This window comes from Helianthus annuus, chromosome 15 (genome assembly GCF_002127325.2).
Source record: "Helianthus annuus cultivar XRQ/B chromosome 15, HanXRQr2.0-SUNRISE, whole genome shotgun sequence".
NCBI classification, from domain to species: Eukaryota; Viridiplantae; Streptophyta; class Magnoliopsida; order Asterales; family Asteraceae; genus Helianthus; species Helianthus annuus.
The window spans coordinates 90,947,373-91,019,461 of NC_035447.2; the positions used below are offsets into that span (position 1 = coordinate 90,947,373).

Below are 72,089 nucleotides of genomic sequence, written 5' to 3' on the forward strand. Positions count from 1 at the left end.
ACAGAAACGTAACATAAGAAATCAGAAAAATCAGACTTTGAAGGCCTAAATCGATTAAAGTAAAAGGCCTACATAATTTGAAAGTAAAAGGCAGAAGCCTTACCTCTTGGCTACTGTCTCCTGCGTCGACCAGGACCACCACAAACCTAGAATTCTGCAACAGTTAACCACCGCCAGTTGTCCGTCACTGCCCACCGGAGAAGTAGACCAGCACCGCACGTCCGCACCACCGCAGGTCTGAGATCCGCACCACAACAGGCCAGAAATATAAATGGATTTAAACGCAAGAAATCGATGATGGAAACTGAGAAAGGACCGAGAGAAAGGTAGAAATCGAGAGAATAAAAAGGGGCACAGATCGACTTATGACTCATCTTGGGTAGCAAAGCGTGAAAGCAATCAATGGCGTTGATGTCGCAATTAACGGCAACATTAACCGATTTTCTAGGCAACGCTTCGTTTTTGCAGGGCATGTTTGGCTTAGCTTATTTTCAACTTTTGCCCAAAATAAGTCAGGAAATCCTGACTTTTGGCAAATCCAAAGGACTTTTGCCCTTCAAAAGGAAAGCCAAACACTTTTCAAAAGTCCTTTTGCCCTTCAAAAGTCCTTTTACCCTCAAAATAAGGAACCCCAAACACCTTCGCAAAGTGGAATGGCGAGAAATTTTAAAAGGCAACAATAGCGATCGAATTTGGGGATTTTTCATGCGAAAGAAGTAAGTGGAATGGCGAGAAAATTTAAAAGGCTGAAGTTCCAATTTGGGGATTTCTCCTCAGCTTTCAAGAAAAACGTGGCGGGAATTTCAAATAGAAAAAAAAAATAAAAATAACCATATTTCTTAATCATTTTACAAATTATAGCCAAGATTAAGGAAGTTAACAAAAATAGTCAAGGTAAACTCGGTTGACTCCTTCTAACTGAGTTTTGGCTTGTTTGAACCGAGTTTAGGTGAAAATTTCTGTTTTTAAAGTAGCGTTCGTTTAGCCATAATGGAATAGATCTAGGGGAATTGGAATTTGAATTATCTAAAGAATTAAGATGATGTTTAAATTTTGATCATTTTTCTTAGTAGGATTATACATTACGATGATATTTTGTTAAAAACATATAGTTTTTTTCATTTTACATATAAAATCCGAAAATCGAACAACCCAACCGAGTTTAGGTGAAAATTTCTGTTAAAAACTTGATGAAGGTTTAAAAGATTTGGCCATAAGATTTTTGCATATGGATCCGCCACTGCAGATTACCAACGGTACAAGACGTGAAAAAAGAAGCAACGGTCATGGTTTTCGATACGCTTTAACCTGTTGGAAGAAGTTCATGAAAGCCGCTCGAATTAAGGTCCGTGACCAGGTTCACTTTTCTTTCGATGAAAATGAGTAGGTTTTGAGTGTTGAGAGGGTTGTACCTTACGTTACGCGTAGTAATTAGTTATATGACAATTACGGCATGTTTTTTGCCTTTCCAGTTTTTTGGTTTTAACATTGGTTTTGGTTTTCAATTTCAAGTTTTTATATAATTTTCATATCTTAACTGTTATTTTAATCACTATATGCCATGTCTTTAAAGTTGAATCTATTTTATTAATAGTTTTTTTTTCCCACTACATGTATGATATATCAAAAATGATATACAAACTACTTATAAGGATAAAATTAAATTGATATATTCCAATATTAACATTGGTGATTAATGTTTACAAATAATATAGTGTTTATATAACTCACTGTTCAGTTTGTTATAATAATATTGCTGTATATTTTGTAATCGTGAGAATTTAATGTATAATATATTTTTATGGCTTTTAAAAAATATAAAAAATTTAAATTTTAAACATTAAAGTCAATCATATTTATAACTGATTGATATAATACCTTTAATTTTAACCATTTAACATGATTTAAAATAATCACGATCTTATTCGTGATTTTATCTTTTTATTTTCTGCACATAGATTATAGTTTTGTTATTTCTAGATTGTAGAAGATTGTATTATGTACTTAGTCCTACATATAGAATATAACACTAAGTATTATGAATTAGTACTACATATAGAACATAACACTATGTTTTTCATTTTTAAACCTTGCATTTTAGTTTGTACCTGTTACATTATAAACTTTTTATATAACACTTAACATTTAGCATAAATAAGCTATTTATATTATTTTTAACTACAGAAAGTCAACTTTCTCTTAATAGGTTGCAAATTCGAAACTTTTTACTTTGAAAGTTATTAATCATAAAAATTCCTTCCTTTGCAATTTCATGTAGATAATTATGAAAACTGATCAATCATAATAATTTAGATAAATGTAATTTTTTTATTTTAGTAAAGGTTGTCAATTATAATTAAAATAAATAATATTGCTACCATAATTAAGTGACCACTTTATTTTATAAATAAGTCTCATTTGTTATGATTCATACACATCACAACTACTGAAGTTGTATATTTCGATATACATATCTTCTGGTATGAGTTTTGTCAGTTTCTTTGTCTTTCATATAGTTATAGTTATTTTAGTCATCACCAAACATACGATGTTTTTCATGTTCTTTTCTTCAAAGATTGTTCTATATGATCATCAAGTAACCTATTTTAATTGTTTTTTTATTAATTTCAGAGATGGAACAGGCTGCTATCACACTTCTGAATAATGTTGATCTTAATGTTGATGATTACACTATCAGAATCCGCATAGTCCGGCTATGGACAAGACCTACGTTCAACAATCGTAGAAAGATTTATTGCTACGACATGATATTCATGGACCAGGAGGTTTTTTTTAGACCAATTCATACTTTTGTTTGAATAAAAAAATAATTAGTTTCAGTTTATAATTAACTATAAAACTTTTATTTTCAGGGCACGAAAATGCAGGCTTTGTTTTACAGAAAAACACTACTGGTTATGAGCATTTGCTGAAAGAAAAATCAATGTTTAACTATTCGTAACCCTTCGATGGGTGAAAATCGTCAAAAAGTCAAATATGTTCATAGTTCGTTCAAGATCAATCTAAATGTCAACACTACTGTCCAAGAATGCAACGAGCCTGTTGGTGCTGAATGGGGATTTGACTTTTCTCCATTTGATTCTATTGTGGATGACCCTCATGATGATAGCAAGTCTTTCAAAAGCCCGATTGGTAAATTATTTTTAATTTTTTCTTAATTTTTAATCAATTTAATATTATATATGTTATGTAATATTAATTTTATTATTCTGTGATGTTTAGATGTTATCGGTTTTGTGGTCAAGTGTCTTCCGTCAGATGATAAAAGTGATCATAATAACGGAAAAGACGAGAAGAAGACTACCTTTATTTTGGAAGATTTGCAGTACATTCTTATATATATATATATATATATATATATACCTTCTTTTACTTATATATTTCTCCCATTTTTTATTTATTTTACAACTATCAAGTTAATTCTTTAATTTTTGTTTTTTAGACACCATCAGATTTACGTCACGTTATGGGGTTGTTATGCTGATCAGATTTTAGATTTTGAGAAGAACAGTAAGGATGAAAAGAATGTTGTGGTTGTTGTTCAGTTTGGGAAGTACAGATTTTGGGGAGGTATATTCTATACCGACACTCTGACTTTTCATTAAACTACATATTGTTTTTTATACAAGTTGCACTTTTATTTACATGTTGTTATAATTAAACAGGTAATTTGTTTGTCTCCAATTTGTATAATGTAACTCGAGTCTTGATAAACTCTGAGGTGAAAGAGATTTTGGATTTCAAGAAAAGGTTTGTAATCTTATTACATTTTTTTATAATATCTTTTGAATATGTATTACTTTTAATAATGTTCTAAATAGTTATTTTGGCTTAAGTTCTTCTGTTGTGAAGTCTGCCACTGAAGAGTTCCTATCTGACTTAACTTTTTATCCCATTGGGTCGTTAAACTCAATAGATACGGTAACACGGATAAAAATTGTTTTAATATATTTTCCTTTATCTATTTTGTTATACATTATCTATATCTTAAACACAGACGAAGTTTGTTGTCATTGTTGGGACTATCAAGAGTTTTGCATCGAACAATGAGTGGTTTTACAACGCGTGCACAACCTGCAACAAAAAGGTTTCAACCATTACTGTTGTTAAACAGAAGCAGGATGGTACTGATGGTTTTGAAGAGGTTACTGTATTGGAATGCAAGATTGATGTTTGTAATACAAGGACCGTTTTATCAATTCCAAGGTAAAATATTATCCATATTAAGCTTTTGTTGTCAAAAAAACTAAATCTTATTAATATATTATGCAGAATTAGGCTTTCTATATGTGTGCAAGATTGTACTGGTATTGTGACGCTGACATTGTTTGAGCGTGAGGTGACAAAGCTTTTGAAGGTTAATGCTAATCAGCTATTAGACAACAACATTGAAGTATGTACTAAATAATTCCTTTTATCATATGTTTGGTTATTCTACAACATTAAAGTATATTTATTTTTTCAACAGTTAGCAAAAGAAGGAAACTTTCCAAATGAGCTAAATTCTTTACTCAATATGAAGTTTGCGTTCAAGATTGCTGTTTCTTCTTTTAACATTAGCAAGAAGTCTGATGGCTACTCAGTCTCCAAGATGACTAATAACCCGGTGGTTTTGTCCGAGCTTGATAAACATTTTGACACTATTCAGGTATATTTATTCCATTTCACCTTTATACTATTATTACGATTTGCCAACAATCTTTAACTTCTAATTATTATAATTTATTTTTTTAATTTTTTTTAAATAAAATCAACCTATTGATGAGGAAGCCGTCAATGTCGAACCATCCGATTCAAATCGTAATAATGATTTGCCTGTTAAGGTTTACTATCATTTACCTTATATATCATTTAACTTTTACTCATTATCTGTTAAATGAATATTTATAAGTCATCCCTATTTATTTATTTTATTTTTATAGGATTCTATATCCCAAACGGGAGACGATGTAACCCCTTGCTCAAATGTTTTTAAAGTTGGCTTTACAACATCGTTTGATCAGAAGGATGCTGACTTGGATACGAACAGCGAACGTGACTTGAAGCGCAATTTGGATACCGTGTATGACGTGGATGATGTTTCTTCCCAGTCTTCATCAAAGATGTGTAAAGACAGTGGTGTCGATGAAGTGCTTCTAATTCCAAAGAAAGAAACTTAGTCATCTATAATTCAAACATTTGATATCATCGTTGGTTTTGTGTTCAGTATTTGGATATTTTTGTTGGGTTTTTTTCAAAATTTGACAATGGTTTGACTCGTGTGGTTAATTTATATGAACGTGATTGTTTGATGGTTTAGTTGTTTATTTCGAAAAACAATTTTAATTCTATGATATGACATGATGTTACGTTTTGATAACTATGTATTATGTTCTGTTTTTATTATGGTATTCAATTGTTATATCAATTAAAGATGATATTATTAAACACTATATTGTGTTACGTCTTAATAACATTCCAATTATTTTAAAGTTTTATTTAAAATCTTAACACGTTTCTATTATTAATAAAAAAGAAGCATAATATTTATATTAAAGTTCTAATGTTGGAATGTTGCCATATAAACCAAATTTATATATGGTTAATATAAAGCATAATATTTATATTAAAGTTTGAATGTTGGAAAGTTATTTATATATAGTAACTTTTATCGGTTTTTTAACTATTATTTCCAAAAAAATTTTAAACTGTTGACTTTCCAAAATTAAGATATTAATCATTAAATATCATAAAGAATATCCTTAAATGTTAACATTACTAATGTTTCCTTAAAAAGAAATTTTACAACATATAAATCTCTTCATCTCATTTCAAGTCATTTCTACTCTTTTGTTCAACGACTACATCCCTTTCACTCCAAGGGTATTGTAAGACAGTTTGAACAAACGATTAGTTTCTTATTCCAAAAACTTATTCCGCAATGTATAAACGGTCAAAGCATGATTCCAATACTTCGGAAATTCAATCAAACCAGGGAAACACTTCAGGTTGTGTTTTTTGATTTATCTTTGACATTCTTTTGTTTGTTTATATATAATAATAATTTTAATTAAAATCTAATTCATTTTCTTTATTACAATGATAGCCATTTCAAGAAACTGCAAGCGTAGATCTTCATTTAACTCCAATAATGAAGTTAATATAAACAACTCAACAGGTAACACTTTTTGTACTATTGTGATTTTTGTCTATTTTGTATACCTATAATAACCACCTTGATATGCTTTATTTATGTTATGTTTCTTTACTTTAGATGTTGCGGCTGTTAGCTCAAGAAGTCCTTTTTCAGACATTACCAATGGTATTGAACTTCTCTCATTTACTAACTTATGTTCCTATTCTTCAACATTTATTTAAAAATGTATATCAATTTTATAGTATTCAATTGAGTTGAAGGCCCAAATATGTAATAAATATTAAATATAAGGTATAAACTAAAAGTACAACAGGTAGATATATATAAATATGGTTAGATAGTAGCGGTCCAAACTACATAAAGATCGTAACTATGAAACATGTTAACCACATACAAAACAACTTTTAAGACTACTTAACTTACGCTACCTTACTTCATTAGCCAAAACAACAATATATTATGCTTCTACCGTCATTCCAAGTTTCAAACATTACCACTAGCCGAAAATATTGGCAAGGAACAAAACACCAATTTGTGGAAAGTACTGGAACTTGCAATGATCACCTTCTTTTATGTTGTTATCTTTAAGCCATTTCGCCCATCCTTTGACAACGTACTTGATACTGTTTTTATTTGGCTCCGCCCTAACATCATGTTTTGTCTCGACATTCTGCCTATTGACAATCTTAACTTTCAATGTTTCGTCAATTCCTGTGATCCGTGCTACCACAACTGGTATACGCTATAAGTTTCAAAACATGGTAATAATTTCCATTATTGATGTCAAATATTTTAAAAAATAGCAAACTTCTTCAAAATATGTAAACATATTAGACGTCTACTAACATATAATTTAGTCTGAACTTACAAAGCGTTTGGTGTATAGCACAATGAATATCAGCGGACCAGTTTCATCGTCATCATCATCAAACTCCTCTGATTCAGCCAAAGAGTCTTCAGAATCCGATATAACCACAACATCGTTTTCAGCTCCGGCCATGCTAACAAACAGTTCAAAGGTTGACCCATTTTAAGGAAAACATAGACTCATAACATATAATCCAATCATTTTTATGTAGTTTAAAGTAATGTTAGTTTTCTAACTTTCATTAACTTCACACACTTTAAAGACATTAGAAGTAATCGTAACAAACCTTGTTGTTCCATTTCATCTTACCCAATAACAAACATTCTTGAACTATACAAAGTTTAAAAACATAACAAGTACGCCTAACAATCATTCTTATTGCATTTCATGTTAGCCCCTAAATGCATATCCGAAAACAACTTAACTTTACAACCTAATCATATAAAACACCTAACTGTTATTTGTTTTTTTACTTTAAAAAAATTATTTTTTCGTTAAGTACAACATTTTTCATATAGACATTTCTTCAAACACCTGGTGTGCATTGTATTCTTTATGTCTTCGTGCATGTGAGTGTATTCAAATCACTACCTAAATCAGTTATTTTCATACCAGAATACATGTATGCAGCGAATACACTAATAACATCATGTATGTTAACTAACTCAATGAAAACAAAACTGGTAATGAAACAAGTTACATTTAGCTTCTGGTATCCAGATTTGTATTTTTATTAAATAAATCCGACCAGGAAATCACAGATGAACATCAACATTGAATTTAAATGATTTATGTTACCTGATTTTCGTAGAGTTGTCAACCGTATGATGCACAAATTCAGAATGCAGATGAGAGCAATGTTTTAAACCCTTATTGAAACTAAATGAAATTATAAGCTTATGTAATGATAGGTATAACGATCATGAAGTATGATGTAAAAGCAATTAGTGAATGTTGACTATTTGATATGCCTATCACTATGACATTTTTGAGCACAAGAATCCATGCAATCAGTTTCATTTTTAGCCGTATATGTGTCTTTGTTTGCTTATTTTTTTATTTTATATATTCATATATTTGTTTATATAGTTATTGTGGCATCAATTATTAAAAGTAAATTATTATTTTTTTTTACCATAATAACATATATCATATATGATAACATATTTATAAAATCTTACAGTATTACCAAAGTTTTATTTCTACTAATTGATTGATATATACTAATTTTGTAGACAACTAATGCTATTATATTGTTTCTTTTGTTTTACATGTTAATACAGTTTTAACTTCGGCAATTACACAAGACGAGTGCAGAGACAGGCGTAAGCAACGGAAATTGTATTTGGATAGTAAAAGATCTAACGTATCAAACGTGTTACCGCTTTCTAAGAAAAAAGAATTGTCGACTTCTAATTTGTCTTCCACTTTATTTCACACTCCCACTACTTCACAACATGCATCTACAATTTCGCCAGCTTTATTTATTTATTTTCTTTAAAATTTTCATAATTTTTAAAATTGCATACTTAACTATTTGTTAAAACGTATAAATGTCTAAAATAATTACATATATCAAATATGATAACATTTTTATGAAAAATTAAATTATTATCAAACTTCCCTTTCACCTAATTGATTTATATATAGTTATTTTTTTAGACAACTAATGCTATTATATCGTTTCTTTGGTTTTACATGCTAATACAGTTTTTACTCCGGCAATTACACAAGACGAGTGCAGAGAGAGGCGTAAACTACGAAAATTGTATTTGGATAGTAAAAGATCTAACATATCACACGTGTTACCGGTTTCTAAGACAAAAGAATCGTCGACTTCTAATTCGTCTTCCATTTTATTACACACTCCCACTACTTCACGACATGCATCCACTATTTCGCCAGGTTTATTTATATATTTTCTTTAAGCTTTTCATATTTTTTAAAATTGCATACTTAACTATTTTGATACATATATATGTCTAAAACTATATATATATCGTTTTTCTTTTATCAGTTGAAAAAAGTTATCAAAGTTACACTAAAGAGAGAAGGAGATTAAGGAGACTTTATTTAGATAGTAAAAAATCTCCTATCTTACGAGGCAAATCCAGGGCTATGAACATTTTACAATCTTCTTCTAATACAAGGTCCTTTCAATGTAACACACAAAATGGTAATTTTATACATTTGTTAATATTTACAAGTAATATTATAGCCGATTTTCTTAAGTCATATTTTGTTTAGATGATTACACATCTGCTTCAAACAACCAAACACTTTCAACAAGTATCCGTCGCTTTTCTATTTCTCCAAACATATCAACAGTGACTACAACTCCTATTTTACGCAAAACGTCTCCAAAGCTATCTCTTGGGAAATCTAAGTTATTAGGCAGACAAAGAATTACATCTCCTATTCCAATGGTTGATTTGACTACAGATGCAGCGTTAGATGAAGATCCTTACAAAGGTGTTTCACCAGGTAGTAGCTTAAGTTATATATTTTCGACATTATTTTGTATACCATTTTTTTATCTTCAAATACATCGATTAATTTCATTTGTTTTTATTTCCATGCTAATCTACAAATTACTTAGATCATGGTGACCAGTGTATTACGTGTCAAGTATGCATGGCAAAGTTATGGGATGTAGAAACGGCGAGAGGCAGAACCAATAATGGGAAAACAAGTTATTTTTTATGTTGTGGTTATGCCAAAGTAGAGCTACCCGATTATAAAGATGCACAACCAAATTATCAGAAACTATTTACATCTTTGGATAATGAAAGCAAGCATTTTTTGAAAAACATTCGCCGTTATAATTCTATGTTCGCTTTCACATCAATGGGTGGTAAGGTCGATCCGACTGTTAATAGAGGTAATGGCCCATTTTGCTACAGGATTAGCGGTGAAAACTATCATAGTATTGGAAGTCTGTTGCCGGAGAATGCCAATAAACCAAAGTTTTGCCAGCTGTACATATACGATACAGAGAACGAAGTTTCAAACCGAGAATCGATTTTTAGGTAAGTATCTTACAGTATAATTGTTTCAATTGTTTCTCAATTAATAATTAATATTTCATTGATAAAAATTGTGTCAAAACAGTCGATCTAAGGAGTCACCTACATCCTCTTCTGCTTCAGTTGATCGTCAGTTGATCCAACATATCAAGTCTGTGTTAGACTCCGATAATGTATTGGTTAAAGTTTATAGGATGGTTAGAGATTGTTTTCATGACGATCCGCAACTTACTCTTAAGGTACGTCTTATTGGAAAAAGGGACAAGGATGGTCGAATGTATAACTTACCAACATGTGGTGAGGTTGCTGCTCTAATTGTTGGGGATGTTGAAAACGCAATTGAGAACAGAGATATTGTTGTTGAAACTAAATCGGGGACTCTTCAACGAATAAGTGAATTACATCCTTCTTACCTTGCTCTTCAATACCCAATTCTCTTCCCATATGGAGATGATGGTTACAGAGTTGACATCCTTCATAGAGGTGTCATAGATGTAACCAACAAGAAGCGTCCAAATTGTACGATGAGAGAGTTCTTTTCGTATCGTATTCAAGATAGACTAAACCAATTTTCGCTGATTCTAAATTCAAGGAGACTTTTCCAACAATTTTTGGTTGATGCTTATACGATGATTGAGAGCGAGAGACTAAACTACATACGTTTTCAACAAAAAAATCTAAGATCTGATACCTATGAAAGTCTCCGGAAATTGAGAAATAATGGTCAGCAAGATATATCTAATGTTGGTACACCTCTTATATTGCCTTCTTCGTTTACTGGTGGAGCTAGATATATGATGCAAAACTATTTAGATGCAATGGCTTTATGTAAATGGTTCGGTTATCCTGATTTTTTTTATAACCATTACATGCAATCCGAAGTGGCCAGAGGTAAAACGGTTTCTTAAAGACACCACTCTGAATCCAGAAGATAGGCCTGATATCCTATCAAGGTTATTTAAAGCCAAATTGGATGCAATTTGTTAAGATTTAAAGGAATGTCATATGTTGGGAAAATCAGCAGCAAGTACGTATTGCAATCTTTTATTTTTAAATATATATTTTTACATTTTCTTTTATTGATTTTAAATTATTTTTATGCAGTTATTTATACAATTGAGTTTCAAAAACGTGGCTTGCCTCATGCGCATTTGTGCTTATTCATAGAACCAGAAGCTAAACTTCCCACTGTTGACCAAGTTGATCCGTTCATATGTGCAGAAATTCCAAACAGAGATGATGACCCAGAGTTGTATACGCTTGTGAAGGATTTTATGATTCATGGACCGTGTGGTAATGCTAATATGAACTGCCCATGTATGGTTGATAAACAGTGTTCAAAAGATTTTCCTAAAAGATTTCAAGATACTACGACAATTGACGCCAATGGTTTCCCATTATACAGAAGGAGAGATGATGGAGCAACAGTTGTCAAAAACCGGATCGAATTAGATAATAGAAGTGTTGTACCATACAACAAAAAGTTATTGAAAAAGTATCAGGCACATATAAACGTGGAGTGGTGCAACCAAGCTGGGTCAATTAAATATTTGTTTAAGTATATCAACAAAGGTCCTGATAGAGCAACAGTTGCTGTTTTGCATAGTGATAATCATAATGAACAACATGAAAAAGATGAGATTAAAAAGTATTATGACTGTCGGTATATCTCAGCATGCGAGGCATCATGGAGGATATTTAGTTACGATGTAAATTACAGATATCCTTCTGTTATCAGACTTCCATTCCATCTTCCAGGTCTCCAACCGGTTGTCTTTAGAGCAGACGAAGACATCAATTCTGTTCTTAACAGGCCATCTGTCAAGTGTTCTATATTTCTGTCTTGGATGGAAAGGAACAAAGACCCTGATGACCATTTGGCGCGTACACTAACTTATGTTCAGTTTCCAACTTGGTATGTATGGAAGATTGAAAACCGTTGTTGGCAACCTCGGAAGAAAGGTAACTCAATTGGCAGAATCATAATGTTGCTCCCTCTCTTGGAGAAGCTTATTTTTTAAGAATCTTGCTCAATAAAGTAAAAGGACCTAAGTCATATGACGATATCAAAACTGTTAATGGTCATGTACATGATACATTTCGAGATGTGTGTTTCGCACTTGGTCTTTTAGATGATGACAAAGAGTACATCGAAGCAATTAAAGAAGCAAATGAAACAGCAACAGCTTCATAGGTACGAAATTTATTTGGCATGATGCTATTGTCGAATACTATGTCAAGACCGGAGATCATATGGGAAAGCACGTGGAAATACATGACAGATGATTTCATCTACAGATATAGTAAACTACATCGTGTTCAAGGTACATTATGAAACTTTAGAAAAGCCATTTTTCTTTTTCAGTTTTTTTCATACATGGTTTAACTAAAATATCATACTCATTGTATCTGTATTCGAACATATAACAGGTTTATCAATTCCAGACGACGAACTTAAAAATTACGCTTTGTTGGAAATTGAAAAGTTTTTAGGTATGAATAGCTCATCGCTACGGAACTTCTCAACAATGCCTTTTCCAGATTGTTCTTCTTTATCTGATCTTGATAATCGTCTGATTAACGAGGAGCGTACTTACGACGTATTAAGTCTCGCAGAGGAATATGTTAATCTGTTTAATATGTTAACTGAAGAACAAAGGTCGGTGTTTGAAGAGATAATGAAATCTGTTGATGGTAACACTGGAGGGATGTTTTTTGTTTACGGATATGGTGGCACCGGGAAAACCTTTTTATGGAAGACGTTGTCTGCTGCACTTCGATCAAAAAGAGAAATTGTATTAAATGTTGCTTCGAGTGGAATTGCATCGCTGTTATTGACAGGCGGCAGGACTACACACTCCAGATTTCGTATTCCTTTGAATCTTAATGAGGATTTGGTATGTCATATAAAAGCAGATAGTGATGTCGCTAAATTGTTGCATCAGACCAAACTTATTATATGGGATGAAGCACCTATGGTCCATAAACATGCATTTGAAGCCTTGGACCACACAATGAATGACATTTTCAATTTCGACACCTCAAGAAATTCTGAAATCTCATTTGGTGGTAAGGTTATTGTTTTTGGTGGAGATTTTAGACAAGTACTTCCCGTTGTTCGAAATGGTGGAAGACAAGAGACGGTGAACGCATCATTAAGTTCGTCTTATTTATGGAGTAAATGTAAGGTGCTAACGTTGTCAAGGAATATGAGGTTAACCGTTGGAAGATCTCCATCCGAGATTGAGGAAATAAATAGTTTTGCTAAGTGGCTTTTGGATATAGGAGAGGGAAATGTTGGTGGTCCTAATGACGGAGAAGCGACAATTGAAGTGCCATCTAATCTTATAATTAATGATACTTCCGATCCCATTTCCAGCCTGATCGAATTTGTTTATCCTTCGATTCTCGAGAACTTTAGAAGTCCTAATTATTTTAGTGATAGGGCTATACTTGCGCCGAAGAATGAGGTTGTTAACGAGATTAACGACAGGCTGTTAGCGTTGTTTCCCGGTGAAGAAAGAGAGTATCTAAGCTCTGACCGTCTTTGTGCAACTGAAAATGTTAGTTCAATACAAGAAAGATTATACACACCGGATGTTCTCAAGGGTCTTAAAGTTTCAGGCTTACCAAATCACAGGTTAGTGCTAAAAGTTGGTGTGCCAGTCATGTTGTTATGTAACATTGACCAAAAAAAATGGTTTGTGCAATGGTACAAGGTTGAAGATTACAAAGTTGTATAACCGTGTAATAGAGGCTGAAATAATATCTGGAGCTAACATTGGTACTCGAACCTATATTCCCAGAATTAGTTTAGTACCTTCAGACAAGAAGATTCCCTTTTCATTTCAAAGAAGGCAATTTCCGGTTGTTGTTTGCTTTGCCATGACTATCAATAAAAGCCAAGGCCAATCACTTTCTAGAGTTGGTCTGTACCTAAGACAACCGGTTTTCACGCACGGTCAGCTGTATGTCGCATTATCGAGAGTTAAAACAAGAGACGGTGTTAAATTGCTAATACTGGACAAAGATGAGAAGTCTACAAATAAAACAACTAATGTTGTGTATAAAGAAGTATTCAATGACTTATGATTTTTCATTAATACTTAATATGTATAATTTAAACATGAATATTTACTGAGTGTTAAATTTTATAATAAACAATTTGAAAATAATAACATTTTTTGTCATTTGTTGTCTTATTACTCCTGTTATTTCCAATACTTTTAACAATTTATATATATATATTCATATATATATATATATATATATATATATATATATATATATATATATATATATATATATATATATATATATATATATATATATATATATATATATATATCGTGAAAACCTTACTTCCGGTTTAGTCTTTCATAAGTTCATATTCATACTCACATGACTTTATTATTTTGAAATCCATTTAAAAAAACCACGCTTACAGTTCCCTGTTTCCAATTTTTTCTTCCAAAAATTATCATTGCATCTCTCCAATCTATACATAATCACATCAGTCATTCCAAAATTACGAAGATCGGTGTTTTAATAATATTTATAATGATGAATTTTTGGGATTTTCATACCGTCATTCAGCTTTACTCTCTAAATCGGTTATCTATCAACCATCGCCTTCATCATCTTCTCAAATTTCTTCGTCGGTTTTGGCTCCGGTAAGTTTCTTAAACCTTCGATTTGTAATTCTGTGAAGCTATGATTCTTTATTTAGTAACTTATTTAAAGTTATTTACGGTTAATTTTATAAACCCTAATCTTTTTGCTACTTGATTTTTTAGGTGATAATGTTTATTATAACTTTGTATTCATTTATTGTAGTTGTTTTAGTCACTATTTTGAACAGATTGCTGTCATTATGTTTGGATGTCCATTATTAATACCGAAATCTTCGGCAATTAAGTTTTGTTGATATGCACATCTTTACTGTTATTTTTGTTTAAATTGTTGTATTCGGATGATAATGTTTTTTTCTGGGTGATTTTTTGAAAGTTTTTTTTTATATTGAAAGACTTAATTGTTGTCTTCTTGAACAATAATTGAACCATAGCATGTATCTTTCTATTTGTCTACACCTGGTGTTATAAAAGTTTTGGTTCATGATGTTTTTGTTACGAATTAGGATAATATATTTGTATACTCTGCATTTGGTTGTTTTCATTGAGTTTTATTACCTGGTTTTGCAACCACTTAAGTCTTTTAAAATTTGTCAGTGCATCTGTTAAAAGTATACTTTAAGATTACTTGACGTTTTTAACATTCTATTACATCAGTTAATGTTATGTCTATTAGAGTAAAGGAACTTTTACTATACAAAAGAGGCTGCAATGCTTTTATAAATTGGTAATTTTACCAATAATGTTAAAGATCCTGCCTTTATATCATTTGTTTGGCTTTTTATTTTAGTTGGCGGTGGTTTATAACCTTATTGTATTTATATTATTTTTGTTTATAAATATCTTTACAGATATGGATCGTGGTTTTTTTGTTTACATCGAGGACAGGAAATTGGAAGAACAGGTTATACGTTTGTTCATAACGTGATATATATTATTATATTGTTAAGTAAAAACCTAACTTTTAATAAATGTTTAAGTAGCATTATATCGTCTTTTTATTATTTAATAACTTAAATGATGTTTGCAGCCTTTACCAGCTTGGTATAATAAGTTAAATGAATTAGATGGATATCCCGTTGGTAATGTTTTCTTAATCACTGATGATAAAGCAATATTTGATGTTAAAATCAAGGAGTCTACAGACGGTTATTGTGTGTCAAACGGTTGGTCAACTCTTATAAATGTTCTTGAAGTAGACAATGGAGACTATGTTGTATTTGAACTTATGGATGAACTGACGTTTAGAATAACTCATTTTAAGAGTTATCCACACCCGGATCTAGGTTCAAAGTTCCACATTGTTATGTCAAATCCCGAGAACCAAAATCTGGTATGTTTTAAACAGTTTTTTTATGTTCAGTAAAGATTTACATTTTGTACTTATTCAATGTTTTTTTAATCAACTGCAGTGGGTACCGAGAGACTTCATGCAAGAGCATTTCAACGGTGATAATCTGTTTGACAATTTTGTTATTGTTTTTGACAAAAAGCACACGTGGACCGTTAGTATGAGAAGACTCTGGGATATCAACCATTTCTTTGTTGATTTTACTTTAAGTTTCCAATGATCTATGTTTAATAACTGGCGATCTTATTGTTTTTGAGTTGGTTGATGATTATGTGTTTAAGATTAAACTGTTCCGTACTAATGGTCTTTAGTCGCTTAGTCCGGACCTTGCCGTACCAGTGGTGGAATCCATTCAGAAGGAGGTGGAAAATTTTGTTTTAGACCGAGGTTTTATATTGTTATTGCGGACTCCTCAAAAACCGAACAGGTAATGGTTATTTAATGAATTGGTTTTTTTAATATGTCCAGCCTATTAGCATGAACTAATGTAATCCCTGTTTTTAATTTACAGTCTCTTCCTTTATGGTATAATAAGTTTGACAACTTGAAGGGGTATCCGATTGATCCTGTACTTATCACAAATGAAGATGGCAATGAGTGGACTGTTTCTGTTAAATCTACTTCCAATGGGTATTGTTTCTCGAATGGTTGGTCTGCTATGGTTCGTGATGTTGGTCTAGAGGATAAAGATGTTATTGTTTTCCATGTGGTTGATGCTCAGAAGCTAAAGTTCACTCATTTTAAGGCTGATGGTCTTTCCTGTGTTAAGAACAAGTTTTATGTTGAGATGTTATTTCCCGAGAACGCTAACCTGGTAATTTATACTTTTACTACTTATGATGAAGAACCAACTGACCTTTTTATTGACGATTGCATTTATTATTTATTTAGTGGTTGCCGAAAGAGTTTATGAACAGGTACTTCAAAGCGGACACATTGGACGATAACTTTTCAATTCGTTTTGGTAGTACATACATGTGGAGTGTTAAAGTGAACAGGCTCTGGGGATCCGACTACTTCATTCATGATTTCTCACAAATCACCAAAGATCTTCATCTCATATCAGGTGATGTGATCTTTTTTGAGTTGGTTGCGAGACGCATTTTCAACATTCTGCTTTTCCGTCCTAATGGAATACAGTCTGTTTTTCCTGAGTTTGCGAATAGTGTTGGTGTTCAAGAAGAGGAAGACACGGAACAAATGGATGTTAGTGAAGATTGCATATTAGACGAGGGAAATCAAGACATGGAAGATGACATTGTAGACGTTGATCATGTGCCAGTCTTTATTGCTGATCCTGTCCTGGAACCAGGCTTAGTTGACGTTCCACCGATTCCGGCCGTTGTTCATGAAGCCAACGTATACGAACTAAGATGGTGTCTATCTTTTCGTTTTGTAAGTTTTTCATAGTTGAAATGCTTTATTTTAATATTATGTAACTCTTTCAGGGTTGTTATTTTTGTTTAATTTCTTTATTTTTCCTTACTTTAATGCAGCGGATCCCAAAGGACTTTGCAGCAAATGTAGATTTCTCGGTCCTTGATGACATGGTTGTTCAAACTGAAGACGGTTTTTCAATGACCCTCGGGATCCGGCAGGAAACCACACGTGGGATACCTCGGTATGCTTTCAGAGGATGGCGGAACTTTATGATGCACGCTGGGTTGGAAAATGGAGCTGATTTTCTGCTGCGATATTTTAGGGATCAAAACATGTTGCAAATTCTTAATCTGGACAACTAAGCTATGTATTTATTGAAAGGTGTCGTTAGAAGTAAACATATAATATCGTTACCAACGCTATCCTATGTGTGGTAACAGTTTTGGAACAATTATTACTACATATGTTTTGTTTAGCAATGTTTAATGTGAAACGAACATTTTGTTGATGTACTTTTGGGACGTGCTAAAGTGTCTCAAAATATTAGGCTTAACAAAACACACTTTAAGGCTTTTACGTTTAAATTATTTTATGTGTTTAATTTTTTTGAAGCCACCCGCGAAGCTCGCGGGGTCTTAGGCTAGTATATAATAAAATGTCAAACCTAGTAATGTATATGAATAAATGTAGGCAAATTAAAGCCGCTAGAAACCCAATTGTGTATTGCTAATGTTATGTCTACTATACCTTCTACTTCACAAATTGTACAAAATATGCACAACAATTTTTTAAGCCTTTGCATATGAACTTGTTATATATCTAAGTTGGATTATTTAATTCATGCTGGCTTGAACTTTTTTCCTGTATTAATTTCCACATTAATTGCAACCTCCACTTTTATACTCGTTCGGTGGTCGGGTACTTTACCTTCTTAATATGAAAAAATGTGTCTCAAAGTTATACATATAAAATATAATTGTTATACATAAAGATTAAACTTCTTCTTGTTGAACTCTGAGATTATGGGGTAAAGTGTAACACCCCCAAAATACCACCTGCGGAAACCCCGCGAGGCGTGTTACACATCAGAGTCTGAGCCACCAATCACATTGAACCAATAGTAAATACTTAAATAAAACATGTCATTAATCGCCAAGATTAAATGTCATCACAATATTAATTTCCAAGAGTTATGTAGCGGAAGCATATGATAAGTCGTTTAGTAATCGTTTCAAAATAAACTTAAAACCAATGTATCAATTATAAATAATCCAGCAGCTTCGATCCATGACCTCTCCAGCACGCCCAGATAGCAAGTCCATGTTCCAAAGTTAACGACCTACAAGCATGCAAACAAGTGTGTCAGACTACGCTGGTGAGTTCAAGGTGTTGCTTACGTGTGAAGTTACCAGATATTAGTTAAATCAACTCGTTGTTTGGTTCAGATGTCGTTGTTAACTTGATTATTGTACCGTATGCAGCGTCAATGATGGGAATGCCTAACCCCAATGCCCTACAGGCATTGGTCAAAGTCAAGGTATCAAACAACCTTGACAAGCTGTAGGAGGTCTTATATCCGCGTTACAAGTTGTCCCAGTAATTAGTTCACGCCCGTCCTTACGGCCTGGTGTGAGGGTGCCAAACCTAATAGCGCTATCAACTAATTACCCCATTGCCTTACAGGCAATCCGGTAAATGATTGTTTCTATGTTTCAGTTGTTTACCCCAAGTTTCCCTTCCAAATGTTTACCAGTTGTCCCAAACCACCGGGACGCATGCTTGAGAAAATGCAATGAACTCACCTTGGTTTGCTCGGCAGATTATACCAAAGTTACTTGAATTAAAAGTGGTCAAACACGTCCTAACAGGATTACCGTACAAGTCAGGTTGGGTTCAAGTAGAGCACGTATGTTTACACATAGACTAACAAGTCATAAGCACGTAAAGTTCATGGCAACACGTTTGGTACGTTAACAGTCAAGAGCATATCATATTCGTACTTGAACGATTTAAATAACCAAGCCCAAAAGATAGTAGGCCCAACATGTTGTGCGATCCACAACATGTTGTGCGATCCTCATATCCCGGCCCAACAACATAACCGCCCAATAACCTATTCTTGGCCCAATTAACATAACATACAAGTGTTGTGCGACCCGGGCAATTTGTGCGATCCAGATAGCTTGTGCGACCCAACTGGTCTTGTACGATCCGGTTGGGTTGTGCGATCCAATTAGCCCAACCCAACATAACACCCGACCCAATATGTTGAGGGATTTACATAAATATTTCGGCCCAGCAACAAAGCAGTCAACTTGTGCGATTAGTGTGGGCTTGTGCGTTTGGTGACCCTTGTGCGATCTGGGCCTCTTGTGCGGCCGGATCAGCTTGTGCGTTCGGACCTCATGTACGATCAGAAGGTCTTGTGCGATTAGTTTAAACCATTCCAAATATCAAGCAAAATCGGTTACATAATCACTAACAGTTTCCTTATTTTTCATGCCAATCAATTAACACAATCCAAACATAATATCAATCTAATATCGATTAACCAAGCATAATCTAAGCAATTCATATGAACCCTAATATGAATAACAAGAACATTCAAACCACCCGATCCAAATCTTTGTGCAATAATCCGCAAACTTAACATAATAGTCAATCTAACAAGCATCATCAAACAATCCGAATCCATACATGGCAGCCGATTGACATCTTTATACACATAAACATCATGGTAGCCGATTAATATCATCACACAATTTCCGATTTCCTAATCATGTAACCGATTAATAAAGACATTATCATCAAACATCATATGAAACACATAGATCATAATCATCATTACCATACAATCAAAGAACAAGCAACCAATATACACTAACCGTGATGTTTGAATGGGTTGAATGGACCGATGTGGAAAGCTTCGAGTGGGGAGGGGCTGCCGTCGGGTTCCAAGCAAAAACGAGAGAGAGAGAGAGGAAGTCTAGAGTTGTGTTGTGTCAAGTGATTGTAACAATTGAGGGTTTACACATTTAAGAGAAGTGGGCCGAGCCCAACTTGTTGACCTATGGGTCCGCGTACAAGCTACACGGCCCAAGGAGATTTGTGCGGTCCAGCGGTGTGGTATGTTGTGCGGTTCGAGTTGAGTAAACATATACATATTCACATACCACATGATCAAATAATCATGTCATAACATCATACATTCAATAGTTCAATCATTCAGTAATTCAATCAAGTTCACATACGTTGCATATAATACAAAAACGGGTTTGAAATACGAGTTGTCACAGTATCCCCAACTAAAAAGAAATTTCGTCCCGAAATTTGGTACGCACTCACTGAAAAGCTAGGTAGGTTAAAGCTAGGTAAGTCATATCGTCTGCTAGTTTTCCTGGGGTGTCACATCCTCCCCAACTTGAATGGGAATTTCGTCCCGAAATTCACCAGTTGCATCAACAGTAGGTTCGCTAGGTTTTGACTGGTCATTGGGGAACAGATGTGGGTACTTAACTTTCATCTGGTCCTCACGTTCCCACGTGAACTCTGGACCACGTCTTGAGTTCCAACGAACTCTCACAATCGGTATACTGCTGTGCTTACGAACTTTAACTTCCCGATCCATAATTTCAATTGGTTCTTCGACAAACTGCAATTTGTCATCTATCTTCAGCTCTTGAAATGGTACTACCAGTGTTTCATCAACCAAACACTTCTTTAGCTCTGATACGTGAAATACATCATGGACATTACCCAACTCAGCCGGTAATTCCAACCTGTAGGCCACCTTTCCAATTCGTTCTAGAATTTTGAACGGTCCCACATAACGAGGGTTTAGTTTGCCGCGTTTCCCAAAACGCACCACACCCTTCCAGGGTGAAACCTTTAACATAACGCGATCATTAACTTCAAATTCCAGCGGTTTACTACGCTTGTCAGCGTAGCTTTTCTGACGGTCGCGAGCTGCGGCCATACGGTTTCTGATCTGCACAATGCTTTCCGATGCTTCAAGAACAAACTCAGGGCCTGTGATCTGGCTATCACCCACCTCATGCCAACAGAGAGGTGAACGACATTTCCGTCCGTACAGTGCTTCGAACGGAGCTGCCTTAATACTTGAATGGTAGCTGTTGTTGTAGGAGAATTCTATCAACGGTAGGTGCTTCTCCCATCCTTTGCCAAAGTCGAGTACGCATGCCCGAAGCATATCTTCGAGTGTTTGGATGGTGCGCTCGCTTTGACCATCCGTCTGTGGGTGATAAGCGGTGCTCATGTCGAGTTGGGAACCAAACGATTTATGCATTGACTGCCATAACTCTGAAGTGAAACGCGGATCACGGTCTGAAATGATAGAAGTTGGCACTCCATGCCTAGAAACCACTTCCTTGAGATACACTGCTGCCAGCTGAGAAAACTTGTCTGTTTCCTTGATTGCTAGGAAGTGTGCTGATTTCGTGAGGCGATCAACAATCACCCAAATAGTGTCATTCCCAGCCTGAGTTCTTGGTAGTCCTGTCACGAAATCCATAGCGATCTGCTCCCACTTCCATGTGGGTATCTCTGGTTGCTGCAGTAGACCTGAGGGCTTTTGATGTTCTGCTTTGACTTTAGCACAAGTCAAACATTTGCTGACGTAGGTTGCTATATGAGCCTTCATGCTGGGCCACCAGTAGGTAGTTTTCAAGTCATGGTACATCTTATCTGATCCAGGATGTACAGAGTAGCGTGATTTATGTGCCTCTTCCATTACGAGTTCTCGTAAGTCACCATAGAGTGGAACCCAGATGCGTCCGGTTACATAGTAAGCACCGTCTCCCTTCTGTTCTAGTCGTTGTCTCGAGCCACGTAAAGCTTCAGCTCGAACGTTCTCTGGTTTCAACGCTTCCAACTGAGCGTCTCGTATCTGGGAAGGGAGGTTGGACTGAATCGTTAGTTGCAATGCTCGCACACGCCTAGGTGCATTATCCTTTTTGCTGAGGGCGTCAGCTACAACGTTCGCCTTGCCCGGATGATACTTGATGGCACATTCATAATCGTTCAATAACTCCACCCATCGTCGTTGTCGCATATTCAACTCTTTCTGGTCGAAGATGTGCTGGAGACTCCTATGGTCAGTGTAGATGGTGCATTTGGTACCGTACAGGTAGTGCCTCCAAATCTTCAACGCAAATACCACCGCTCCTAACTCCAAGTCGTGCGTTGTGTAGTTCTTCTCGTGCACCTTCAGCTGACGAGAAGCATAAGCTATTATCTTCTCGCGTTGCATCAACACGCAACCGAGACCCTGAATTGACGCGTCACAATATACCACAAAATCTTCGGTGCCCTCTGGTAAAGACAAGATCGGTGCACTGCAAAGTTTCTGTTTTAACAACTGGAAGGCCTCTTCTTGCTTCGTTCCCCAAGAGTACGCCGTGTTCTTCTGTGTCAGTGAGGTGAGAGGTTGCACGATTTTCGAGAAGTCTTTAATAAACCTTCGATAGTATCCAGCGAGACCAAGAAATTGACGCACCTCAGACGGAGTCTTTGGTGCCGCCCAATTCTTAACTGCATCCACCTTCGCAGGGTCCACATGTATCCCTTTCTCGTTAACGACGTGCCCAAGGAAATGCACTTCCCGAATCCAAAAGTCGCACTTAGAAAATTTCGCATACAGCTGTTCCTTTCTCAAAAGTTCCAAGATAAGACGTAGGTGGCGCTCGTGATCTTCCTTGTTCTTGGAATAAACCAAGATGTCGTCAATAAACACTATAACAAATTCGTCGAGATATGGCTTACATACGCGGTTCATGAGATCCATGAAAACCGCTGGTGCATTGGTCAATCCAAACGGCATGACCAAAAACTCATAGTGTCCGTAGCGCGTTCGAAAGGCTGTCTTGGGGACATCCTCTTCCCTAACCCTTACCTGGTGATAACCCGACCTTAAGTCGATCTTTGAATAAAAGCTTGACCCTTGCAGCTGGTCAAACAAGTCGTCGATGCGTGGTAATGGATAGCGGTTCTTAATGGTCACCTTGTTGAGTTCTCGATAGTCGATACACATACGGAATGACCCATCTTTCTTCTTTATGAACAGAACTGGGGCTCCCCAAGGCGAAGAACTGGGTCGTATGAAACCCCTATCCAACAATTCTTGTAGCTGATTAGACAGCTCCTGCAACTCACCAGGTGCTAACCAGTAAGGAGCTCGAGCAATCGGAGCCGCTCCTGGCGCAAGATCAATCTGAAATTCTACTTGACGGTGAGGAGGTAACCCTGGTAGCTCCTCTAGAAATACATCAGCAAATTCTCGCACCACTGGTAGATCCTCGATCTTACTCTCTTCAGACTGAGCGTTGGTAACTAACGCTAACAGTGCAGGATACCCCTTTTGTAGATACTGTTGTGCACGCATGGACGTGATAATCCCAACCATCGTCCCACTACGATGCCCTTGAACTAACAGTGACTCTCCATCAGGGAGAGGAATACGCACAATCTTCTCCTTACACAGAATTTCTGTTTGGTGCTTAGACAACCAATCCATGCCTACCACTATGTCAAAACTACCGAGCGTAACGGGAAGGAGGTCAATGTCAAACACCTGACCCACGAGATCTAGTTTGCATCCAAAAAGGACATTTGAGGCCTCTATCGTCTTACCATCTGCTAGTTCCACTATTTGTCTAACCTCTAAAGGTGTTGGGGTTAACCCTAATCGTTGACTAAACTCTAGGGACACGTAACTCCAATCGGCACCCGAATCAAATAATACAGAAGCAATACGATTGTTAACAGGAAACGTACCAGTTACAACGTTGCGGTCATTCCTGGCATCCCCTGCTCCAAGCTGAAACACTCTGCCCCGAGCACCATTACCCCCGTTGTTGCCGTTGTTGTTGTTGTTGTTCCCAGCATTGTTGTTATTATTCGGGCGGTTGTTGTCGTTAGCGTTCTGGTTTAACTGAGGGCAATCCCGCTTAAAGTGACCCTCATCCCCACATTGATAGCACCCCCTCCTAAAACCCTGGTTCTGCTGGGGTGGTTGTCCCTGTTGTCTCTGATTCTGCTGGTTTTGTTGCTGCTGGTGTTTGGGCTGTGAAGCCCTACAATCCTTGGCCTCATGGCCCACTTTACCACACCTGTGACATGTGCGACTACACGGCCCGAAATGATGGTAGCCACACTTATTACACTGTGGTTTCTTCCCTGCATACGAGCCCTGACTTTGGCCACTTCCCTGGCCTTGATTGACAGAAGACGACTGGCTAAAGTTGCGGTTGTTGTGGTTATCTGGCCTTTTCTGAGTCTGACCAGCACTGGATGCTTTATCATAATCACTCCACTTCCGCTTGTTATCATTAGCGGACGCAGTGGCAGTGGGTGTAGCAGCTTTAGTGGCCGAAATACGCGGGGGTAACGAATCGCTTTCCACCTCTTGATCCACAATCTTGTGAGTCAGACGAACGATCTGTGTCAAATCATTGAGATGGGCTGCAGTGACCAAGCTCTTCACACGCGGAGGCAACCCTTTGATGAATAACTCAATCCTCCGGGACATAGGCCGGGACAAGTTTGGGCACATGTCGGCCAGTTCATATGATCGCTTCACATACGCTTCGACTTCAGATCCAACCATCTTCAAGTCGTAGTATTCGTTTTCCAGCTTCTGGACCTCGTCCCGAGGACAATACTCCTCCCTGATCAGTTCTTTAAAGTCTTCCCAAGTTGTGGCATTCGCTGCCTCGATGCCCAACAACTGTACTTGGGCGTTCCACCATGTTAGGGCACCATCAGCCAAGGTACCCGCAGCATACTTTACCCTGTCCCCAGCGGGACAGTTACAGATAGCAAACACAGACTCTGCTTTTTCGAACCATCTTAGGAGTCCCACAGCCCCTTCAGTCCCGGTGAAGGTCTGTGGCTTGCAGTCCATAAACATTTTGAACGTACACGCAGGCTGGTTAGGTTGAGGTTGCGCTTGTTGACCTAAATAACGGGAGGAAACACATTATAGGAATGAAAAGACGTGTACGTGGTATAAGAGTAGAGAGTACTTGGTACATTCCGTACCAGCTTGATAGGCTGCTAGAGCCTCAGCCACGCGGGTATTGATTAGGTCATTCAACTCAGCCTGAGTCATGTTGATGTTGCCACGTCCGTGTCCTCGTCCACTCATGTTTCTATAGTTGGGAATAAACCGATTTAGAAATCGAAACGAGACAGGAGTCAAGTATCATACTGATATTCACGTACTACTAAGTTCACACATAGTAAGGCAGAACCCTTCTCACGCTTGATAAGCCTCACTGGGACTTGCATGCACCCCGCGTTGTTATTAAGTGTGCACCCATAATAATAAGGCAATTTGCATGCTTATCTCAGTGCCTCTTAGCTTACGCTCGAAGTTTCCCCTGTTCAAACAACACAACAAATGATATCACAGTTCTATGGTTTACATGAGTCGAAGAGTAGTGTCACACTATCAAGTCACTATGGTGTTAAACGTTTCAGTTCATATACGTTGTGGGTGTGTGACTGCTAAGCAAGTACTGTATAAAGTGAGAGAGAAACGAACCTTGCAATCTGGTGCTGAGTGTCATGATCGATTTTCGAAGTTGTTCGGTTATAGCCTGGTTTTACAAAACGTTTTAAAACCTAGTTCACTATAACCAGTGGCTCTGATACCAAACTGTAACACCCCCAAAATACCACCTGCGGAAACCCCGCGAGGCGTGTTACACATCAGAGTCTGAGCCACCAATCACATTGAACCAATAGTAAATACTTAAATAAAACATGTCATTAATCGCCAAGATTAAATGTGATCACAATATTAATTTCCAAGAGTTATGTAGCGGAAGCATATGATAAGTCGTTTAGTAATCGTTTCAAAATAAACTTAAAACCAATGTATCAATTATAAATAATCCAGCAGCTTCGATCCATGACCACTCCAGCACGCCCAGATAGCAAGTCCATGTTCCAAAGTTAACGACCTACAAGCATGCAAACAAGTGTGTCAGACTACGCTGGTGAGTTCAAGGTGTTGCTTACGTGTGAAGTTACCAGATATTAGTTAAATCAACTCGTTGTTTGGTTCAGATGTCGTTGTTAACTTGATTATTGTACCGTATGCAGCGTCAATGATGGGAATGCCTAACCCCAATGCCCTACAGGCATTGGTCAAAGTCAAGGTATCAAACAACCTTGACAAGCTGTAGGAGGTCTTATATCCGCGTTACAAGTTGTCCCAGTAATTAGTTCACGCCCGTCCTTACGGCCCGGTGTGAGGGTGCCAAACCTAATAGCGCTATCAACTAATTACCCCATTGCCTTACAGGCAATCCGGTAAATGATTGTTTCTATGTTTCAGTTGTTTACCCCAAGTTTCCCTTCCAAATGTTTACCAGTTGTCCCAAACCACCGGGACGCATGCTTGAGAAAATGCAATGAACTCACCTTGGTTTGCTCGGCAGATTATACCAAAGTTACTTGAATTAAAAGTGGTCAAACACGTCCTAACAGGATTACCGTACAAGTCAGGTTGGGTTCAAGTAGAGCACGTATGTTTACACATAGACTAACAAGTCATAAGCACGTAAAGTTCATGGCAACACGTTTGGTACGTTAACAGTCAAGAGCATATCATATTCGTACTTGAACGATTTAAATAACCAAGCCCAAAAGATAGTAGGCCCAACATGTTGTGCGATCCACAACATGTTGTGCGATCCTCATATCCCGGCCCAACAACATAACTGCCCAATAACCTATTCTTGGCCCAATTAACATAACATACAAGTGTTGTGCGACCCGGGCAATTTGTGCGATCCAGATAGCTTGTGCGACCCAACTGGTCTTGTACGATCCGGTTGGGTTGTGCGATCCAATTAGCCCAACCCAACATAACACCCGGCCCAATATGTTGAGGGATTTACATAAAGATTTCGGCCCAGCAACAAAGCAGTCAACTTGTGCGATTAGTGTGGGCTTGTGCGTTTGGTGACCCTTGTGCGATCTGGGCCTCTTGTGCGGCCGGATCAGCTTGTGCGTTCGGACCTCATGTACGATCAGAAGGTCTTGTGCGATTAGTTTAAACCATTCCAAATATCAAGCAAAATCGGTTACATAATCACTAACAGTTTCCTTATTTTTCATGCCAATCAATTAACACAATCCAAACATAATATCAATCTAATATCGATTAACCAAGCATAATCTAAGCAATTCATATGAACCCTAATATGAATAACAAGAACATTCAAACCACCCGATCCAAATCTTTGTGCAATAATCCGCAAACTTATAATAATAGTCAATCTAACAAGCATCATCAAACAATCCGAATCCATACATGGCAGCCGATTGACATCTTTATACACATAAACATCATGGTAGCCGATTAATATCATCACACAATTTCCGATTTCCTAATCATGTAACCGATTAATAAATACATTATCATCAAACATCATATGAAACACATAGATCATAATCATCATTACCATACAATCAAAGAACAAGCAACCAATATACACTAACCGTGATGTTTGAATGGGTTGAATGGACCGATGTGGAAAGCTTCGAGTGGGGAGGGGCTGCCGTCGGGTTCCAAGCAAAAACGAGAGAGAGAGAGGAAGTCTAGAGTTGTGTTGTGTCAAGTGATTGTAACAATTGAGGGTTTACACATTTAAGAGAAGTGGGCCGAGCCCAACTTGTTGACCTATGGGTCCGCGTACAAGCTACACGGCCCAAGGAGATTTGTGCGGTCCAGCGGTGTGGTATGTTGTGCGGTTCGAGTTGAGTAAACATATACATATTCACATACCACATGATCAAATAATCATGTCATAACATCATACATTCAATAGTTCAATCATTCAGTAATTCAATCAAGTTCACATACGTTGCATATAATACAAAAACGGGTTTGAAATACGAGTTGTCACATAAAGTTTTGATAATTTAAGAAAGAGAATGAATATATAAATCATAGAATATTTATAATTAGTAACTGTGACCACAATTTAAAATTTTGGAAATCTTTTTATATCTTTATTTAGGATGCTCCTTTTTTAGCCACACTATCACTTAACCAGATAGCAACACTTAGCCATTAGAGACAACTTCTTTGCTAAATGAGTCAGATTGGCACAAAAGACAATAACAACAATTAACCTAATTTAGCTATGATTTACATCTCTGATATTATATACATACCAACCAAAGACAACCAATATAACAAATTTATCCCATCAAACATCCAACATACATAATTACATGGTCATCTACAACTTACCTAAATCATTCATCTGTCTTTGCAGGAATTCCAATCCACCATAATAACACTTCCATTTTACGCGCGCGAAAGTGATGCTGACATGGCAAGTTATGATGAATCCTGTTGTTCTTAAAACCGGCTGAACATGTGGAATCAGAGGATCCTTATGAATTTTGAAGTTGATCCCATTACTTATTCATATGATAAAGAAATGAGTGAAGATATTCTACAACTTAAAAGCTTCGCGTTTGTATCAACGGGTCATAATCAAAAGCATCACCCGCCTTCACAAACCGCCCTTTGACACACTTTCTTACATCAGGGCGCTCCTTTCGTGTAGCATATCTTACTCTCTTCTAAAATCTATAAACAACACAGGTTTAGGGTTTATTATTATGAACTTTAAAATTAAACTCTTTTATATATTTTCTTTTAGGGTATTTAACGACTCACTTTCGCATTTTCTTTTTTTCCTTGTAATGGAGACAACATCACTTCTGCTACCAGAAGGGGTGGTGGTTTGATCAGGGCCCGCGCCCGGGTTGCACCGTGGTGGATCGCCCATGAGAAGCATTGAAGAAGCATCACAATCTAGATGATACTCACCAGCACTGCTTTCTCCTGTAAGACTTGAAAATGAGATATTCGAGTGTTGCCTTGCATAACTACAAGGATTCGGTTCGGTTTTACAATTCCTTAATGAGTCAGCTGATGCTGCATTACTGCATGCGGGATTCGAAGTTTCCTAATCACAAAAACAAATAATATAAACTCACCACAAATTACAATTTAATCATATCCTGATTAAAATTAAACAACAGTATAATACCTTGCCAGCATATGAAGATTCGGCCCCCAAACAAACTATCAATCCCGTCTTTTGCGAAAAGCTATTTGGGATCGTAATGGCCTACGCCAAAGAGCTCTTCGTAATTCTCAATGCTCAAGTCTTTTGCGGGGTATTCGGTACCGGTACCGGTAGCACTTTTCCCCGTTTTCGGTACCGGTACCGGTTCGGTACCGAACGGGTACCGTGCTCATCCCTACTCTCAATATCCACTCTTAGGTTTCCTACTCACCATCACGTATACCTTTTGATATTAGTCACAAATAATAATCAAATAAGTCATAAGAAATGTACAATAGAGAATAACTAATCAACAATAGTAAATTTATATACCCAAATCCTACGCATTCGAGTTATTTCCATCATTAGTAAATTTATACACCTAGATCTTATTATTCTATCCTTTTCTTGTTTCGCAACATCCAGCATCATATCGTAGTAAACATGACTCAACAACCAATTCCTACACATAAACATCCGTATTAGGCTTTTCAACTACGAATTCCATAAAACCTTAAAAAACTGATAAATTAGTAACTAAAACCATTGAAATATGAGAAATTGTACTCACCGAGTAGTGCATAGAAACAGGACGACCACGGCAAGACAGGATGACCAAAAAAAGAAGTAAAACTTGTAACTACCCCAATCACTTTGTATGTCGAAGAGGCCCCCCTGTACACCACATCCAGTCCGTTACAGATGGCATATTCATCGGTGGAAACAGGCGAAGTGACACAGCCAATTGCTGCAAGCAGTGAGTGACGATTCGCTAACAAAAAAATGAATATACCGAATCAATGATGAAATTTAGATGATAGAAACCTACCGGAGAAGATGAGAAATTAGATAAGTAATTTAGCACCGTGAAGGAAGAAAATGAGAATATATCAATTGATTCATTTGAACAATTGTAATGATGACTGGATGAAGTAGTAGGGTTTACCAATCAGTTGTTGGTGCAATCCCACAGATGACTCCCATGGATTGTTGATGAAATCTTACGACTCCAATGGATTGTAAAGTTGGATGGAAGGTTTGGGGAGATGATCAATAAAATAACATGGAGGTGCGGTTGTAGTAGCAAGGATTCAGGAGAGAAAAAGGAGAGTGGGGTGAACCGAAGATGCCAATAACTGCTAAGAACTGGAGGTGAGGCATTCTGAAATCACTGGAGGTGGAGAACGTGGGGCAAAACATGTGAAACTTCAAGAAAACTGGCGATAACCGATGATAACTGCTGATGTAGCAGTTAAAAACATGAGTTTAAACGGACAAGATTTTATCTCAGCACGATCTAAGGGTTAAGAATGATTTAGAAGTTAGTTAGACTTAATGGGTTCCACATATATATATATATATATATATATATATATATATATAATTAACTCTTTTATAAAGTAACAAACTTGATTAGGAAGTGTTTGTTGTTGACAAATCGGAAAAAAAAAAACAAAATAATTAAATAAATTTGAAGTGAGATTCTTTTGGAAGGATTTTAATGTATTTTTAACTTTCATTTGTTTGTTTCCCAACTACACGCCAATTAGTACTGGTGTAATTTTAGATTCCTACTCCACCAACTCATGCATAAATTGCTTTCATCAATGCATGTGTTGAATTTTCCAAGTGCATACTGACCATCCATCAGTGCATTCAAATGAAAGCTGCGAAGGTATCTACTAATTAACTATTCACCCGTGAGTGCATTTATGTATCCGGGACTTAATTCGAACCCACAAGTTAGACTATGAGGTATGGGGCATAGGTTGGGGGAAAACGTTCAAGCCACCATCTGGGTGGGCTTGGGTTAGGGCGTAGCCCTTGGGGCTTGGGTTTCAAGTCGGGCGTGGAACGGGTCTAGCAAGCTGATATGGCGGGCTGTGAATGGCCAAACCAAACTAGCCGTTGGGGGCTATTTTTTTAAAAAAAAAAATTTCCTTTATAAATACCTTACCATATTTATCATTTTTCTCACACAATATCAAACACATAAAACACAATCTTGCCATGAGTTCTTCAAGTTATATTGAATCGTTATCATCATCTGACGATGGTGAGGAAATATTTCTACAAACGATCGTGATGGTGGTGAAAGCTATCGTGGAAGACGAAGAGGAGGAGGAAGAGACTCAACAAAAGGTCACGACCGCACTTAGGCAGTTAGCGTACGGCAATAGTTCGGACATTATGGATGACTATTTAAAAATGTTTGCACGTGTAGCTTGAGAAAGTCTTCACAACTTTTGTTCGTGTATTCTAGAACTTTATAGGAAAAGATATTTGAGAAAGCACTCGTTCAGTGACATGCAATAATTATTGGAACATCACGCAGATTATCATGCGCTACCCGGGATGCTAGGTAGTTTAGATTGTATGAAATGGGCTTGGAAACTTTGTCCTACCCAATGGCAAGGCGCTCACACGAGTGGATTTTACGGGATGCCAGCCATCTTGCTTGAAGCGGTTGCGTCCCAAGATCTTTGGATATGGCATGCATTCTTCGGTATGCCAGGTTCACATAATGATATTACCATCATAAATCACTCGCCCCTTTTCAATGATCGGGTAAATGGTATAGGACACAAAGGAACTTTCTTTGTAAACGGGGTTGGTACGTGTATGGGTACTACCTAGTTGATGGGGTTTACCCAGAGTGGGGGGTTTTCGTAAAATCGTTCACAAAACATGGTACCACAGATCCAAAGAGATTAAAGTTTAACAGGGTCCAGATGGCTGCACGTAAAGACGTCGAGCGAGCATTCGGTGTTTTGAAGAAAAGGTGGCAAATATTGGCAATGCCTTGTCGACTATGGGACAAGGATCAGATTGGAAACGTGATGTACACATGTATCATTCTTCACAACATGATTTTGGAGGATGAAGGTAGAGCGGTCGTTACCTACTATGATGACGATGACCCCCAACCTGGTAACGTAACAGACCAAGATAAAAGCGGCAAATGAATTTTTGATCAAGTTAAGGGATATACATCACAACCTTCGATCTCATTTGGTGGATCATGTTTCAAAGATTCCTGGGTTCGAAACCGACGAAGACGATGAATATGACGAAGACGACGAAGAATGATTGTTTTTTATTTTGATAATTATTATGTATGTTTATGTAGTTTTAAAAAAAAATATGTATGTTTATTATTTATGTAGTTAAAAATATAAATATATATATATTAAAAAAATGTTGATGTGGCTTGGCCACGCCAGCCCAGCCACGCCCAATCCAAGCCCCACCATACCCCTTAAAACTTGGCTTTGGGTTTGTTAATATTCAACATCCACGTGTCAACTAATACCCCAACCCAAGCCCCACCATACCTCATGGTCTTAACTCATAAATACTTGATTCCGGGTTAAATGTTAAAACAGTGGAAGAAGGATTGTTAAGATTTTTATTCGAGTTTGTTGCTTGTGGTGATGGTATTTTCCGAACAACTAAAATTAATCAAATAAATAATCAATTTCATGAGCAAACGAACTCAAAATTAACCAAAAAACTAATTGATTGTATGAACAACTGCAACTAATTGAACAAACTAATTGATTTTATGAAAGAACACTTAAATCAATAGAATAAAAAACTAACCGTTTTTATGAAGATCGACAGAAACTAATCGAGAGTTTATGAACGACTCAAACTAATCGGAAAACCTAATCTATTTCATGAAGAACAACTGAAAATTAATCAAAAAATTCTATGAACATCGATGAGGAAAAAAACCCTAGATACGAGGACTCTTCAACCCGTCTCTGTTTTTCATAACCTGTTCCAACCCGTTCCTTTTTATAATCAGAATCAAGTTGACCCGTGAAATATCTCTGTGTTTTAGGGGATGACCCAATTGGATCCGTTAGTTACTAAAAAGAAGACCAAACCGACCCATGCAATTTAAAAAAGACCCAAAACGACCCAAATCTATTAATTTAGGTTAGAATCCCCCCCCCCCCCCAGCGAAGACTCTTCAACCCGTCTCTATTTTTCATAACCCGTTCCTTTTTACAACCAGAACCTTGACCCATGAAATATCTCCGTGTTTTAGGGGATGACCCAATTGGACCCATTAGTTAAAAGAAGTGCAAACCGACCCATTGCAATTAAAAAAAAAAGACCCAAAACGACCCAAATCTATTAATTCGGGTCAGAATTGCCCCCCTAGTATTTTGCATGGTTTATAGAGGTTTTAAATGGAACTTTACAAATACAGACAAAGTTTGACTTTCACTTTTCTAAAAAAGACATTGGCTGCCGGATTCGGCTTAGCCAATGTTGTTTTCAAACTTGGCCGGGATTTTTTCAACCCAAAAATTGCAAGCTTATCACGCGTTTGAAAGTCATTGACTCTTTTATGTGTTCGTTTGTTAAGATATATATGAGTTCACGAAACCATAGAACCTTGTGTTAAAAAAATAAAATAGTACTTAAAGGTGTTATTTTCAATAAAACATAAGAACTATCTGTATAATTAACACTTTTATAAAGTAACAAACTTGATAAGGAAGTATATGTTGTTGACAAAGCGTAAAAACAAAATATTTAAATAAATTTGAAGTGAGATTCTTTTTGAAAGATTTTAATGTATGTTTAATATATTTAAAGTGAGGTTCACATATAAATATTTATTTACATTCTTCACAATATTCAACTTCAACTTTCATTTGTTTGTTTCTCAACTACACGCCAGGAGTTACTACTTACTACTGGTGCAATTTTAGATTCCTACTCCACCAACAAATGCATAAATTGTTTTTACTCTACCCATTCGAATCACTCGCTGACAATGTGCATCCTTTTACTTCAATTATCAAATGCATGTATTGAATTTTCCAGACCATCCATCAATGCCTTCAAATGAAAGCTGCTAAAGGTATCTACTAAAAACTATTCACCCGTGACTGCATTGATGTATCCGGTACTTAATTCGAACCTACTTTCACACTTTAAATTCCTCCCCACCACATGACTTGCCATCCACAATAGCATCCCTCGGCTTGTTTGAATAGCAAACTACCAAATTGGTTGTCTTTCTTTCTCCAACATCTATCACACTGATTGTTTTCTGATCTTCGTAACCACATACGGTTTTAGCGTTTGGACCGGCCTCGCAACCTATGCCATGAAAGTGTGTGTGCGCAGGAGCTTCTTTTGTTACAAGATTCCATGGCTGTTCTATCTTCCATTCATTGTTGGAATCGGTGATCTCGGAAATTTTTGGTAAAATCTCATTCTCTTTATCCTAATCATAGTTTACTTATATTCTTTGTTATTGCTTTGTCATACCATTATTTGAAGACTAGCACATATCATCACTAAAACTCTTTTTGTTGTGTATAGCCGTTGTGTTTAAATAGTCTTAAGTACCTAGCTGGATTTCATTCTTCTATGATTTCAACCATATATAAAATGGATATATAACAATCTGAGAATATTGCACGCCCAACATTAATCCAATTTTCGAACGAATTAAAAAAACTCTATAATCATGTCTTAGTTGACATGAATCATGTTTCTTAGTAGGGACTTGTCACCTGTGTTCAGTGGCGGATTTAAAGGGTTAGTAGGGTGGGCACAGGCCCACCGTACACATCGGCGGCCGGTGCTCTACATTGTCCTTCACCGAGAGCCTTTTATAGAGGATGAGCCTGCTATTGACCAGAGAAAATTAAAGATACATTGTGTCATATGCTTTTTTTTCGGTCATATACATTTTTCTGTTCTTCGGTGGATGAACAAGAATGGTGAAAGAGGAAGAAGGAAAAGAAGATGACTTAGATTTTAGAAAAAGTAAAAAAATACCTATATAGTTTAAGGGTCATGCTAATTACACACGCAGAAAATAATTTTCACACCCCTAAGCGCCGCGCTATGGCCAAAGCGGGGCGCTTAGGTCGACAAAAGGTGATACGAGGTTTGACTGACTGACTGACATTGCAGTGACATAAAGGTGATACGAGGTTTCAGTTGTCCCGTGAACCCTAAGCGTCGCGCTATGGCCAAAGCGCGGCGCTTCGACCCCAAATGTTAACTTTAAATCCCTGCTCAGACTCAACATTCATCATTCAGTGATTTGTTTTTTGTCGATTTTCTTTGCTCTATTAGTTACATGTCTTGAAAAAACGATGTCGTGGTTAAGCAACTATCTTTTCGGTCAATATTTTGACGAGTCAGTTGTTCCTGATTCTTACGAGGGGACCGCTATTTCTGACTCGTATGAGAAACCGGTCTCGTCCAACTTGAGGGAGACAGAGGTTGTATCTGGCATTCGTTATCGTGATAACACGGTGAAGCTGGATTTGAATACCCCTGTGGAGGACCCTTACGCATAACAAGGTTATTCGAATTTCGGTTACAGTGGCGAGTATAGCTTTGTACAGCAGGAGTGTTATCCAAACGACAGTTACAGTTGTCAACAGAGCTTACAAGGTTATTCGAATTTCGGTTACGGTGGCGAGCAAAGCTTTGTACAGCAGGAGTGTTATCCAAACCAGAGTTACGGTTGTGAACAGAGCTTTGAACATCAAGTCCATTCGAACCTCGGTGACGATGGTGAGCCGGAGGATGTGTCTGTTGACGAGGAAGGTTGTTACCCGGTTACATTTTCGTTTGATACAACGCAGACCTTTTCGTCACGTAAAGAGTTGGTGCGTTGGGTACAAGACACGGCAAAAGACAATGGTTACCTCATTATGACTAAGAGGTTGAATAAAAGAGGAGAGAATTACAAGATTTGGTTTCAATGTACTTTTGGTGGGGAGCATAAGAGTATAGCTACAGAGAGGAAAACAGGTAGCAAGAAAATAGGCTGCCCGTTCGAGATGATCGGGTTTTCGGAATCATCCGGAAGTGTTTGGAGGATCGAGGTGACGAAGGCGAAGCATAACCACACTCCTATTGAAAACTTCGAGGGTCACGCGTATGCGAGAAGGCTTTCTTCGGAGGACAAAAAACTTGTTAAGGAGTTGGCAGAGCAAGATATTCCCAACCAAAGTATCTGGCGAACGCTCACAAAAAACAATCCGGCTAGAAAGCTTATTCTGAAAGATATACACAACGCTGTTCAGAAGATCAATGCCGAAAAAAATGTCGGTAAGTCTCCGATGCAAAAACTTGAAAACATTCTTATCGAAAAAAATTACACTTATTACATGCGCACGAATGAGATATCGAACGAAGTTGAAGATGTCTTCTTTGTTCACGAAAAATCATTCACTATGTGGCGTGCCTTCCCGCATGTGCTAATGATTGACACCACCTACAAAACGAACATGTACAACCTGCCCTTTGTTCAGGTCGTAGGCATGACGTCGACAAACAAATCGTTTACGGCTGCTTGTGTGACAACTGGTAATTAACGGCCTCTAGTTACGCGATTAACAAATGTTTAAGCCGATAATAAATAGCGTTTAAGGCACAAATTAACTTAGTTAGGCTTTTGGAATGCCTAGGAACGCCTATCTGACGCTACAGAGCGCGTATGGTAATCTTTGGGAGATCTGCTGAGCGTTAAACGATAACAAACTGACACCGAACGAAATGCGGACAATGCCAACAAGTACGAAGTTTATACATATAACATATACTTATGGATTATGTTTTGCGAAAATATTATGCTTTCGAACGACACAAAACGCAAACATGAATGAAAAAAACGTGGAAACAGTAACGCACCGACAATCAACGACGAAACGAAGCACCGGACTCGAATTTCTGTCTCGATATTAATATATTATGATATATTTAGCTTCGTTTTTAAATTTTATTTCCCGTAGTCGAAAACGGATCGAAAAACGGGTTAGAAACGACAGAGAAACAAGTTACGCGTTTTAATGCGACGACGATCATATGCGTCAAATATCGACATCCGATGTGAATTTTTAGGCGTTTCGTCTCTAAGATTATATTTTATGGCGTTATACGATAATCGGGTTCGAAAACGGACTTTGGATTTTTATTAGGCCGCTTAAAACTCGCTAACGGGCCTTGGGCCCAACCTACTTGATAAAAAAAAAACCTAGGTATAAAAACTAAAGTTATAAAAACTCTCCTCATTTGAAACCCTAGGTAACAAATGCGCACACCAGACCCCTCTTCCAACTTTCTCTGCATCTCCTTCTTCTTTGATGAAACCCTATCTTTCTCATTTTCTACAAGACACACACAACATCAATCCTGTTATCTCTCTCGACTGATCATACATAAAGCACAGACATAATATATGGTTGATGTCTCTTCTGGAAACCTTATCAACATCACCAACACAACCCCCCCCCTTTTCTTCTCCGGTCGGTCGACACCCACAGCCCCCTAAACCACCCCGCAACCCCTCTGTTGCTCGATACTAAACGGCCGGCCACCACCATTCGGTGGTGGCGTGCAGCAGCACCAACGCAGGGAACAAAGAGAGAGAAAGGAGGCCGGCGATGAGCTGGCAAAAGTTACCAGCGCCGCCGCTACGGCGATGGTGATGTGATGAAGATGATATTGATGTCAACGGAGGTGGTGGGGTTTGGGTGGTGTCACAGCGACGACAACAATCAACACGGGCCCTGCTCCGATGTCGGTGATGACGACGGTAATCAGGTGGCTCTGACCAAAACTCTGGTAAGTTTTTGTCTTCTAGATCTTCCTCATCTCAGTTCGATAAAAAGCACATGATTCAAGTTGTTGAGTTGCGAGTCTCGGCTCAGTTATGATGGCAGGGGTGTAAGGAAGCACATGATTCAAGTTCGGTTCGATAAGAAGCAGGGTGGTGGCTCGGTTCAGTCTTGACTCGGGTCAACACCGGGTCAACTCGGTCAATGCTGGTCAACTCAGGTCAACGACTCGGGTCAACACAGTCAAACTCGGCCAGCAAGAGTCAAACCACAGACACGAGTAATTCGGTTCGGTTTTCGGTGTTCAGTCAAAACTAGGCAACCTCAGATTCGACTCGGTCAACACCGGGTCAACTCAGTCAATGCTGGTCAACTCAGGTCAACGATTCGAGTCAACCGGTCAAACAGGTCAACGACAGTCAACACGAAGGACCCGGTAAAGTTTAAGCGTAGCGAAATAGTTTACGTTAGATTTTATATAGTTGAACGCGAAACCGAGCTCGACCGATACCGTTTGTGATTAGTTACGTTTTATTTTATCGTATTTGATAAAATTTTAGTATAGTGTTTGAAGTGCGTGGATTATTGTTGTGTTTTGACAAAATACGACGACTTTTATTGTCGGGTTATTCGATAAACAGAGGAAACTCTGTCCGTTTTTTTCTAAAAACCCGTAACATGAGACGTAATTACATTCTAAAAACGACACTTATCAACAATTCGAGTTTTTCTTATAAAATATAATATGGAGATATATTTATTTGACGACGTTTTTCGAATTATAAAACGAAGTTGTAAAACGACGACAAATTAAATAACTTCGTGTACTTTCGTAAAATAAATATAATTGTTATATTTATTTCAAGTGACTATTATTTGACGATTATTTATTTCCACGTTTAGAGACATCGAAACCCGATACACTTTTACAAAAAAAAATATAATGTTTATATTTATTTCTAACGACTATTATTCGGCGATTATTTAATATAAATATAATTGTGTATATTTATTTCAAACGTCATTAGTCTGTATACTTTTATAAAATAAATATAACGTAAGCTACGACGAGACGTACGTTGATCCATCCACGTACTTCTATTCCTAACGACTAACACGACTTTATAAATATATTTATATTTATATATAAATATATATTTTAAGTCACTCGAAAACTAAGACGTTTCAAATACTTTGTATTTATCCCGATTATAAACGGGATCAAATAACCATAGATTGGTTATTCTAAGTCAAGATAACACTACCTTAGAGTCGTTTAGTTAACGATTCGGTAGAGCTCGGACACGTAGTTTAGCTACGTTTAAATTAGAAACTGATAAGTTATTCCTTGTTAGGAATGCTTTAGTTGCACGCTAGCGAGTTCACATTATTGGAATGGCATCATGAAACCACGTTAAGCTAGCTTCGCACAGGAATGTCAAGGTGAGTTCATAACCCCCACTTTTTACTGTTTTTACATTTTTATAAATGTTTTCGGGGGTGGAAAGACATGCAAGTTTTTGCAAAAGTAAATAACTTTTCGATGAACGAAAACTCATATTTATAAACCGTGTTGCGAATGAATTTCAAGGAACTTAAATGGTTTACGAATGATTTCGATCAAACATACCGGTTTTACAAATTTGATCCGCATATTACGAAACGTGCATGATTTTCTAATGGGTACGGGTGACACAGTCGAGGTGATTCGACACAGTCGAGGTGATTCGACACAGTCGAGGTGATTCGACACAGTCGAGGGGATTCGACACAGTCGAGGTGATTCGACACAGTCGAGGTGATTCACGCAGTCGAGGTGATTCGACACAGTCGAAGTGATTCACACAATCGAGGTGATTCGACACAGTCGAGGTGATTCGACACTAAAAACCGTCTACACAGGTTGAGTACTTCCTATGTCGCCGCCTACGTTAATGTCCTCGCGAAACATTAACAATCAACCTGATCATAGACGCTTTACATACCCATTTACAACACTAAAACTTTCATATATTCATAAGATTCATTTGATGGAAACTCACAAAAACATGAATTTACAAACTTTGGTAACGTTTTTCAAACTATACCTAAGTAAGGGGACACGCTGATCCTGCTTACAAAGGTTCGTTTGGGCTCGGCCCATTCTCTCTCGTGCAATGCACAAAGACTATTGTGGGCTAGACTCACAGTTTTTCATATATCATGCCAAGAAAATAATTTTACTGTATTTTCTCAACAACTTTGAAACCGGTTATCAAAAAGATTTATTTTAAATCTTTTCAAAACAAACTATGAACTCGCTCAACTTTATGTTGACTTTTTCGCATGTTCTTTCTCAGGTTGCATTTTTAAAACTAAGGAACGGTTGGAATAGGAGAACCCATGGAAATTCGAGTACCTAGCAGGCGTTCACTGTTTAGAAGTCTTAGCCTTTTGCTTCCGCTGTGCAATGAAGATACCGGTCCAGTCACGCCAGCTCTGATATTTCGGGGTGTGACAGATTGGTATCAGAGCTATAGGTTTCAGCGAATTAGGTTTCTGTAGAGATACCTAGGCTTTAACCTCACTTTACTCTGGGGACTTAGATTATTAAGCCTTTGGATACATACGGAACGCCTAGGACTTGAATATGGGTTCCAACCGTTGCCGAAACAATGAGTAAATGTTTTGGCTTTAATTATACACAAGTGTTGTGTTGATACACGGTTCATGAAACAAATTCATACATTAAGCAAAACTTTGAGAGTTTTGAATAACATGCATTTAGGACCTTTGGAAACCTATGTCGAAACTCATTAAAGGTCCTCACTTAGAAACCGTGACTAACAACTCGAGCAAACGCCATTATATTATGTCGACTATGCTATCTTACTTACCCAAGCAGGTAACCTACGCGGAACGAAACGCTAGTGCATATGAAACCTAAACTATACGTCAGCGGACGTCGAAGTATATCGCACACGAATTTTGAGGCAAGGCCTTTGGAAAACATGATTGGGCACGACAACAACGATGCTAATCTCGTCAGTGGGAGAAGATTTCACAAGAATTCATAACAGTCGATACTTACTCTAAAGAGACTCACAACTATTGGCGCCGCAAAAGAAGTCACATGTCTCCGCATTCCCCTTACTTCATTTATGGCGATTATGCCATGTACGACATTCTATGGTAATATCACATAACAACCAGTCATCACGTGAACTTCCAGGTAAAGTCCTTAAACTTTTTCTATTGAAATCTTGAGTGAGTAGATTTTCGCATTTCTACTCTCCCTAATGATCGTTGCACCACAAAGATTTTCTTCCATGATAGAAAACAGTCAATTGTTTTATTTTTGATGAATTCATATGTACGCATGCATTGTTTGTCGCGCATGTGGTTCGTTGATCCGTGAAGACCATTGGAGGGCTTCACTCCAAATTGTCGTTTTGTCAAAGCTCAAATATCGTTCGCTATACTTGATCTTTGCATTGTGATCTAGATGACCCGCATTGTTGCGAAATGTTGACTCTTTGATATCGAGTCAATGAACTCGTTGAAACTCATTTCTTTTGTGTTACATTACATGGTTTGTTCATTGTAACCATGTCGAAATTTTCTTGTCAACACATGCATTCATTGTTGGAGTGTGATTAAACCAAGTTCAATTGTTTGAACTTGCTCGTAATATATATTCGATTCAAGGTCTTATATGATGGTTTGAGGCCATCATATTCGAAATAATCCCAACAAGCACTTCATTTGTCTTGAACCATAATAGGCTTGTTTGGTCTTTGACTTCATTGAATCGTTTGCTTGATCACGATCACCTTGTGGTGACGTTTTCATAAATTTGAAGCTTGCGCTAACCTCGTTTACACACATCATGTACGGATTTATTTATTTATTTATTTGTTTATTGATATTAAATCCGCTTTGTTGATTTATCATATTAAAGCAATCTTAATACAATCGTGTGTTAAGATAATGGTACACAAATTCATTTCATATTTCGGTGTACCTCTTAACGGTTCTTTCAGCATCGATCGAACATTTTGTGATATTCATTGCTTTTTCATTTTCGATCGAAAACATTATTTCCTTGTTTCATTTTCAATTGAAAATCCTATGAGATTTGTTTGAAACAAACATTCAGATTTCCTTCGTCGAACTTTCAGTTGAATTCAAACACGGTGAATTTGTTTGATCACCACTATTATTGAATTATTTCCATCATTACGACACCTTGTGGTGTCGGTATAAACTTGTAGCCTGGGCTAATCGTAATCGAGCGTTTCATGTAAAACACAGGTGATACTTGTTCGATCACCACTATTATTGAAACATTTCATTGCTACGACACCTTGCGGTGTTGGTATTAACTTGTAGCTTGTGCTAATCACGATCAGTCCTCTCATGCGAAACTGTATATGCTCTTCGTTTGACACATCATTTAAGTAGTCTTAATGCAACTATGTATTAATACGATGATACACCAGGTTCGGTTGTATTTCATTTCGGTGTATCCTTGCAACTCAACAATGTCAACCCGTTGATTTCATCTTATTCATTTATTGGTTCGATAATTAACAAATCACTTTCATGATACTATCCATGTGAGCTTGTTGATTCAAGTTTCAATCATTCAACAACCAATGCCAGTTTCCGATTGGTAGTAAATTCTATTGTTTCAAAAATTGAATTGCAATTAGTGAACGTTCATTTGGAATTCTGTTGGTCGAAATTCCTCTTTGTTGATCCCCGTAAACTTAGTTACATTGGTGATAGTATCACAACACTTCGTTCACTTGACTTCGATTTCTGGAACAAACTCAGCTGAACCGTTGGGTTCTTAGTGATGCAAAATGTCCTCACATTCACGTAATTTGAATAAGTCTTACTTTGATTACGCGTTTATTCACCTTGGCATTGTTCGGACTTACCTGCGAACGACACAACTCTGAGGAGACAACATGGACTAAATTTCGAGGACGAAATTTCTGTAACAGGGGGAGAATGTGACAACTGGTAATTAACGGCCTCTAGTTACGCGATTAACAAATGTTTAAGCCGATAATAAATAGCGTTTAAGGCACAAATTAACTTAGTTAGGCTTTTGGAATGCCTAGGAACGCCTATCTGACGCTACAGAGCGCGTATGGTAATCTTTGGGAGATCTGCTGAGCGTTAAACGATAACAAACTGACACCGAACGAAATGCGGACAACGCCAACAAGTACGAAGTTTATACATATAACATATACTTATGGATTATGTTTTGCGAAAATATTATGCTTTCGAACGACACAAAACGCAAACATGAATGAAAAAAACGAGGAAACAGTAACGCACCGACAATCAACGACGAAACGAAGCACCGGACTCGAATTTCTGTCTCGATATTAATATATTATGATATATTTAGCTTCGTTTTTAAATTTTATTTCCCGTAGTTGAAAACGGATCGAAAAACGGGTTAGAAACGACAGAGAAACAAGTTACGCGTTTTAATGCGACGATGATCATATGCGTCAAATATCGACATCCGATGTGAATTTTTAGGCGTTTCGTCTCTAAGATTATATTTTATGGCGTTATACGATAATCGGGTTCGAAAACGGACTTTGGATTTTTATTAGGCCGCTTAAAACTCGCTAACGGGCCTTGGGCCCAACCTACTTGATAAAAAAAAACCTAGGTATAAAAACTAAAGTTATAAAAACTCTCCTCATTTGAAACCCTAGGTAACAAATGCGCACACCAGACCCCTCTTCCAACTTTCTCTGCATCTCCTTCTTCTTTGATGAAACCCTATCTTTCTCATTTTCTACAAGACACACACAACATCAATCCTGTTATCTCTCTCGACTGATCATACATAAAGCACAGACATAATATATGGTTGATGTCTCTTCTGGAAACCTTATCAACATCACCAACACAACCCCCCCCTTTTCTTCTCCGGTCGGTCGACACCCACAGCCCCCTAAACCACCCCGCAACCCCTCTGTTGCTCGATACTAAACGGCCGGCCACCACCATTCGGTGGTGGCGTGCAGCAGCACCAACGCAGGGAACAAAGAGAGAGAAAGGAGGCCGGCGATGAGCTGGCAAAAGTTACCAGCGCCGCCGCTACGGCGATGGTGATGTGATGAAGATGATATTGATGTCAACGGAGGTGGTGGGGTTTGGGTGGTGTCACAGCGACGACAACAATCAACACGGGCCCTGCTCCGATGTCGGTGATGACGACGGTAATCAGGTGGCTCCGACCAAAACTCTGGTAAGTTTTTGTCTTCTAGATCTTCCTCATCTCAGTTCGATAAAAAGCACATGATTCAAGTTGTTGAGTTGCGAGTCTCGGCTCAGTTATGATGGCAGGGGTGTAAGGAAGCACATGATTCAAGTTCGGTTCGATAAGAAGCAGGGTGGTGGCTCGGTTCAGTCTTGACTCGGGTCAACACCGGGTCAACTCGGTCAATGCTGGTCAACTCAGGTCAACGACTCGGGTCAACACAGTCAAACTCGGCCAGCAAGAGTCAAACCACAGACATGAGTAATTCGGTTCGGTTTTCGGTGTTCAGTCAAAACTAGGCAACCTCAGATTCGACTTGGTCAACACCGGGTCAACTCAGTCAATGCTGGTCAACTCAGGTCAACGATTCGAGTCAACCGGTCAAACAGGTCAACGACAGTCAACACGAAGGACCCGGTAAAGTTTAAGCGTAGCGAAATAGTTTACGTTAGATTTTATATAGTTGAACGCGAAACCGAGCTCGACCGATACCGTTTGTGATTAGTTACGTTTTATTTTATCGTATTTGATAAAATTTTAGTATAGTGTTTGAAGTGCGTGGATTATTGTTGTGTTTTGACAAAATACGACGACTTTTATTGTCGGGTTATTCGATAAACAGAGGAAACTCTGTCCGTTTTTTTCTAAAAACCCGTAACATGAGACGTAATTACATTCTAAAAACGACACTTATCAACAATTCGAGTTTTTCTTATAAAATATAATATGGAGATATATTTATTTGACGACGTTTTTCGAATTATAAAACGAAGTTGTAAAACGACGACAAATTAAATAACTTGGTGTACTTTCGTAAAATAAATATAATTGTTATATTTATTTCAAGTGACTATTATTTGACGATTATTTATTTCCACGTTTAGAGACATCGAAACCCGATACACTTTTACAAAAAAAAATATAATGTTTATATTTATTTCTAACGACTATTATTCGGCGATTATTTAATATAAATATAATTGTGTATATTTATTTCAAACGTCATTAGTCTGTATACTTTTATAAAATAAATATAACGTAAGCTACGACGAGACGTACGTTGATCCATCCACGTACTTCTATTCCTAACGACTAACACGACTTTATAAATATATTTATATTTATATATAAATATATATTTTAAGTCACTCGAAAACTAAGACGTTTCAAATACTTTGTATTTATCCCGATTATAAACGGGATCAAATAACCATAGATTGGTTATTCTAAGTCAAGATAACACTACCTTAGAGTCGTTTAGTTAACGATTCGGTAGAGCTCGGACACGTAGTTTAGCTACGTTTAAATTAGAAACTGATAAGTTATTCCTTGTTAGGAATGCTTTAGTTGCACGCTAGCGAGTTCACATTATTGGAATGGCATCATGAAACCACGTTAAGCTAGCTTCGCACAGGAATGTCAAGGTGAGTTCATAACCCCCACTTTTTACTGTTTTTACATTTTTATAAATGTTTTCGGGGGTGGAAAGACATGCAAGTTTTTGCAAAAGTAAATAACTTTTCGATGAACGAAAACTCATATTTATAAACCGTGTTGCGAATGAATTTCAAGGAACTTAAATGGTTTACGAATGATTTCGATCAAACATACCGGTTTTACAAATTTGATCAGCATATTACGAAACGTGCATGATTTTCTAATGGGTACGGGTGACACAGTCGAGGTGATTCGACACAGTCGAGGTGATTCGACACAGTCGAGGTGATTCGACACAGTCGAGGGGATTCGACACAGTCGAGGTGATTCGACACAGTCGAGGTGATTCACGCAGTCGAGGTGATTCGACACAGTCGAAGTGATTCACACAATCGAGGTGATTCGACACAGTCGAGGTGATTCGACACTAAAAACCGTCTACACAGGTTGAGTACTTCCTATGTCGCCGCCTACGTTAATGTCCTCGCGAAACATTAACAATCAACCTGATCATAGACGCTTTACATACCCATTTACAACACTAAAACTTTCATATATTCATAAGATTCATTTGATGGAAACTCACAAAAACATGAATTTACAAACTTTGGTAACGTTTTTCAAACTATACCTAAGTAAGGGGACACGCTGATCCTGCTTACAAAGGTTCGTTTGGGCTCGGCCCATTCTCTCTCGTGCAATGCACAAAGACTATTGTGGGCTAGACTCACAGTTTTTCATATATCATGCCAAGAAAATAATTTTACTGTATTTTCTCAACAACTTTGAAACCGGTTATCAAAAAGATTTATTTTAAATCTTTTCAAAACAAACTATGAACTCGCTCAACTTTATGTTGACTTTTTCGCATGTTCTTTCTCAGGTTGCATTTTTAAAACTAAGGAACGGTTGGAATAGGAGAACCCATGGAAATTCGAGTACCTAGCAGGCGTTCACTGTTTAGAAGTCTTAGCCTTTTGCTTCCGCTGTGCAATGAAGATACCGGTCCAGTCACGCCAGCTCTGATATTTCGGGGTGTGACAGCTTGTGCGGTAATTTCCGCTGAGAAGTCAGAGAACTACCTATGGGTGTTGCAGAGGATCAAGTCTATGCTGGCAGGATGTATGGAACCGCGCGTGATTTTAACAAACAGGGATTTTGCGCTAATGAACGCGTGTGAACAAGTTTTTCCAAAAGCGCATAAGTATCTTTCTCGGTTCCATATTCAATAAAATATTAATGAGAACAGCAAGAAGAAATTCTCTGACAAGGAGTGGAAAGAATTCGTACGTACATTTTGGACATTGTGCGAGTCTACGACCGAGGAAATATACAGGTATAACTTGGAAAACCTTGAAGCACAGCTGAAAGAAGATGACCGTGAACGTGAGTATTTCTTACATAATTATGTTCAAATTTTATATAATAACAAAAACTGACTATTTACGTTTTTTAATTTTAGAGGTTTTTGATTATTTGAAGAAATCCTGGTTGGATCCGTACGTGAAAAGTTTGTATCTTGCTGGATTAACAAAACTATCAACTTTCACCAAACTACGACCAACAGGGTTGAGGGCATGCATGCAACATTAAAAAGTCACTTTCCAAGTCATCGCAACACACTGGATAAACTTGTACTGTATGTTGATCATGTTGTTGATAGACAATACGCTGAGATTAGAAGTAGCTTTGAAACAAGCCTCCGAAAAGTGATGACGCACCACAAGAATCAGCCCATGCTTGCATATATTCTCAGAAAGGTTTCAATATATGCGATTGAGCTTTTGAGTATGGAACTAAAACGTAAGGAAGACGGGTTGAGAGCCTACGGTGCAAGCTGTGGTTGCCAACTTTTTACTAGCTGTGGTTTGCCATGTGCCTGTCGTTTGGAAAAGATGGAAAATAACGGTAATTAATATACTATAATTGACCTTTCTCGGTATGATTTTGCCACCTAATTTGTTTTCATCCACAGGTCAGCAAATCCGGATCACACACATAGACGTGTTCTGGAAGAAGCTTGACTTCAAGCCTGCAAGGAATAACATAGAGGATATCGATGTAGACGCGGAATTTGAAAAATTAAAACAACAGATCGATCCAACACCCCCTCAAGTAAAAGGAGCTTCTTTGAAAAGTTTCAGCAAATCCTCAATCCAGGGAACAATAACAAAAAACCTCCTGCTGTTCTGAAGAAAACTCGTGGTCGCCCAACATTGAAAACGCAGGAAGAAAGAAAGGCTGAAACCGCTAGAAAAAGCTCTTACATTCCGTCAGAAGAAACTTGGGTCGAGGCCTCAGACGATCTTCCCCGTCACAGCTCGTACATATCACCCGAAGATTCTAGAAGAGAAAAGAATACCAAACCGCTCAACCTACACCCTGATTTCCCGATGATCAAGGTGGGTCCTAAGACAGATATAGCGATCCGCAACTACTCATCTCAGATTCCCAAAGTGATCCATCCATACATCGTAAGAATAAAGGACGTGAAACCAGATGGTCATTGTGGGTTTCGATTGGTGGCTGTTGGGTTAGGAGTGAAACAAAATTCATATTTGATGATCCGGAAACAGCTTCTAAAGGAGTTACGTATGAACGAATCGCTTTGGAGGCAGGTTTTCGATCCGGAAAACATAGGACATTATGATGCGCTGGTTACACGGATCGATTTCAAGGGGGTGGGACGAGCAGGTATCGAAAATTACATGACGATGCCTGAGACGTGGTTTCTTATTGCCCAATTTTCCCTCTGCTGGGCGGGCCAAACGAAGCTGAGCAACCTCCCCTGGTGGTTGCGGTTGTGTTCGTCGACGATGGGCATTTCATACATGTAGAGCTTGGAGGTTGTTATCCAATGCCACCCCCAAACCTACTCTGGAGAGCGAACAGAACAGAGCGTGCAGCAGCCTGGCATACATTATACAGGGATCAGATCAACGCGTACGAAATGCTTACGTATCGTCCCCCTGACCTTAATGTAACCCCATATGTTCACGATGTATCTTAAATGTGTTTAATAATAATCACGTTTGTGTTTGTTCAATATATGCGTTACATCACGTTAAAAACCAAATGTCACCGACACGACCCAATCAGATTCAATACGCACTTGTACGACCCAAAATGACAAAATACATCATAATACTATAATTAATGAAAAAATACGTCATGTTCATCTATGGTAAGCGGCTGATACACATAACACTACTCATAGGAGTCCTTGTGCTTTCAAACCAAAATGATACGATATAATGGAATATGACATCATACGTAACCGATTTGATCCGGAACTTGCCGTATAGTCCATATATATTAAAAATGATGTTTAATGTAAAAAGCGTAAATTTTAGACTATTATCGACGCGTTTGTGAATTAAAAACAATTTTCCAAAAATAAAAAAAGGACCAAAGCGCCGCGCTTTGACCTAAACGAGGCGCTTTGAACATCAAAGCGCCGCGCTATGGCCATAGCGGGGAGCTTCGGTCCCTCGTTTATACTAAAGCTGGGCAGCTTCTCCCCGACTTCACCCAAAAACAAAACACACACACAAGGGGCGATTTCACACACTAGAGCCGGATTTCGATTTTTCAAGCTTTCAACAGCTAAAAGGTAAGATCGAACACCCTTAATCGTTTCGGTATATCCAACATGTTGATTATTGTGTTGATTGGGGCGGGTTATTCAGATCCGGCTGGGTCTGTTCTTCAAAATGAAGAAGCAAAGCGCCGCGCCGAGGCCAAAGCGGGGCGCTTTGGTTCATGTTTATTTTTTTATTATTAGTTTAATTATTATTATTTGTTTAATATTATTTGTTTATTATTATTTGTTTAATATTGTTTGTTTAATATTATTTGTTTATTTAAAATTATTTGTTTATTATTATTTGTTTAATATTATTATTTGTTTAATATTATTTGTTTAATATTATTTGTTTATTTAATATTATTTGTTTAATATTATTTGTTTAATATTATTTGTTTAATATTATTTGTTTATTTTATTTATTATTTGTTTAATATTATTTGTTTATTCAACATTATTTGTTTATTTAATATTATTTGTTTATTTAATATTATTATTTGTTTATTTAATATTATTATTTATTTATTTAATATTATTATTTGTTTGTTTAATATTATTATTTGTTTATTATTTAAATTGTTTAATAATATTATTTGTTTATTTTTTATATTTAATATTATTTGTTTATTATTTAAATTGTTTAAATAATATTATTTATTTATTATATTTTCAACGTGCAGGGATGGATTCCTCCGATGATGAGATTGAGCATATGGAGGCTGAGGGAGAGGTGGGGGACGAGGGAGAGCCGACATGTTCGTACCTGCAGTTTCCGCAGGGGTCACGGGCGAGGGGGAGATGCGCTAGGTTGCGCACCATACAGATTGCGGAGCAGCTAGGGATAGACTGGGAGCTGCTGGATACCGTGGGAGAGGTCGCGCGGGCGCGTGATATAGTTGGACTAGATACTCCTTGGTCGCGCCTATTTGAGTTAGCGGTGAAGGACTCGTACCCTGAGCTTACGGTCGAGTTTCTTTCTACGTTTACATACGCGCCGCATCCGGCGGATTACGTGGAGGACCCGGATTTTCCAGTCCACGAGGTTACATTCTGTCTCGCCGGTCAGGAGTTTCAGATGAGTGTGCGGGAGTTTGCTGTCATTACAGGTTTGTACACAGAGCCTGAGCTTGATACTGATTTATATACGCAGGCGGTTAGGATGATGGACAGGCAGACGCTTATCAGTTTCTGGAGGGCTATTTCCAGGGTTCCCTTTGGGAAATCCTTGCAAAAGCCCACCACCATTAGAGACCCCTTGTACCGATACCTGCACCATGTTATCGCGTCCACTATCGTGCCGCGGGGTTCCAGCAAGGAGAAGGTCAACCTCAGTGACCTTTTCTTTCTATACTGCCTACTGCGCCGCCAGCCCTGCGGTCTAGCAGCCTGCCTGGCAGATTACTTTGCCACAGCATACCACCGGCAGCTCCGCGGGCAGCTGCACACTAGCTCATACATCACGGCCATTGCACGCTCGCTAGGGATCGTGCCCAAGCATGATCCGCTGCTGTCCGATCCGATCCCGTCATCCAGGTTGGGCTGCGCGTCAGTATCGAGCATGCAGATCACCGGTACCTTTGATGTTGGTCTGAGGTTCAAGGGTCGTGACGGGCTGACTTGGCAGCCGGAGGTGTTGCCGGAGGTCATCCCGGTTGTTATTGAGGTGAGGCCTAGAGTGTTAGCCCCTCCTCATGTTCAGGAGGCCGCTCGGCAGGCTCAGCTACAGGCTCTGGGCCTCGATCAGCCTAAGGACGAGGCTCAGGCTCAGGCTCAGGCTCAGGCTCAGGCTCAGCCTGTATTCGAGGATCCGGCTCAGGAGGAGCAGGTCGAGGAGATCCCGGTACCACCAGTTCAGCCAGCTCCTGAGCCGCCACACTACCCGCAGCATGTTTACGCTGACCTGCCTCCGGCAGCGCGTGAGGTGGCTTGGGACTTCGACCGGCGCCTCAGACGTCAGGGCGCACGCATTGACTGGATCGTCCAGACGCTCGTTGATCTACGAGAGCTCGCTGCGTTGCCTCCACTTCCCCTCCCACCGTCCCCACCGCACGAGGATTAGTACCTTACTTTGTTTGTTTAGTGTTTTGTTATGTATTATGTACTCAGTTGTACCTTTTTGTTTTGTATTGTATGTACAAACTGATATATATATATATATATATATATATATATATATATATATAAATATATTGCAGTTAATCTTCTATTTACATCACGTTGGTTCTGGATTTTTTACGTTTAATTCTTATGGCTTTCTGTACATTTTATTTAACGTGTTCGTTTAATTTAACAAAATAAACAACGTTAAGAACTTATATTATATACATTCTATAAAAATAATGACGTAATGACGTAATTATAAAACAACTATGAATTTTATGTAATAAAACTCAAATAAAATTTTTTCCTCCAAAAATCCCTACCAAACTAATCCAACCAAAAATCCCTACCTAACTAACCCACATCAACCCACATCCTTTCTGTGTAAAAAAAACATCCAAAGCGCCGCGCTATGGCCAAAGCGGGGCGCTTTGATCTTGGTCAACAGACAAGGACTGACAGAAATCAGTCCTGGTCTGTTGACTAAGACCAAAGCGCCCCGCTTTGGCCATAGCGCGGCGCTTTGGATGTGCAAAAAGACAAAAGGTGTGTGCGAATAGACCCCCTAGTTTAAACCTAGTATTTTTTAGTTTTTTATGGGGGGGGGTCTATTCGCACACGCCTTTTGTCTTTTTGCACATCCAAAGCGTCGCGCTATGGCCAAAGCGGGGCGCTTTGGTCTTAGTCAACAGACCAGGACTGACTTCTGTCAGTCCTTGTCTGTTGACCAAGACCAAAGCGCCCCGCTTTGGCCATAGCGCGGCGCTTTGGATGTTTTTTTTACACAGAAAGGATGTGGGTTAGTTTTGTAGGGATTTTTGGTTGGATTAGTTTGGTAGGGATTTTTGGAGGAAAAAATTTTATTTGAGTTTTATTACATAAAATTCATAGTTGTTTTATAATTACGTCATTACGTCATTATATTTATAGAATGTATATAATATAAGTTCTTAACGTTGTTTATTTTGTTAAATTAAACGAACACGTTAAATAAAATGTACAGAAAGCCATAAGAATTAAACGTAAACAATCCAGAACCAACGTGATGTAAATAGAAGATTAACTGCAATATATATATATATATATATATATATATATATATATATATATATATATATGTATATCAGTTTGTACATACAATACAAAACAAAAAGGTACAACTGAGTACATAATACACAACAAAACACTAAACAAACAAAGTAAGGTACTAATCCTTATGCGGTGGGGACGGTGGGAGAGGAAGTGGAGGCAACGCAGCGAGCTCTTGTAGATCAACGAGCGTCTGGACGATCCAGTCAATGCGTGCGCCCTGACGTCTGAGGCGCCGGTCGATGTCCCGAGCCACCTCACGCGCTGCCGGAGGCAGGTCAGCGTAAACGTGCTACGGGTACTGTGGCGGCTCAGGAGCTGGCTGAACTGGTGGTACCGGGATCTCTTCGACCTGCTCCTCCTGAGCCGGATCCTCGAATACAGGTTGAGCCTGAGGCTGAGCCTGAGGCTGAGCCTGAGGCTGAGCCTGAGGCTCGTCCTGAGGCTGATCGAGGCCCAGAGCCTGTAGCTGAGCCTGCCGAGCGGCCTCCTGAACATGAGGAGGGGCTAACACTCCAGGCCTCACCTCAATAACAACCGGGATGACCTCCGGCAACACCTCCGGCTGCCAAATCAGCCCGTCACGACCCTTGAACCTCAGACCAACATCAAAGGTACGGGTGATCTGCATGCTCGATACTGACGCGCGGCCCAACCTGGATGACGGGATCGGATCGGACAGCAGCGGATCATGCTCGGGCAGATCCCTAGCGAGCGTGCAATGGCCGTGATGTATGAGCCAGTGTGCAGCTGCCCGCAGAGCTGCCGGTGGTATGCTGTGGCAAAGTAATCTGCCAGGCAGGCTGCTAGATCGCAGGGCTGGCGGCGCAGTAGGCAGTATAGAAAGAAAAGGTCACTGAGGTTGACCTTCTCCTTGCTGGAACCCCGCGGCACGATAGTGGACGCGATAACATGGTGCAGGTATCGGTATAAGGGGTCTCTAATGGTGGTGGGCTTTTGCCAGGATTTCCCAAAGGGAACCCTGGAAATGGCCCTCCAGAAACTGATAAGCGTCTGCCTGTCCATCATCCTAACCGCCTGCGTATATAAATCAGTATCAAGCTCAGGCTCTGTGTACAAACCTGTAATGACAGCAAACTCCCGCACACTCATCTGAAACTCCTGACCGGCGAGACGGAATGTAACCTTGTGGGCTGGAAAATCCGGGTCCTCCACGTAATCCGCCGGATGCGGCGCGTATGTAAACGTAGAAAGAAACTCGACCGTAAGCTCAGGGTACGAGTCCTCCATCGCTAACTCAAATAGGCGCGAACAAGGAGTATCTAGTCCAACTATATCACGCGCCCGTGCGACCCCTCCCACGGTATCCAGCAGCTCCGAGTCTATCCCTACCTGCTCCCCAATCTGTATGGTGCGCAACCTAGCGCATCTCCCCCTCGCACGTGACCCCTGCGGAAACTACAGGTACGGACATGCCGGCTCTCCCTCGTCCCCCACCTCTCCCTCAACCTCCATATGCTCGATCTCATCATCGGAGGAATCCATCCCTGCACGTTGAAAATATAATAAATAAATAATATTATTTAAACAATTTAAATAATAAACAAATAATATTAAATATAAAACAATAAACAAATAATATTATTAAACAATTTAAATAATAAACAAATAATAATATTAAACAAATAATATTAAACAAACAAATAATAATATTAGATAAACCAATAATAATATTAAATAAACAAATAATAATATTCAATAAACAAATAATATTAAACAAATAATATTAAACAAATAATAAATAAAATAAACAAATAATATTAAACAAATAATATTAAATAAACAAATAATATTAAACAAATAATATTAAACAAATAATATTAAACAAATAATAATATTAAAAAATAATAATAAAAAAATAATATTAAATAAACAAATAATATTAAACAAATAATATTAAACAAATAATAATAAAAAAATAATATTAAACAGATAATAATAATTAAACTAATAATAAAAAAAATAAACATGAACCAAAGCGCCCCGCTTTGGCCTCGGCGCGACGCTTTGGTTCTTCATTTTGAAGAACAGACCCAGCCGGATCTGAATAACCCGCCCCAATCAACACAATAATCAACATGTATGATATACCGAAACGATTAAGGGTGTTCGATCTTACCTTTTAGCGGTTGAAAGCTTGAAAAATCGAAATCCGGCTCTAGTGTGTGAAATCGCCCCTTGTGTGTGTGTTTTTTGTTTTTGGGTGAAGTGGGGGAGAAGCTGCCCCGCTTTAGTATAAACGAGGGACCGAAGTGCCCCGCTATGGCCATTGCGCGGCACTTTGATACAAACGCGTCGATAATAGTCTAAAATTTACGCTTTTTACATTAAACATCATTTTTTAATATATATGGACTATACGGCAAGTTCCGGATCAAATCGGTTACGTGTGATGTCGTATTCCATTATATCGTATCATTTTGGTTTGAAAGCACAAGGACTCCTATGAGTAGGTTATGTGTATCAGCCGCCTACCGTAGATGAACATGACGTATTTTTTCATTAATTGTAGTATTATGATGTATTTTGTCATTTTGGGTCGTACAAGTGCGTATTGAATCTGATTGGGTCGTGTCGGTGACATTCGGTTTTTAACGTGATGTAACGCATATATTGAACAAACACAAACGTGATTATTATTAAACACATTTAAGATACATCGTGAACATATGGGGTTACATTAAGGTCAGGGGGACGATACGTAAGCATTTCGTACGCGTTGATCTGATCCCTGTATAATGTATGCGAGGCTGCTGCGCGCTCTGTTCTGTTCGCTCTCCAGAGTAGGTTTGGGGGAGGCATTGGATAACAACCTCCAAGCTCTACATGTATGAAATGCCCATCGTCGACGAACACAACCGCAACCACCAGGGGAGGTTGCTCAGCTTCGTTTGGCCCGCCCAGCAGAGGGAAAATTGTATCGCTCCCACGAATGTCGAAGGTGTGAACAATCACACCGTATCGTTGGGCAATAAGAAACCCCGTCTCAGGCATCGTCATGTAATTTTCGATACCTGCTCGTCCCACCCCCTTGAAATCGATCCGTGTAACCAGCGCATCATAATGTCCTATGTTTTCCGGATCGAAAACCTGCCTCCAAAGCGATTCGTTCATACGTAACTCCTTTAGAAGCTGTTTCCGGATCATCAAATATGAATTTTGTTTCACTCCTAACCCAACAGCCACCAATCGAAACCCACAATGACCATCTGGTTTCACGTCCTTTATTCTAACGATGTATGGATGGATCACTTTGGGAATCTGAGATGCGTAGTTGCGGATCGCTATATCTGTCTTAGGACCGAGCTTGATCATCGGGAAATCAGGGTGTTGGTTGAGCGGTTTGGTATTCTTTTCTCTTCAAGAATCTTCGGGTGATATGTACGAGCTGTGACGGGGAAGATCGTCTGAGGCCTCGACCCAAGTTTCTTCTGACGGAATGTAAGAGCTTTTTCTAGCGGTTTCAGCCTTTCTTTCTTCCTGCGTTTTCAATGTTGGGCGACCACGAGTTTTCTTCAGAACAGCAGGAGGTTTTTTGTTATTGTTCCTTGGATTGAGGATTTGCTGAAACTTTTCAAAGAAGCTCCTTTTCACTTGAGGGGGTGTTGGATCGATCTGTTGTTTCAATTTTTCAAATTCCGCGTCTACATCGATATCCTCTATGTTATTCCTTGCAGGCTTGAAGTCAAGCTTCCTCCAGAACACGTCTATGTGTGTGATCCGGATTTGTTGACCCGTGGATGAAAACAAATTAGGTGGCAAAATCATACCAAGAAAGGTCAATTATAGTATATTAATTACCGTTATTTTCCATCTTTTCCAAACGACAGGCACATGGTAAACCACAGCTAGTAAAAAGTTGGCAACCACAACTTGCACCGTAGGCTCTCAACCCGTCTTCCTTACGTTTTACTTCCATACTCAAAAGCTCAATCGCATATATTGAAACCTTTCTGAGAATATATGCAAGCATGGGCTGATTCTTGTGGTGCGTCATCACTTTTCGGAGGCTTGTTTCAAAGCTACTTCTAATCTCGGCGTATTGTCTATCAACAACATGATCAACATACAGTACAAGTTTATCCAGTGTGTTGCGATGACTTGAAAAGTGACTTTTTAATGTTGCATGCATGCCCTCAACCCTATTGGTCGTAGTTTGGTGAAAGTTGATAGTTTTGTTAATCCAGCAAGATACAAACTTTTCACGGTACGGATCCAACTAGGATTTCTTCAAATAATCAAAAACCTCTAAAATTAAAAAACGTAAATAGTCTGTTTTTGTTATTATATAAAATTTGAACATAATTATGTAAGAAATACTCATGTTCACGGTCATCTTCTTTCAGTTGTGCTTCAAGGTTTTCCAAGTTATACCTGTATATTTCCTCGGTAGTAGACTCGCACAATGTCCAAAATGTACGTACGAATTCTTTCCACTCCTTGTCAGAGAATTTCTTCTTGCTATTCTTATTAATATTTTGTTGAATATGGAACCGACAAAGATACTTATGCGCTTTTGGAAAAACTTGTTCACACGCGTTCATTAGCGCAAAATCCCCGTCTGTTAAAATCACGCGCGGTTCCATACATCCTGCCAGCATAGACTTGATCCTCTGCAACACCCATAGGTAGTTCTCTGACTTCTCAGCGGAAATTACCGCACAAGCAGCCGTAAACGATTTATTTGTCAACGTCATGCCTACGACCTGAACAAATGGCAGGTTGTACATGTTCGTTTTGTAGGTGGCGTCAATCATTAGCACATGCGGGAAGGCACACCACATAGTGAATGATTTTTCGTGAACAAAGAAGACATCTTCAACTTCGTTCGATATCTCATTCGTGCGCAATAATAAGTGTAATTTTTTTCGATAAGAATGTTTTCAAGTTTTTGCATCGGAGACTTACCGACATTTTTTTCGGCGTTGATCTTCTGAACAGCGTTGTGTATATCTTTCGGAATAAGCTTTCTAGCCGGATTGTTTTTTGTCAGCGTTCGCCAGATACTTTGGTTTGGAATATCTTGCTCTGCCAACTCCTTAACCAGTTTTTTGTCCTCCGAAGAAAGCCTTCTCGCATACGCGTGACCCTCGAAGTTTTCAATAGGAGTGTGGTTATGCTTCGCCTTCGTCACCTCGATCCTCCAAACACTTCCGGATGATTCCGAAAACCCGATCATCTCGAACGGGCAGCCTATTTTCTTGCTACCCGTTTTCCTCTGTGTAGCTATATTCTTATGCTCCCCACCAAAAGTACATTGAAACCAAATCTTGTAATTCTCTCCTCTTTTATTCGACCTCTTAGTCACAATGAGGTAACCATTGTCTTTTGCCGTGTCTTGTACCCAACGCACCAACTCTTTACGTCATGAAAAGGTCTGCGTTGTATCAAACGAAAATGTAACCGGGTAACAACCTTCCTCGTCAACAGACACATCCTCCGGCTCACCATCGTTACCGAGGTTCGAATAGACTTGATGTTCAAAGCTCTGTTCACAACCGTAACTTTGGTTTGGATAACACTCCTGCTGTACAAAGCTTTGCTCGCCACCGTAACCGAAATTCGAATAACCTTGTAAGCTCTGTTGACAACCGTAACTGTTGTTTGGATAACACTCCTGCTGTACAAAGCTATACTCGCCACCGTAACCGAAATTCGAATAACCTTGTTGTGTGTAAGGGTCCTCCACAGGGGTATTCAAATCCAGCTTCACCGTGTTATCACGATAACGAATGCCAGATACAACCTCTGTCTCCCTCAAGTTGGACGAGACCGGTTTCTCATACGAGTCAGAAATAGCGGTCCCCTCGTAAGAATCAGGAACAACTGACTCGTCAGAATATTGACCGAAAAGATAGTTGCTTAACCACGACATCGTTTTTTCAAGACATGTAACTAATAGAGCAAAGAAAATCGACAAAAAACAAATCACCGAATGATGAATGTTGAGTCTGAGCAGGGATTTAAAATTAACATTTGGGGTCGAAGCGCCGCGCTTTGGCCATAGCGCGTCGCTTAGGGTTCACGGGACAACTGAAACCTTGTATCACCTTTATGTCACTGCAATGTCAGTCAGTCAGTCAAACCTCGTATCACCTTTTGTTGACCTAAGCGCCCCGCTTTGGCCATAGCGCGGCGCTTAGGGGTGTGAAAATTATTTTCTGCGTGTGTAATTAGCATGACCTTTTTTATGTCCTCTCTCTAGTGACAAAGAACGGCAGCCCACACCAACATTCAATAACCAAATTAACTTTTACAAATTTAAAATGTTTATTAATAGTTTCTAAATATATATTTTTATGATGAATAATAATATCTGTCTTTTTTATTTGTTTAGACGTATAGCATTGTTTACAGTACTTATTAATTATTTATTTATTTATCATTTTTAAATTTTTACTGTTTTCCCCTTGGAAATAGGCGGATGTGCTCGTGAAGCACGCAAGTCCAGAGAAGGGACCATGGGTAGCGTTCATGCTGTTCCGGTAATTCCATACAACCCGAACAACTAATTACATTAATTATTTTCGCGTGTATGACTTGATTTTATTTAATTAAGTCTTAAAAGTCTAGGGATTACAAAAATCATAGTTAAGTATGATAACAAATCCGTTGTAATTAGAAACAATATCCTAGACCCACACTAGGAATGTGAATAAACGATACTTGTCAGTATTAATTGCAGTACAGTCTGACACCATAAAAAAACAAGACATAGATATGTCTACACAATTATTCGATAAAACTCTATCAAAAATAGCATGTGCCTTTATTATTTAGAAAATTCCATTTAAAAACCAAATGTCCAAGTCCGCAGAAAAATACAATAATCTTGCGGAAGTGTACAGCATTCCGCAGAACGAAACAGAAATTGTCCGAAAACCCAAAAATAAATATTATTTGACTTAAATAATATAATGGGTATTAAAAACGACACAAAATCCGCAATCGAATCCTTTTGCGTTAAGCTGCACGGCTAGTTCAGTAAACTGGCAGACAGCAAAGCCGGTACCGGAACTGTGTCAGAAATAATAAAATTTTTAGTCCAAAAATTTGGATTAATTATTTGAATGATAAAACATGTGCAAAAATATTTTTTGTCATGTATTTATCTAAACAAAACACAGTGTCAATATTTAACCCGGTACAGGACCCGAACCAACTTTTTCACCCGATCAACGAACTAAAAATTTTGGTGGACTAGTTTTACCTAGTGTCACACTACTTTAAAATATGAAGAATTTAAACCTTGTAGATATTTTTATATAAAATATCAAAGTTCTTAAAGTTTATAAATTAAACAAGATTTTTATAAAAAAATAAAGCAAATACCCCCCTCCCCATAGCCGATTTTTGACATTAGTGGGTCCCCCTTAAGCCTACTCATCTTGTTATGGTGTGTTGGAAACATTTAGAGTATGATTAGTGTGCTTTCCAAGATTTTAAGATTTTAATTGATCTTTACTCTCCATCTTCCTTCCATAATTCCCAAATCCATCAACAAATACCATCTTCTTAGTCTCTCTCTAAAAATTTCGGCTAAGAGCACCCATCACCATCTTCATACTTTTCAAACTCAAGAACATTAATTTCAAACATGCATGGATGATTCAGGAAGGGTTCAAGACTTGAAGAAGCACTAGGGACCTTGGATAATCTTATTTTCTCATCTTCATCCATATTTTTTCTAGCAAAAATTGTAAGAACACTACACTACTCTTATTTTTATTCTTGATTTTTAAGGAAAACAAATTCATCATGAAACAAAACCAAAATCAAAACAAAACCCACATGAAAAACACTAAGAAAAACTAAAAATCATTATTTTTATCTATGATTTTTCTATGATTTTAAGATGAACTTAGAGAAATCTAGACTAGTAAACTTGAATCTTGGTTATTTTTGTTTAAAAATATGATCTACATACATGTATGTTGGATCAACCAAGATTCATCAACAAAGGTGATGAACATGAGTATGATAATTTAAATGATGAACATACATACTAGTAAAGTATGAGAAATCATTTAAATCCAAGAAAATAAATTTTCGAAAAATTTCTTGAATAAAGTTTCCATTTCTGAAAAGAATCAAAAGTATCAAATATGTTAGTAGGAAAAGGTTTGAACACATATTTGTTCTTCAAATGATTTTATGAGTCATCTAAAACAAGAATTTTAAATAAAATCTTGTTCTACAAAATTTTGGCAAAAACTAAGAATAAAGTTTCATTTTTGGGAAAGTTAAAAACTATATCATGTTCATGGTACTTTTGTTGACAAATCTTGATGGATATTGATACTTGATGATGTTTTATGTTGAAATAAATTGAACACAAGTTTTGTATAAACTTGTGAAAAATCCATATTTCAAACAAAACTATGGCGAAATTTTTATAAATTTTGTTATGTTCAAAAAGTTGTTAAACAAAGAAATATGTAACTATGAAGCTATTTGAAGTCTTTGAACACTGTTAAACGAAATTTTGGACAAAGTTATAAATCCATGTTTATTAAAAGATTTCTAAACAAAAAGTGACAAGTATATATTTTAGATAAAATATATACTTTCAAAAAGACTCATTAAGTATCATAAATATATATTTTTGATATGTACATTATGTGTTTAGTTCAAGTAGGAACAAATACAAAATTTATACACATCCACAAAAATTACAAAAATATATATGAACTTGGAAAACGAAATAAAATGTCCATCCTTGGACATGAACATAAAAACGGACAAATTCGGACACTATTGGACAATATGGACTTTTGGACAAAATAAAATGGCACAAACGAAACAAATGGTATAAACGAGACGGACGATACGAACGGGACAAACGACATGAATAAACTAAGCCGACACCATATTAAATGGTCATAACATACAAGCCGTCACACACTCTAAAAAGCTTATGCATCAAAAAGTTTCATACATGGCATAAGTAACAATTTTTATAAAAAGTAGATTTTTATAAAAATACAAGTATTATTATTATTATTATTATTATTATTATTATTATCATTATTATTATTAACTAAGCCCAAATCTTGTAAATATTAAAAGGAGTCCATAAATTGCAATTGGGCTGATGCCCAATTCTAATAAAATAAAATTGGGCTAGGCCCACTTTTACAAAATATTGGACCAAAATATATTTGTAGTCGAAATTGGATTAAAGCCCACTCTACAAAAATACTTGGACTAAAAACCCAATTTTTATAAACTGTTATGGACTAGATCCATTTTTAGAAAATAGTTTGGGCTAGGCGCATTTTTACATAACTTATTTGGGCTAAGTCCACTATTATAAACTAAATTGGGCTAGGCTCACTTTTATAAAAATGTTTTGGGCTAGGGCCCACTCCTACAAATTAATTTGGGCCTGACCCAGTTAAAACAAAGTTATTTGGGCTAGGTCCATATACACCATATACACAAAATGGACTTAAAATCTAATAAATAAATTAAGCCCATTCATAAACAAACCAAATAATATATATATATATATATATATATATATATATATATATATATATATGTATATATATACAAAAACACAACAAAGAAAGCAAACGATTACGAGAAACTAAAAACAAAATATAAGATGAAATACTTGTACGATAAACACACATAAAACTAAGTGTCTAACAAGATTAGAACACTAATAGGTCGAGAAACAAACGACGAACCGGAATCAAATAGAGATTTGCACGGAACGCAAATCTGTGAGTTCATGTTTCCCCTTTTACTTTGAATGTTTATAGTTTTAAACTTTCAGGGATGTATACATGTTACAATTAGTATGATGACACGATGAAACTATTTTGATCACATGCGGATATGTGTTTAAAATAAAGGGACCATTAATGTATAAACAAGTACCGAGGAACAAACAAATAGATCTATTTGGGTTTTGGCAAGCCCCACTCTTAGCGGCAACGATGTCATACCCCAACCGATGGCGGAATCACCGGGGCATGGCACTGAGCGAAACAGATTGTCCAGAAGTTTCCATAACAACTATCATTACTATTCAATTTATATAATACGTCCCATACCGTACCTCAAATAGCAAACAAATTATTACAGATAACATCTAGTGAAATATTCTGTTCTGACAACTCAGATTTAAATATAAATATTGTTTATCTACGTCTAGAGACTCAAGCTGCAAGATCTACAGACAACTATGCTCTAGACTCTTATTCTAGCTTCGCCTTCCTAGCAGATAAGCATCTTAAACACCTGTCACATACGTTAAAATAAAGTCAATACATAAAATGTAAAAGTGAGCATACAAGTTTGATAATAGCATAATAGAGTTCGAAATAGTTTACGCATAACCAGCACGTACACAGAGGAAAACGAAGCATGTTAATTATCGACATGGATCTATCGATACCAATGACTGCGGGTTGACTGCCCGAGGCAGTTCGCAATACATTATTACCACCGTAATCCATGCAAGTAATTGTCCTTAACAACCCCTGTGTGAACGGGTGCTGAGTCCAAACTATAGTACTATCGTCGTTAAGGCAGGTAGACAGCATTCCACGTGTAAACATAACAACAAGCATTCATTTAGTCACGTAATACATGCGGTAACAGTTAGCGTTTAAAGTAATTGAGTAGTGTGTTCGATTGTGATTTAGAATAAGTAACGTATGTAACACCCAAAAGTGCTAAAGCAAAAAGGGTTCGAGTATACTCACAGTGATTGATGGATTGAAGGGAGCACTTGAGAGTAGGGTTAGCCTGAATAGTTCGATAGCATAACGATAAGTGACGCGTAAAACGGAAAATAAGTGATAGAGGGTCGGACAGCTGGTCGATCGGACGGTTGTCCATCGGACGGCTGGCCATTCGGCTTGACAGTCCGTTCGGACAGCTGTCCGATCGGTCGATAGGCCGATCAGAAGGTTATTCGAGTGGATTGTTTCTTCCTTTGAGAAGGATGTGTTTGCGTATGATGGTTTGACTTTTGAAGTTTTCATTGTAGCATTTGAAAACATTGAAGTATCTTTACCTTTCAGGTCGATCGGACGGTTGTTCGATCGGCCGGCTAATTCGATCGGTTAGGTACTTCAGCAGACAAGTTCTTAGCAGGGTGTCACCTGATCGGACGGCTGTTCGATCGGGTGGCACTCCTAGTGCATTGAACACGTTGAAAATCGACTAAGTGTTGAGGTATAGTATCTCATGATCCGAAGAGTAATCCAATCAGACGGCAGTCCAATCGAATAACAGTTCGTTCAATACTAGACTTCAATGAATTGTTCAAGTGTGGGACCATGTGCTAGCCGATCGGCTAGCACAGCTGATTGTCCGATCGGCTGGCTGTCCGTTCGGACAGCAGTCCGATTGGTCAGCATCCTGACCTGATCAGCCTGTTCGTCTAACACTTGGCTGTTATGTTTGTTTGTCGTTATTTCGAGGTGTCTTGACAACAAGTTGAACCATAGAACCCTCGTTCTTACTTGTTCCTCCTGATCGGACAGGAATCACCCAAATCCGGCCAGTGAACTGTTCGGAACAGAGTTTAACGTTCAACCCGAAATCGGTGAACCTCGTGGATAGAATCCAGATCTTGAGTCATGCAACCACCGGAATGATTAGCAAGTCGGCACAAGCTCCGTTTCTATCGGTTTGAAGGCATTGAGTGTAAAAGAGTTGAAAGAAAGTTGGAAAACCATCTTTTAATCCTTTTCACCATGCAAATGTTTAGATCTATGAAAGATCCTTGTTTGTTTATGTGAAAATCGGCTAGATCCAAGTGATTCTTGGTGGATTGAAGCCAAACCATGAAGTTCTTCAAAAACACCATGATGACATCATCCTAGAACACTTGAATCTTGATGATTTCATGGTTAGAAATCATGATTCGAAAGATAGAAAGGTGTAGGAGTGCGTGTAGATCAAGAAAGTACAAGATTTAGGATGAAATCTTACTGGAATCGAGAGAAATCTGAGAAAAGAAGGGGAGCACGAGCTGGTCGGTCAGAGGTTTCCAAAAGTAGAAAGTTTGAGAGTGACAAGGGGTATTTATAGGATGCCATAAGAGGAAAGTGCTGGCCGATCGGTCAGTCAGCATGATCGGACAGCCTGTCCGATCGGACTTCGCTGGGCTGTTCGATCGGCTGAGAGCCTGATCGTTCAGCAGCACGATTCGAGTGTTCGGTGCGATGATTTTTTTGATATTTCGATTTCGATTACGATTGATGAGAATGCGATAGAGTTTCCTATTCAAATTACTTTTAATCCCAACCACTATATCTAACATACAATCATCTATATCTCGCGCTATCTCTTCTCCACCAATTATCATGATTTGATTTCGATTGAGTTCGATTGAGATTCAATTTCGAGTCGAGTTTCGATTGATTACCACACAAAACATAAAGTAGACATGCATAAGTAACACATAAGGCACACACACACGTATATTAACACCAAAATTCGCATAATTCGAGTCTCGAGTTCGATGATGATTAGATTAGCTCGATTATTGATTTGTTGACTTTATCACATTGTTACTTCCTATTATTCACAGTCGTAAAGCGGTCCGCATCGATAAATAAACTTCGATTAATTCGAGTGTAATTAATTACTCCATATAATACAACTAACGTAAACATAGACACAAAATAGACTAACTACAGTCAAAGGAGTCAATCTTGACTTTGACTTTGACTTTGACTTTGACTTTGACTTTCGGTAACACGGGGTGTTACAGCCTCCCCTTGTTTAGGGAATTTCGTCCCGAAATTAGGCTGAAAGCTGCACAACACCGTGAATCACCTTTTGCTACTTTCTCTCCCTAGACTTTCACTTAAACAACTGCGGGTACTTCGCCTTCATGTTACTTTCGAGTTCCCAAGTGAACTCTGCGCCTCGTTTGCCTTCGCATCGAACTTTCACAATAGGAATGCGCGAGCGTCTGAGTTGCTTGGTTCGGCAATCCATGATTTCGACAGGATTCTCCACGAAGTGTAGCGTTTCGTTTATTTGAAGGTCGTCGAGAGGTACAATTAAATCATGCTCAGCCAGGCATTTTCGGAGGTTTGACACATGGAAAGTCGGGTGGATTTTACTAAGTTCCTCCGGTAGTTCAAGTCTGTAGGCAACTTTTCCGATCCTTTCCAGAATCTTAAAAGGTCCAACATATTGAGGCGCTAGTTTCCCTTTCTTGCCGAATCTGACCACACCCTTCCAAGGTGATACGTTTAGGAGTACGTAGTCGCCAACATTAAATTCCAGGGACTTGCGTCTTCTATCAGCGTAACTTTTCTGTCTACTTCGAGCTTTCAACAAGTTGTCTCGGATTTGGAGGATTTTGTCAATCGTTTCTTGCAATAGCTCAGGGTCGGTTAATTGCGAGTGACCGATCTCGTGCCATACAATAGGCGATCGACATCTTCTTCCATATAAAGCCTCGAATGGTGCCATCTGGATGCTGGTATGATAACTGTTATTGTACGAGAATTCGACTAGCGGCATATATTTATTCCAATGGCCACCAAAGTCTATAACACACGCACGGAGCATGTCTTCAAGAGTACGGATCATTCTTTCAGTCTGTCCGTCGGTTTGAGGATGGAATGCGGTACTTAAGTTAAGCGATGTTCCAAGAGCTGCTTGAAACGTTTCCCACAATCGCGAGGTAAACCGGGCATCACGGTCAGAGATGATGTCACGAGGCGTACCATGATTACAAATGATCTCGTCGGTGTAGATTCGGGCTAATCGTTCTACCTTGTAGTCTTCCCGTATTGGCAAAAAGTGGGCTGATTTGGTCAAACGATCAACGATAACCCAAATGCTGTCGTGACCTGATGACGTGGGTGGAAGCTTGGTTATGAAATCCATAGCTATACCCTCCCACTTCCATATAGGGATTGGGGGGTGTTCGAGTAAGCTAGAGGGTCTTTGATGTTCAGCCTTGACCCTTGCACAAGTCAGGCATCTTCCGACATAGAGAGCGATATCCCTTTTCATACCCGGCCACCAGTACTTGTAGCGAAGATCCTGGTACATTTTATCGGCACCGGGATGAATAGAATACCGAGATTTGTGGGCTTCGTCCATTAAAATCTTTCGCAATTCTGTCCGCTTAGGGATGCAAATCCGGTCCAGAAAATAGAAGATCCCATTCGATTTGCTGACAAGCTGAGCTCCATCGTGATAGATTCTCTCTTTCTTCAAAATGCGTTCATTAAAGCAAGCATGTTGGGCTTCGCGGATGAGGGTTTCGAGATCGTGTTGGGCTTGGGTACTACGAATGCTGAGCAAATAACTCTGTCTGCTGAGCGCGTCGGCAACGACATTTGCCTTTCCTGGGTGATAACGAATCTCACAGTCGTAATCGTTGAGGAGTTCTACCCATCGGCGTCGACGCATATTGAGTTCTTTCTGATCAAAGATGTGTTGTAAACTCCTGTGATCGGTGAAGATCGTACACTTGGTACCATACAGGTAGTGTCGCCAAATCTTTAATGCAAAAACAACCGCGCCTAGCTCGAGATCATGGGTTGTATAGTTCTTCTCGTGGATTTTGAGCTGTCGAGAAGCGTAAGCTATAACCTTGTCCCGTTGCATGAGAACGCAACCAAGACCAAGGTTGGAAGCATCACAATAGACAATGAAATCGTTGTTTCCGTCGGGCAATGTGAGAACAGGAGCATTACAAAGCTTGTACTTGAGGGTTTGGAAAGCAGACTCTTGTTCAGTTCCCCAAACAAAAGACCTGTCTTTATGAGTGAGAGCGGTAAGCGGCACAACGATCTTGGAGAATCCTTCGATAAATCATCGATAATAGCCTGCTAATCCGAGAAAAGAACGGACTTCAGACGGGTTCTTTGGCGTAATCCAACTCTTAACTGCTTCAATCTTCGCAGGGTCGGCATGGATACCTTGACTATTCACGATGTGACCCAGAAACTGAACCTCTTCTAACCAGAATTCGCACTTGGAGAACTTGGCATAGAGTTGGTTCCCCTGGAGTAACTCGAGAACTAAACGTAGATGTTGCGCGTGTTCGGCTTTCGATTTGGAATATATCAAGACATCGTCGATGAACACGATGACGAAACGGTCAAGATACAGCTTACACACACGATTCATCAGATCCATGAAAACCGTGGGTGCGTTGGTTAAACCAAAAGGCATAACAACGAACTCATAGTGGCCGTAACGAGTGCGAAAAGCGGTTTTAGGTATATCTTCTTCCTGGATGCGTAGCTGATGATAGCCTGAGCGTAGATCGATCTTTGAGAAACACGTAGCCCCTTGCAGTTGGTTAAACAAATCGTCGATGCGAGGTAGGGGATAACGGTTCTTGATGGTCAACTTATTCAATTCCCGGTAGTCGATACACATCCTGAACGACCCATCCTTCTTTTTGACGAGAAGGACTGGTGCGCCCCAAGGAGAGGTGCTCGGGCGAATAAAGCGTTTTTCAAGTAATTCCTGGAGTTGGTTCGAGAGTTCCCGCATTTCGGATGGCGCGAGTTGATAAGGGGCTTTGGCTACGGGGTTAGCTCCAGGAATGAGGTCGATACGGAAGTCGATATCACGACTTGGCGGTAATCCGGGAAGATCATCAGGGAACACCTGAGGAAATTCACGGACCATGGGAACGTCTTTGACTTCTATCTTCCTTTTCTTTTCCTTCTCCGCTACTACAATGTTGGCCAAGAAAGCTCTGTATTCCTTGCGGAGATACTTGCTAGCTTGGACACACGACATGAGCTTGAGACCTTTCGAAGCAGTTTCGCCATAGACACACAATAAATCACCATTCGTGAGCGAGAATTGAATCATCTTGTCGAAGCACACGACTTCAGCATGGTTTTCACGAAGAAAGTCCATGCCTACTATGATGTCAAAACTTCCGAGTTTCATCGGAATAAGTTCGATTGGGAAGATGTGATTGTTGAGCTCGAGAGTACAATCACGAAGAACAAAATTAATGGCGACAGTTCTTCCAGTAGCGACTTCAACTTCGAATGACGAGGGGAGATAAGAGCGTTTACGACTAAGGAGCTTCTCGAATTCAAACGACACAAAGCAATTATCGGCTCCAGTATCAAACAAACACGATGCATAAATACCATTCACAAGGAACGTACCATTAACCACGTTGGTGTCAGCCTGGGCTTGGCGAGCATTGATGTTGAAGGTTTGGGCGCGTGCTGCTTGTTGTTGCTGCTGCTGCTAGGGCTCTTGCTTCACAACCCAGTTCAGGCACATGTTTGCAAAGTGGTTAGGATCACCACATGCAAAGCAGACTCGAGTATTGATCGCGGGTTCCTGAGCCGCTTGTTGGCATTGCGGGGCTGGGAGTAGAGCTTAATGAGCAGTGGCAGGAGCTGCGGTGTTATGGGGACCATGGCGACAGTTGGCAGTGAAGTGACCGTACAAATTGCAAAGAGTGTAGAAACGACAGGCAAGACCCACCGGATGATGATATGAGCATGTCGGGCAGAGCGGGTGGGGACCTGTGTAGGCACGCTTTGCTGGCGGCGCTTGAGTAACTGGTGCTGGTCGATGATGAGACTGCTGCTGAAAGAATAATTTTTAGGTGATTAGAATATTAATTCATTTTAAGTTTTCCTAAGAGTTATATGGCTAGGAAGCCTTGATTAGGGACTTAGTAAATTTAGAACTTGTACCATCACTAATCTTTCTCCTAGTTGTCACATGTTTGTTAGTGGAAACTTAGTTTAGGCAACCTTTCTTAGATATTGTTCTTTTCCAGAATTTTTAGTATCTTATTTATTTGCATGCTAAGTTAGAAAAACTAAACCCATCAATTGAAAAGGCTTTAAAGTAGCAAAAGTTTAGTATCGAGACACCGCGTCCACGGATTGATATCCAGTTCTTTCCGATTATTACCACCCGACGGGTACACCTGTGTCACCACGACCATCAAAAAAATACCAAGCCAATGAAATATTGTATTTCATACTTGGGATCTGTATAAATATGTGTATCTTTTGCACGTATCAATTCTTGTTCGATTTCGGGCTTTAAATCGCTTTCTGGAAGGTTATACGCAATCTGATGCGTAAATATAACCAGTTTAATGCAACAAACACTCCGGAACAGTGAAATAGGCTTAACATACCTTAAATAACCATTACATAACTTAGAAATAAGTTTTGGAAGGTTTGGTATGCCGAAATCAAGTTTATTCGCTTACAGGGACTAAATTCGACAAACTGCGAAAGTATGTCAATTTGTACTGTAACAGACCTTCCGGAACTTGATCATAAGTTAAGTATGCCCTAAATATTCTTTACATAGGTTAGAAATAGGCTTTGAGGTGTTTGGTGCGCAAAAATAAACTTTATGCTCATTCAGGGACTAAAAGCGTCAAAAAGTGCATAAGTTTGCATTTTCGCGCATATTTTACGTTCTGAATACTTCCGGACTTCCAAAAATTTATGTAAGCATTAAAATATTTTATTTTAGTGTTTGGTATGATAAATTCCATTCGTCGCTTAATTTGGATCGTTTTTGCGTTCGTTATGACTCCCGTCGTAATTAAGCGAATAACGCAACCGTACGACCAAACGAACCGACATCCGTGATGTCTTTGAGCATATTTTAAGTTCCCTATACTTTAATATCATTTTAGAGCCTTGAAATGAGGTCAAAGGGGTTTAAAAGTGCCAAAAAAATCAAGTTTTACAAGTGTAGGGACCATTTTTGAAATTTCTGGCAGATTCAATGAACCTAGTCCATTTTGAAGTGTTAATGGTTTTCACCCATGGTTTTGCAAAACCATGGGATGGTATTCAATGAACATAGTCCACATTAGGGGCTCCCATGGTTTTTGAAAACCATGTGCCCACATGTAAGGTCTAGATCAAATCACGTTTTTCGACGAACGATCTTAACGGTTCAAGGAAATCTATAAATACCCCTCACCCATTTCATTTTTCCTCACATTTGAATCTGATTCTACACTCTCTAAGTGGAAGTATATGCTTCCTACCTGAGAGTGAATCGGGTTCGAATCTTGCGGGGACCTTCTGTAAGTATTCTTTCGCGTTTTTCATTCGTTTTAGCGTTAAAGTCAAACTGCGTTTGACTTTCTGCATTAACCAGTTTATGGTCAATGCGAAGTTCATTTGAACTTCATAACGTGAGCGTAATCACGATGGTTATAGTCCCTAGTAACTATACCTATTGATTACCACGTTATCTAGGCTCAGTGACGAGTCGTAGTTTCGGCCAAAATGCGTTTTCTCGCGTATTTTGTAACCAAACTACTCTAGGGTATTAAAACCGTTTGTTTTAATACCAAACCTGTTTTCTAACTTTACTAAACATGTTCTAGCATGTTTAGCTCGTCGCTTTTAGATTTGTGCTTGTTTAGGGTCGTAAAGGTAAGCGATCTAATCAATCGCTTATGCTTACGAACCCGACCCATTGGTCGATCTTTAGGATCCGACCAAACACATTAGGTGACCATAGTTGTATAGGGAATAACCTTCCGAGGTTATACCTTATGGTCATGACCTTTAGTTAGTTATATGATAGGTAGTTTATATGCCTTAGGTAAATTACCAAAATGCCCTTTTGACGCATAAATTCATTTTAAGTCTATGTAACGAAATTTTTGACATCTAAACTGATTTAACAACAATATTAAACATGTAAAGGCATATCTTGCTTGTCATAGGACTAGTTAGGCATTCCAAACGCGTTTTACGCAAACGACGCGTTAAAGTGGCGTAAGCTACCTAAACGGGTCGTAATGGGTCAAAAGCACTTAGGATAGGTTTCGTTTTAGTACGTAGGCTTTGTTAAACCATATTACATAAGTTCCCATACTTATTTGGTTTACGAACCCTTGTACTACCCGATCCTCCGATAGGTCCGTTTATTAATGTAGATACCTATATAGGTGCCGTTTGATTCCGTGATCTTCTAGCTTTGCTTGGTAGTTATCCTAAGACTTCTAAGCACCCTCAAGTGAGTACATAGACCCCTCTTTTACTGTTTTTCAAACATTTTGGGGTGAAACACATGTGCCTACTTGTTACTTTCATGATTTCATGCTTTTATATCATATACTTGCTATGTTCATTAGTACACTAGTAGTACATGATTTCATTATGTTTTTGCTATGTATGCCATTGTGTGCGTACTTAGTATATCGTTTACATAACATTTCACGCTATGTATGTTCATCATACTTAGTACATTTTACATCACATGCTATGTATGCCCATTGTGTGCATACTTAGTACATCGTTTTACAAGACATTTTATGCTTTGCATCATGCTATGTATGTCCATCCGTCGCATACTTAGTACATTGTTTGTGCATTCTTACCTATGGTTTGGTTGTTACATATTTCACTTGCCATACATGACATTTTGTTTAAACATTACTTGATTGACATTTGACAACGGTTTAGACATG

General features: G+C 38.3%; 2 protein-coding genes, 2 long non-coding RNA genes and 1 pseudogene across 9 annotated transcripts in view; 3 read left to right on the plus strand and 2 right to left on the minus strand.

Moving 5' to 3' along the window:
• Positions 1–856, minus strand: part of LOC110885146 — a 1,174-nt gene extending 318 nt beyond the window's left edge. The window contains exon 1 of the long non-coding RNA XR_002561896.2: positions 104–856. This is a non-coding gene — a long non-coding RNA (uncharacterized LOC110885146). The remainder of the gene's footprint in view (positions 1–103) is intronic.
• Positions 857–9,448: 8,592 nt separating this feature from the next.
• Positions 9,449–12,245, plus strand: LOC110881748. The gene is made up of 5 exons (XM_022129912.1): positions 9,449–9,509; positions 9,625–10,054; positions 10,137–10,942; positions 11,156–12,013; positions 12,097–12,245. The coding sequence occupies exons 1-5, from the start codon at positions 9,449–9,451 to the stop codon at positions 12,243–12,245; spliced, it is 2,304 nt and encodes a 767-aa protein (XP_021985604.1).
• Positions 12,246–28,630: 16,385 nt separating this feature from the next.
• Positions 28,631–29,674, minus strand: LOC110881839 (annotated as a pseudogene).
• Positions 29,675–37,579: 7,905 nt separating this feature from the next.
• Positions 37,580–40,527, plus strand: LOC110885145. Of its 2 annotated transcripts, XR_004881047.1 has the most exons (4): positions 37,580–38,145; positions 38,232–38,574; positions 39,494–39,581; positions 40,478–40,527. It is a non-coding gene; the product is annotated as an uncharacterized LOC110885145 (long non-coding RNA). The 2 variants fall into 2 exon arrangements; XR_002561895.2 differs by lacking the exons at positions 39,494–39,581; positions 40,478–40,527 and having other exon boundaries at positions 37,581–38,145; positions 38,232–38,714.
• A 1,713-nt stretch (positions 40,528–42,240) lies between these two features.
• On the plus strand, positions 42,241–51,540 carry LOC110885144. Of its 5 annotated transcripts, XM_035983936.1 has the most exons (4): positions 42,241–44,403; positions 44,490–44,832; positions 45,752–45,839; positions 50,119–51,540. In XM_035983936.1, the coding sequence occupies exon 4, from the start codon at positions 50,121–50,123 to the stop codon at positions 51,495–51,497; it is 1,377 nt and encodes a 458-aa protein (XP_035839829.1). In that variant the 5' UTR covers positions 42,241–44,403; positions 44,490–44,832; positions 45,752–45,839; positions 50,119–50,120; the 3' UTR covers positions 51,498–51,540. The 5 variants fall into 5 exon arrangements, 3 of the variants coding, with proteins under 3 accessions (XP_035839829.1, XP_035839827.1, XP_035839828.1); XM_035983934.1 differs by having other exon boundaries at positions 42,241–44,832; XM_035983935.1 differs by having other exon boundaries at positions 42,241–44,832; positions 45,763–45,839.
• Positions 51,541–72,089: the final 20,549 nt, after the last annotated feature.

Bases quoted from the DNA above. Each gene is read 5' to 3' on its own strand.
- LOC110881748 (XM_022129912.1), top strand. From the start codon at position 9,449: ATGGTTGATTTGACTACAGATGCAGCGTTAGATGAAGATCCTTACAAA. The intron at 10,055-10,136 runs GTAAGTATCTTA...GTGTCAAAACAG, and splicing joins AACCGAGAATCGATTTTTAG to TCGATCTAAGGAGTCACCTA. The intron at 12,014-12,096 runs GTAACTCAATTG...ATAAAGTAAAAG, and splicing joins TTGGCAACCTCGGAAGAAAG to GACCTAAGTCATATGACGAT.
- LOC110885144 (XM_035983934.1), top strand. From the start codon at position 50,121: ATGGATTCCTCCGATGATGAGATTGAGCATATGGAGGCTGAGGGAGAG.